This window comes from Coffea arabica, chromosome 3c (assembly GCF_036785885.1).
Source record: "Coffea arabica cultivar ET-39 chromosome 3c, Coffea Arabica ET-39 HiFi, whole genome shotgun sequence".
Taxonomy (NCBI): domain Eukaryota; kingdom Viridiplantae; phylum Streptophyta; class Magnoliopsida; order Gentianales; family Rubiaceae; genus Coffea; species Coffea arabica.
Genome location: NC_092314.1, coordinates 12,579,902 through 12,651,016, shown reverse-complemented (window position 1 = coordinate 12,651,016; position 71,115 = coordinate 12,579,902). Strand labels below are relative to the sequence as shown.

The following is a 71,115-nucleotide window of genomic DNA, read 5'->3' as shown; positions in this document are numbered from 1 at the left end:
CCTTTTTCTCCAGAAGCAATTGAATCAAGCCTCTCAAAATAATACCAGCCTCATCCTTCTTGATCACTTGAACTTCATCAAGAGACACTTTATTCATCTTTACCAGGTCTTTGATTGCTTCAAGGCTGATTACGTTTGTCTCTCCCTCATTTCCACCTTCTTCCTCAAGCTCAAGGGGAACTGCAGCTTCAGGTGCTTGTTGATTACTTTTATGATTTTCAAATTCGACATTTTTCTTTTTTTCCTCAAGGAACTCAATCAGGCCTTCTAGTGCAGTTTCAGGCTCACCATTCTTCAATAACTGCTCCCCTACTTCTGCAGGAGTCACCTTTGTGACTTTCATCAGCTGCTCAACAACCAAGAAGAGTGGATGATCTGTGATTCCAAGGTAATTGGAAGCAAGCAATTTGAAACCGCACGGGGTGCAATACGACATGTAAATGTGCACATCCATACGACCAGGGCGCAATAAAGCTGGATCTAGCTTATCTTTATGATTAGTTGTAAACACTATGATGCGCTCATCCCCACAGCTCGACCATAGTCCATCAATGAAGTTCAGCAATCCAGACAAGGTAACCTGGAAAGGTGGTGAGTTAGAAAAGATTTTAATTAGTGCTGACAATCTAATTTCTCCATGGATGTGATAAATATATGCAACTCAGGGAGAGATGACTGCAATTACTGGATTCATAGTGAAAATGGAACCTATACTGTCAAATCAGGCTACAAGGAACTGTGCAAAGGGTTAACTGATCAAGAGTAGAGAAGAGGAGCTGAGGGAGGAACCAGCTTAGCTAAATCCAGCAGGAAAACCTGGAAGGTACTGTGGAAGCTGGACATCAAGTGCAAGCTAAAACACTTTATTTGGAGGTGTATCAATGGAGCATTTACCAGTCAATGGACTAATACATTGAAGAACTCAGACTGGTGATCGAATCTGTAAAGGATGCGGAGAGCAAGAGGAATCTATTGAGCATGTACTCTTCCATTGTAGAAAAGCTCAAGAGGTATGGAAAATGTCACCAATACAATGGGATGGAGTAGCAGAGCATACATGGAACTTTTTAGCTTGGTGAAATGCTGTTATGGGACCAACAAGCAGGATAAATGGCATGCACCATATAGAGCTGACAGCCAATATACTCTGGCAAATCTGGAAAAATAGAAATGATTGGAAGTTTAATGCCAAACAAAGACATCCAATGAAAGCTGTTCAAAAGGCACAACAGGAATGGCAGGAGCAAGTAACAGTCAGAAGAAAGAATGAGAGAATGAGCTCTGCTGATATTAGTGGAGCCAGGGAAGAACCAGTAGCAGTAGAAGAGGGGAGTGCAGATATTCAAATCCGAGTAACAACTCAAGTGCAGAAAGATTCAAGCAGAGTTGGGATGGGGGTCATTGCAACTAACAGCAATAACCAGGTGGTGATAGCTTGGGCACTTAATGATAGAAGCTCAGGAAGTCAACTACAGGTTACTGCTAAAGCTGTTAAACTGGTCATCATCAAGGCCAAAAAACAGCAGTGGCAGGAAATTAAAGTACATATCCCCATCATCCAATTGCTGAAGGAGATAACATCAAGGAAAACCAGGGACACAAGAATGGCAACATTAATCGATGATATCAACAATCTGAGGTCTTTATTCCTGAAATGCTCCTTTTGTTTGGATAGGAGTATAGATCATAGATGTAAATTGATTAGTGATTATGCTTTAGGGATCTTTCAAGATGAGGAATGGATTAATTCTCAGTGTACTTAGCACTTTTGTATAGCATCACTTGAGCATTTGCTCATATAAGTGTACATCTTTTGTCCATCAATACAAATTATATCGTCGCTGAAAAAAAAAAGTAATAAATATATGCAAGTATCTAGGTCAGAGCCCAGGAGACTGACAAGGAATTCTGTGAATCTCCAGCCCTTGGTACTTCACTAACGAGAAATGGCAACTGGCATTTGGGTACCTGGCTAGGAGTCTGACAGGTGCCGAACCTGTGCAATAATAAATACCTACTCGAGAAAAATACAGATTTTGTATATAGCGGTGAGTAGGGTCGAATCCACAGGGACTGGGGATAATTCGTTTCTTCTAGAGTTCAAAGTATGGGGGGGGGTTTTGGATTAAATGCTAACTAAATAAATTAACTGCAGGAAATAATTAATTCCAAGAAATAATTAAGGGGAAACTCTAGCCAAGGGTACACTTCAGAAATGGTTCATGTACTGATCATTGATACAGAAATAATTCCAACATTTAGTAATAGATTAGTTATAGTTGTCATGCACGCGATAAACAACCAACCCTTCCTTAATTTCTCGATAGCTAAGGTACGACCGTTAGCTATTTCTCTAACCCAAAAACAACCCTAGGTACGACCGTAGGATTTAATTTCTAGATTGCATTAATAATTAGAAAGGCCCAATCCTAACCAACAAACACGCTACGAGGGTTTGTTTAGACTAGATCATATGCTCCCCTGACATAAACCCAATTACGCCAGTTGCTACTAAGATAGAGATAACGAACAATTACGGATTCAATTACCTCTATTTAGCAAAATAGCCTATATGAATAATTAATTATTGCGCACTAATCAATCATACATAAGGACTATAACAATTAAAAACAAGAAACACATAAATACCAATAAATGAGGAAGCGATTAAAATAATTTCGATCTCACAGTAATTGTTGAACCAAATCTTCAGTTGTTCCCTTCACTAGAATTGAGAAGCTAGTTCTCCATTAATGGAGAACCAGTTGTGCAAGAAAATAAAACAATCGGAGCTTTCTAATGTTCTTCGATGGGAAAAAGAAACTAAAAAAACTAAGCTCTAACTATCGGTCCCGAAAACTTCTGCACGTTCGTCCTTTTAAAGCCAAAGGGAAATGACTTCCTGCTATCCAGTGGTCCCCGCCGACTAAGGAGTCCAAAAGCCAAAGAATTGAGGCTCTGCCGAAATTCCTCCTTGTTTAGTTTCCTATTGCTAGTCAAAGACTCCCATCAGCACAAAGAAAAGGAATTCGTTTTCTTCTTCTCCTTGTGGGCCATCAACCGAAAAAGGCTTCCTTGTAGCACCATATGGGGCCCAACTGTTTGAAGTCTCAATTGTATAGTGAAAAGTCCCTCATTTGTTGTAGTTTTCTGTTCCACTTCCTGAAATTGAGTCCAATACCAAATATAAGTAAATATTAATAATTAAAACGATATTTGGCAAGGATAAAGGGGAAAATTACCAATAAAATAACCAACAATTAACACCCTATCAGAGTCTAAGACATACCGTTGTAGATGGAACTTGTTTAGACATTCAATTTAATCGCCTTAAACCGTGATTATCACTTTCTGCCAACTTGTATGATAACATATATGCTTGATAAAGTCTTCTGGTATATGGTATTTGCAAAGCACTCTAGTTTGTCTTTGTGTCAAGAGTTCATCAAGCAATTTCAGCTCACGCAAAGGAGAGAGTCATGCAATGGGCAAAACTGAAACAATATGTATACCCTCGTAATAAAGCACACTGCAAGATTTAATGCTATGTTACTCCAAAGCAACACAAATCACGTTGGAAACTTACCCTGTTTTCTTGACCATATTGGTGAGGGTGCATAGGTGCCCTTGATGCTTTTGGCCGGTTGTTCGTGAGCTCAATCGAGCAATCAATGTCCTCCACGACGAGTATCGACTGATTAGCTGTTGAAATCAGATCCCTTCTCAGATCAGAGTTGGTCCTGATATCAGTGAGCTCCAAGTCATAGATATCAAATTTTAAATAATTGGCAATGGCTGCAATCAAACTTGATTTCCCTGTTCCTGGTGGCCCAAACAGCAAATACCCTCTTTTCCATGCCTTCCCAACTTTCCTATAAAGCTCTTTCCTTCGGACAAAGTTCTCAAGATCATTGATAATCATCTTTTTATCATCTGTATCCATCGCCAACGTGTCAAATGTGGCTGGATGATCAAGATTAACTGATTGCCACGGATTACCCCTATGTCCCATCATCCGATCATTTCCCAACATAAACAATTTCAGTGTCTTCTTTTCAACTTCAACAGCCTTGGATCTTTCCAAAACATAAGGCAAGTACTCACCAATAATGCAATTTCCTAACCAATAGTTACAATTTCAGAGGAAGTGACTGGGGAAGGATCTTACTAAACAAAGAGGAATATGAAATTATAATCAGAACATTGTAGAGTTGGAGAAAAAATCGCATGGCTAAAATGTAGTCATGATTGGAGTTACTTCACCATTCCACGACTTCAAAATTACAGCTTATACTTTCTGTACCTAGACCTCTTTGTCCCAATATCAACTTTGTCTCTCTTTGTTCTTCTTTCTTCCCTATTGCATTCTCTCTAGCAAAGTTATTAAACCCAACCCGACTAGACGATTGAATTGGTCAACTCAGTGACCCGACCATGGGACTGGGATGGCAGACTAGACCCACCAGATAAGGGCAGCAGCCATTTGGACCCAGTGAAACCTACTGGTAAATTGGGAGACTGGGAACTCGGCTGGTTTGAGCAAACATCCCGCAATGACTTCTTTAAGCCAAACTTTTATCATTCAATAGAGAATCATATCACTTTCCATCTTTTTGCTCTTTATTTCAAACTTTTCGATTGATTTCTTATAGTTCACAAACATACTTCTGGTATTCTACAGCTTCTAGCTATCCAATATAAAACCAAAAGGACAACAACAACAAACTTACATTTGGAACAAGTACATTTTGATTTAGAAATTTGACTATGTAACTTCTTACAAGTTGGAATTATCAAAATAGTTGGCTTTTATCTTTCAAAATCTTAATGATTTGAATGTTAACAACTGAATTATATTGTTGTACTATTTTATGGAAACCAACAATTTAACCAGTGATCCATCAGGTTGAAAAATTAACCCGCTGACCAAGGTTTGTAAAATCGGGATCCTACATAGGATCGATTTTAGTTTCACAGAATCGGATCGTAGGATCGTAAGATCCTACCAAAAGGTCCTAATTGCAATTAAAGGTTGCAATTCTTTGATAAATTACAAATATACCACAAATATTTTCATTTACTTGCAAAATGGAGCTTCGTATTTCACAAAATTACAAAAAAATTGTAGGATCGTACGATCCTACCGATCCTGCTATGATTCTATGCGATCCTACAGAGATTAATATGATTTGCGACTCTGAATACGATCCGGATCGTACGATCGTACGATCCGGATCGCGATTTTGACAACTATGCCGCTGACCAGCCCCATGCCTGGTTGATCGTTGGATTAATTTTTTTACCATTTCTAAATTGACTAGTCTCACTGTGTTTCCTTTCCTCAAGTCAAAGTTGACTAAGTTTAAGTGATTTGCTTTTGCCTTTCTTTGGGTCACCCAAATGGGATGGACCCAAGCCCAACAATCTCCCCCTTCAGCTTGTACGAGGGCACCACCAATCTTGCTCCCCATCTGTAAAACAAGAACTTCCCCCTTACTCAACATTTCAGCACCATCAACTATATGTGCGTTTTCAAGTGACAAAAGCTTGGATCCATCTCACTTGAGTGGCCCAAAGAAAAATAAAAGTTCATCAACTTTGACTTCAGCAAAGGAAGGCCAGGTGAGACTAATCACTTCAGAGAAAGCATAAGTAGTGTGAGCACAAAAAGAATGAAGAGAGAAAATTGAAATTGGCATAAGAGCTCCAGAGATAAAGTAAAGCAGCAACTTTGAATCCATGATCCAATGTTGAAACAAAGACCATTGAAATGAGATTTTAGTCACATAATCCTCTCATCAAACTCTACACATGTAACCATTCCAAGCTTCAGATTCCTCTTTATTGGTTAACATCCTTCCAAACCCTCTTCTTTTGAAGTTGTACTTTTTGGAAGAGAAATTGTAGTAGGTCCATGATGTTAATGTTTTTGTCATCTAATTGTCCCAGATAGACCTTTGTATCATGTTATTTTCAATGTGGAGAACTTTTAGCTAGCCTAGGTCCAATGATTTTTCCCAGAATGGGTTTTCCATAGGTTCTCTCAAACTCTTGATATGATGATACCTCAAATTTGACAATGGAGTTCTGTTTAAGAAATGCTTTCTGTGATTCATCAAATGCCATATGAATCTTTAGGAGTTCATGCTATCTCATTATCTCTTTTCTCGATAGTTATCTATCTATTGCATTAGACAGCTAAAAGGCAAATACGCATATCCTATTTAAAGTATCGGCTCTTTACAGATATTTTATTTTCAAATATTTAATTTATGATAAATATATTAACATTTGTAATTAAAAATTAAAAAGTGTTAAAGTAATATTCTTGCAAAAAAAATCAGTAGGTTATCTATTTAATATAAATTAAATATTTTTTAAAAAATAAATGGCCTCATAAACTATTAATCTTTTATGACTTTCATTCATTACATGAGTAAAGTATTGGCTCTTTATGGATATTTTATCCTGAATCATTTAATTTATGCTAAATACATAAATATTTATAACTAAAATTGAAAAAGTGTTATATTAATATTTCTACGAAAGAAAAACTGGTAGGTTTTGTGTTTAACAAAAATTAAATATTTGAGAGTAAATACAAATCTGTATTTGAGAATAAATATTTGTGATAAAGTAAATGTTTGAAAGTAAAATACATGTAAAGAGCTGGTACTTTAAATAGGTAATACGTATTTGCCTATAAACTACGCTCGTTAAAGTTTATTAATTGTTAATTAATTTGTAATACTTTGTCATTCATTGGACATGTGGCACAAATGACAAATCAGGTACAAAATTCTAATTTCACTCTCTAAAATAATATTTTAATCATTTGGACTAAATTTATAAAGGATTAGTAACCTCAGGGGAGGTCAGTGTAATTGTTCAAATCACAGGGAAGGTAAGTGTAAATGTCAGAAATCTCAGGGGAGGTTTCTGAAATTATCCCTATTTTCAATGTGGAGAACTTTTAGCCTCTGTTTTGAAACTCGGACCGGGCCGGCCGGTCGAACCGGGAACCGGCCAGGTAGCCGGTCCGAGTCTTATTAAAAAACCGGAAATTTAAAACCCGGTCAAAGTCGGTCAAAAACCGGGTTTGACCGGGTTTGACCGGGAAAAAACCGGTTTTTCCGGTTCAACAGTAATTTTTTAAAAAAAAATTCAAACTTTATAATATTATGTTTTGACCCCCTAAATTGTTAAAACTTATCTATATACCTCAAATATTTGATACTTTATAAATATTGTCCTAAAATTTGATGTTATTTTTCAATTAAACTCATAATTTTAATTCTAAACTTGTTAATATTTATTAAATAATATAAATTGCTACTTAATTGTTCTAATTTCTTTATATTTTCTTGTTAAATATATTTGAAACATCAAATATATATGAATATACCTTTATTAATATCAATATATTATTAGATATTATAAATATAATATTTTAATTTTTAAATAATTTTTATTTATGACGTCATCCGGTTCAACCCCTATCGACCCCCGGTCGAACCCATTGACCCCTGACCCCTGACCTTGGCCGAGTCGCTATCCGGTCCGGTTCTGAAAACATAGCTTTTAGCTAGCCTAGGTCCAATGATTTTTCCTAGAATGGGTTTTCCATAGGTTCTCTCAAACTCTTGATATGATGATACCTCAAATTTGACAATGGAGTTCTGTTTAAGAGATGCTTTCTGTGATTCATCAAATGCCATATGAATCTTTAGGAGTTCATGCTATCTCATTATCTCTTTTCTCGATAGTTATCTGCTTACAAACCATCCTCCATTTTAGCTGGATGCCGTTAAATTGTTGGGTGAGCTCTTCATTGCTTTCCATGTAAACGTTGATTTTCTTTTCTTTTTGAGGTAACGTGGCTCGAAGCCTTTTGGTGGGAGTGAGCGGGACTTGGTTAATCTCTAGTTGATTCTCTCTATTTTATGCAGTATTCATTTAGATGTATGACACATATCTTCATTTATTAACAAGAGTTAGAATTAGTCAAATTTAAATTGACCATGTCCTTTCCTAGTAATTGAAGACATGTATCATACATCTAAACGTGCATTATACGAAATAAAGGGAGAATTCATTAGAGAGGACCCAAATCCATCTAAAGTGATGTCAGCAAATTCTATCATATTTTGTATTGTAGATTCACAATTAGTTGAGAAGGGCCAATCTGACATCGTCTTACAAATTTGTTCATTTTTTGTTAGGTAAGACTTGCACCTTCCGCGTGTCCTAGTTTTTGCCAATCATTTCATTGTTGTTACTTGTTACCCTTACTTTCTCATTTGGTTAAAGTTAACTAAGTCTTAGCCAGCATGCATGATGAAAGTGGGGCATGACTTGAAAAGATTATTAACTGACAGTTAATATCCCTAACCTATAAAAGACTAATTGAGACCTGATTTGCATCGACCCATTGTGCAATTGTGAAATTTATACTCGTTTTATCTCCAATTTGAATATTTTATCCCTAGCTCTATAAATCATCCAAAACATATGGTGTGGAATTCAAAAATGGAAAATTAAATATTCATACAAACATATCACATTCAAAGCTCTTTGAAGAATCAATTATTTTGCTAATGCCCTTTCGAGCAATTAGCTCAAGCAGCAGAAAAACCAAGTTGCAGACATCCTTCTTAAAGGAACTCAAGTCCCATACTTCATTCTTTGCAAAAATTCTCCAACTTGAAGAAGTAAAATGTGATTCTGAAAATTAAGCAAATCTCGAAGTTTGAGCATACATCTTCAACCAATTCTATCCTGAAAAATTAGCCACGTAATGCCTTTTGCAATCCCCATTGCAATTTTTACCGTAAACCTGTTTTGAGCAGAAAGGAAATGATCATATTGGGCTATCATATTCTTCCAAGAATCATGAGCTCAAACATAAATTGTCAATCCAAAATGATGGAGTTTGAACCTCAAATACAAAAAAAAAAAAAAAAAAAAAAAAAAAAAAAAAAAGATAACAAAGTTCCTTGACGGCAAAATGAAATTACACAAAATAGGCCAACAGCAAAATATCTGAATAATCTCATTGATTGTTTCCACCATATCTTCACAAGAAAAGTATCAAAGAAAGTCAGACCGCACAGACGACCAATTACAATCCTCCTAGCACTCCCTGATGATATCATTAAGAAAAAAAAAATAGAGCAATAATTAGTTGTTTGCTCGTCAATTTCAATGTGCTCGTGCATGCATTACAGGCAACTACTGAAGTACAAAAAAACTACCAAATGGTAAATATAAATTAAACTTGTTTAAAAATGAAAAGCATGATTATTTCTACAAGCCAATTGATGGTGATGACAAACAAAAAAATACCAGATATTGCACCAGCTGACAAAAAATATTACTCTTCAGTCTTCAATGATGATGATCTTCAGATTCCCATTTCCATAATTATATTCCTGTGCTTCTTCAATTTCCCGTACTAAAGATTTGACGCCATCTGTGCAATAACTCACCTTAATCCTTTCAAGAGTAGATATACGCCCTAAACAAGCAGGCATCATTTCCAATTCAGAAATTTTGTCGAGTTTTAATTGCTGAAGGCACGGGAAGTAATCATCACTGTCAGGGTCTGCCTCTATCCACTCTTCAACTTTTGTAGAGTCCAAAGTCAAGACCCTGAGTTTAGGGAATCCTCCTTCCATCAGCTCCCATCTTTGGCCGACCATTGCCCGGTCTCTTAATTTGAGGACTTCAAGGTTGGGTAGTAGTTCAATCAATGACATTTTACTACAGGGAAGGCCCAAAGCTTCAAGACTCAACTTCTTCAAATTCACGGGAAAGGAAAGCTCAACATGTTCCCGTGAACCTGAGGAGTAATTGCCCAGCCAGGTGAGTGATTCTAGGCATTCTAGTCGACTCATGTTCAACACTCCATTTCCAGTCTGACAATCGGAAATTTTAAGTCGGCGAACGTTGGGAATCCTTCTCAATAAGTTCTCTCCCTCTTCATAAAGACGCAAACAAGAGAGTGTGTCTAAATTGGGTAAAGTGGAGAGGTTTTCAATACCGTTGTCGTTGGAAGAAAGACCAATAACGACGCCAGCGCACAAACATACATGCCTCAACTTCTTCATGTTCCAGATGCTATCTGGCAATGAAACAATCTCATCAGAATTAAGAAAGAAGGTTTCCAAATGTGAGAGCTTGGCTATAGATGGTGGAATGAATTTCATGCACTCTGCTTCAAGGGCTAAGTACCTCAAACAAAGAAGTGATTCGACTTCAGCTGGAAGCTCCTTCAACATTAGGTCAATGCCCTCTAAATGCAGAACGTTAAGATGTTTGTAGATGCAAAAAAGGAAGGAGATATTAAACAAATTAAACGTATTATCTCCTGGAGTAGCATCAAAGAATAGCAGACTGGATAAATGCGGACAAAATAGCCTTGACTTTATAAAATCTTCTCCACTGGAGTAAATGGACAACCGAGGTAAGTTGGGAGGCTCATTAAAGGTAGAAAGCTCATTATATCCTCGCAGGACCTGAAGGAAATTCTTTTCTTTCGCCTCGCCCTTACAGAACTCAAATATCAAATCGTGAATGTAACAAGTTTTGACTCCACCAATGGATCTGCTTTTACTTACCATAACCAGGTTTCGGCCAATTAGGTCCATCAAATATTCTTCTGCAGTATCCTCTGATCTCTTTCCTTCAATTATTTCCACAAACCCTTCTGCAATCCATAGACGCATCAAACTCTTGGCATGAATTTTTTCATCTTCTCGAAATGCAGCAAAAGACAGCAAGCATGCCTTCAAGTGATATGGTAGATGCTCATAACTGAGCTCCAAGAACTTCTTCCACTGGTCTGTACCAGACACCGTGGTTGAAGTAAAACTTTCAGCAAACTTTTTCCAAACCAAAATATCATGCTCTATAGTTGCTAGAATTCCAGCTACAACAACAACTGCAAAGGGTAATCCCCAGCACTTTTTGACAATCTCCATTCCCAATTCATGCAATGCTTGAGGACATTCTTCTTCTTCTCCAAACACCTTCTTCTGCAGCAATTCGAAACTTTCTTCCTCACTGAGTGGGTGAAGATAGTGAGGTTCTCCACCATATTGAACCTGTGAAGCTACATTAGAAGATCGACTCGTAAAGATGATTCTACTTCCATTCTTGTCATTGGGGAATGCAGTTCTCAGCTCATTCCATACCTCAATGTCCCAGACATCATCAAAAACAACAAGATACCGATTCTTCAATAGCCTTTGATGGAGCTTTTCAAGCAAGTCATCCATCCTAGAGTGTTTTCCATCAGAGCACAAAATTTGTGTTAACAAGCTTTTCATGTTAAATTCTTGAGAAACAGTGCACCAAAGACGAATGTGGAAGTGACAGGTTACTGAAATATTATTGTAAACTTTTTTGGCTAAAGTTGTCTTACCAAGCCCAGCCATTCCCACAATGGGAACAATTTCCACCTGTTCTGATCCCCATATATCCCCATATAAGTCGTTCAATTACTTTTGCTGCCTCATCATCAAGACCAACCATGATTTCACGAGCTATTGGCATTTTACCTTTTGATAGCATGCGGCTGGAAGTCTGGCTAACTTCTGGTGCTCTTAAGCTATGAGAGGAATTAGGAAGACTCTGTATAGTACTTGAGACACTGAGCTGATCCTCAAAATGCTTGATAAGTGGTTCAATTCCTTGTTCTCCCTTATCATCAAGACCAACCATGACTTCATGGTCCATTGGCATTTTACCTTTTGATAGCATGCGGCTGGAAGTCTGGCTAACTTCTGGTGCTCTTAAGCTATGAGAGGAATTAGGAAGACTCTCTATAGTACTTGAGCCACTGATCTGATCCTTAAAATGCTTGATATTGGCCAGCAGATCACAAAAATCAAGAACCTGGGTGGATCCTGAGAAGCTAACTTCTCCTTCTATCACTCTGCTCAGAGTGGGCGAGAATATTATAATGCCTGCCTCACCAAGGAGAGCTCCAATTTTTTCATTTTGTTCATCCATCATCGCATGATGCTCCCTTAAAATGCTTCTCAAAAACCTCAGTTCTGCATAGAGTGTTTGCATTTCATCTTTCATAGAATCCACAAAGCTAGAGCTGCAGCATAACAACTCCCAGAGACGTCCTATCAGAGAATCGTTGAAGTTGTTCAATATCCGCTCATCCATCACTGCTGTATGTAATGATGCTGAGGAGTTTGAAGCTGCAAGTACTTCCTTATAAATCTCGTAGACATGAAAATCAACCGCTCTCATGCTGAGGAGTTTGAAGCTGCAAGTTCTTCTGGAGTAGAACCCAGGATTTTTATTTTCGTCATCATCATCCCAAAAAGAACACATGTAAGAGAGGCGTGCTGCGGTCAAAGCCACCACTTCAAAGTGAGCCAATAGCAAGGCAGGAATATCTGCGGTTCCTCGCATTTTGGCAAAGGGAATGGAGCTTTTCAAGAATGTCAGCTTTGCTTCAAGATCTTGGACTTGAGCACTCAAAGCAGCATAAATGGACGATTTAGTAATTTTCCAATTCAAATCGTCATTTGTCAAATCTGCTAGATTTTGCAGGATGAGGTCTATGAATTCCAACAGTTCATCATCTGTCATACAAGAATTTGATTGAAATGACCTGTTGCTTGCCAAAGTTGCCAAAGCAAAGTAAATTTGGATGATTTCTTGCTTGAATAATATGATCTGTTTCCTAATTTCGCGGAACACTACATATATCTTATCACGGGAAAGAGAGTGAATATCCTCCTCATATTTGTGAAAGGTATCTTCGATACAAGATAGGAAAGATGGAAGACTTACCCTCTTCACAACATTGTCAGATTGCAAGTACAAATCATTGCTTTGGCTCCACTTTCTAGCACACATAAGAAATGTTTGGAGAAATTTCATGTGTTTGATTGCTTCACGAACATCGTAAAGAAGATAAAGGGATATTCCGGAGCTGTTCCGGAGCGACTCTAGATCAAGTAAGACACGATCGATGCTGCAAGTGGAGGCCATCTCCATCTCTTTTGGAGGGATTTTCGTCAGTTTCACTCTCAAATTCTAAGAGAGAAACAAATCTCACTAACTGCAGAGCTAGCAAAGTATTTCTTTCCTGAAAATTGCTTATTTGTTTCTGGTGAGAAGGTGAAGAAGAGTATTGAGACAACCAACCATTCAACTAGGTGGAATTGGCATCAAGGTGGACCCCAGGCAATGATAATCAATTATTCAACTAGGTGGAATTGGAGCTAGGCACCCAAAATCCAAATTTATCTTGAACTAATTACAAATGGAGGAAATTGATAAACAAGATTAGTTTACTCTGTCATCAACATTTTATTAGGGAAATTTGATATTAGGGATCACATAAAAGCCTATGTTTTAAGACAATAACAGCAGTGATTTAAGACTCTTTGATGATTTTATTGTCCAAAGCAAGAGTGGTCCAGACGGAGCAGCCCCCTCTCTATTATACATCTAATTATTGCCTCAATAAAGTAGTGGGTCCGATTTCAAAGAATTATTGGGAATGATTGTATTCCATTCCCACACAATGGCGCCCCTTCTCTTATAGCGCGTCCCTGTTTTAATATGTTTTTTTTTTTTGCTTCAAGCATCCACAGTTTAATATGTTAAACTTTATAATTAGGAAGAACAGAAAACAAAGAGACATCAAAATATAAATGATCCAAGACACGTCACAATATAAATGATCAAAATATAATGAACCTTCAAGCTAGCTCTCTAATTTTCTTCCATTGTTTTCTTTCTTCAGCAAACCACTAAATTTGATCACTTTCTCTTCTAATTATCTCGTTTTAATAATCATGACCATTGATCTTGGAGATTAATAACCATGGCCAACAAAGTAAAAAGTATGAGAAAAAAAAAATTGAGGGCTTCTTCAACCCTTGGTATTGTGGAAGCAAAGAATTGGGGATGTCTGCAATTACTAGTGTCAATTATATCATAAAATACTAGTGGAAAAAGCCGGCGCCATGCACGGGAGTTTAGTACCTATAAGTAAAGATAGTTAATAATTATTATTTAGTATTTTGTAGTATAAGAATTGAAGTATGACAATTTTATTATGTGATATTAAACAGAAAAATCATAAATTACATATTGAGTCAAAATATATAATATGCAATAAAATATAATTATAAAATATGATTAATTACTTTGTGTCTAATCTAATAGAATAAAAGATCTACTTATATCTGCTCATGCATTTTGGGAATGTTAAATTTTGTCGTTTAGTTTGAATTTGATCTTGATATGAGGGCAATCTATCTCATTATCTTATCATATAAGTGAGATTTGAAAAATTAGCATACTTGAAGAAATCATTGCTAGTGAAATTTCGGTTCTTACAAGCCAAATTCTTTGATTTATATTGATTCCAAGAACATATCATCATGAAAGTTTCACATTGACAAATCAATCAATTATGATTTATTATATAATTTAGGACATATAGCAAAGCACCTCCTTCTCGATAGGGGTTACAATCACAAAACATCAGTTTTTTATCTAGTTGCAAAGATATACAATAACTAACACGCTAATCTAGATGAATAATTACCTCAAAAAAAGTACTAAAACATCTTAATCCACTCAATTTAAGAAAACAATTAAAAGTAATGAAGTACATACTTTAGATTTGCAGCCAAATAGTTTTAAGTAGATAGTTAAACATATTGGCAAATCAAATGAAGTGAAAAATTGCCTAAATGGAATCATCAAAAAAGTAGCAAATGATTTGAAAATTACCGTAACTAATAGTTAAAACAACAAAAGAAGTAGATGCAATCTATTAATGAAAAAATTTATGATGACAAACTTATTCTAAACCACAAATAACAATTAACAAATGTGATCTCCTCCCTATCAAGTCTATCTAACATGGGCAATTGAATTAAAACACTAAAAAAAGTATTGCACATACAACTTGCAAGATTACAAATTTCTTACAACCAAAAAAGTAGATTAGCTAAAGAAAACAAACCTATTGAGAAAGATGTTGCAAAATGGGAAAGAGTAGTAGCTAATATAGCAACATCTGAATTTAATATACTACATGATTGTAGTGGAACAAAGTTATAGGTAAATGAAATTAATTTGAATAGATAGGGGTTACTATGGTAACGGCCAAGAAACCAAACTTCTCTACTAATCAGCATTAATTGTGCCTTAACATCTATATATCATAAGTTTGCAAATAACTGTTGAGAAAGGCTTTAAGAAATTAAGAGACTTAGATGTTAATACAATTAAATGATTAAAAGGATTTTTATATAATTCCACTAAAACACAAGCTGAATTCAATTGTACAGAATATTTAATTGGATATCGAATATTGTCACATGTTAAACTTATCCATAGCTTTAAATGTCTGAAAGAACATTTAAGTAATTATAAAAAAAACCAAATCAGTTATAATGATTCATATTCAATACTCAAATTACACTTCAAATACTCTCATATTCCCAAAATAGCCCTATCCTTGCGGTTGAAATCTTTGCCCTACAGTCATTCTTATATAGTATAAGGATATGCATTAAAATAATAAATGTAAAACTCTAAAATAATAAATATAAACAGTAAAATGATAACTTGCAAAATTAATAATGTTACCGGAGTGCATTAATGTTACGTACAACGGTCAAAGAAGATGATTGGATTAAAGAAGTGAAAATTTCTACTAATCAGTAGTAGTACTTCTTTTCACAGAAAAAATGCATTCTTGAAACATTTTCTATTGGGGTCATTTCGATAACCAATGTTGTATTACAAACACATTAATTTTGTACTCTGAAAAAAATTCGAAGGATCTCAGCCTCAAATACTTGTCTACTCTTATGCAGGGATTTTCCTCAATGTCACTCTCAAATATTAGTACAGGTAAAGGAGAAACAAATCTCACCCCAGGGCCAACAAGTCTTTCTTCCATCAAATTTACTCTTCTTTCATTTTATTTTATATTATTATTTTTTTGTAGGGTAGTGAAGAAAAGAAATTAGATACTCAATTGTTTAACAAACAAACAGAGTAAGAAACAAAAGATCAGCAAGGCAAAAGAGAAAATGTTGGAATTATCATAAAGTCATCTTGTGTTTAGTAGATTAAAGATGTTTTCATTGACAAGTTTATTATTTTTGGACTATTTCATACTCATATTGGAGTTGAGAAGGACCACTCTGGTATTTTCCATTAGCAAAGGTCCCTGCACCCACACTGAAAAAGCGTAAAAATTTAACCAATTGCTCAATTCAGACTTGTTTTACCCTAATCTTTATAAATTGATTGTTTCTTTGAAAAATTTAAGCATTTTTACTCCATATAGCCACATCCTATTATTACATACATAAATTCTATGAAATAACAATTTTCATTTTTGTTGCTTTGGAAAAAGTAAAATGACATTAGAGGTTTTAGTTTAATGGATTCTTTCAGTTGAATATAAATAAGTACAACTGAGCCAGGCCTTGAAAGCTTGAACTGCCAAAACAAAGTAGTTAATTCTACCGTTTTGCACTCTAATTCTTTCAAAATAGTAGTATGGTTTCACACACTATTCGTGCAAGTTTAGGAATAACATGGAGCTGTATGCTAGCTTCTCTTTTTCCACAATCGGAAATTAATACACACACACTTATAAATTAAACTAAACACACAGGAGCTGTATGCTAGCTTCTCATTAACAGAAGATAAATTATTCGTTCGTACGAGGAAAAGCCTTTGTTTTAGTCGACTTTCATTCACAATAACTGTAGCTTAGGGGATTTGAGACACTTCGATGATTTTACGGTCCAAAGCATGTAGAATAACTAAATTAAAGGTAGGATTAATCCCTACCAAGAATGGTCCAGACGGATCAGTCCCTCTCTATTATAAACGTATAATAGAGAGGAATATAAAGTGGAATATATAAGTTGTATTAGCAGACATATGCGAGTGGTGGGCTCAGTGCATCTGAACCTTTGATGAGTGGTGGGCCGGTTTCATAGAATTATTGGGAATTATTGTATTCCATTTCCACGCAATGGGGTCCCGGCTCCACAGACCAGAATTATAGCCTTGACTTTATAAAATCTTCTCCACTGGAGTAAATGGACAACCGAGGTAAGTTGGGAGGCTCATTAAAGGTAGAAAGCTCATTATATCCTCGCAGGACCTGAAGGAAATTCTTTTCTTTCGCCTCGCTCTTACAGAACTCAAATATCAAATCGTGAATGTAACAAGTTTTGACTCCACCAATGGATCTGCTTTTACTTACCATAACCAGGTTTCGGCCAATTAGGTCCATCAAATATTCTTCTGCAGTATCCTCTGATCTCTTTCCTTCAATTATTTCCACAAACCCTTCTGCAATCCATAGACGCATCAAACTCTTGGCATGAATTTTTTCATCTTCTCGAAATGCAGCAAAAGACAGCAAGCATGCCTTCAAGTGATATGGTAGATGCTCATAACTGAGCTCCAAGAACTTCTTCCACTGGTCTGTACCAGACACCGTGGTTGAAGTAAAACTTTCAGCAAACTTTTTCCAAACCAAAATATCATGCTCTATAGTTGCTAGAATTCCAGCTACAACAACAACTGCAAAGGGTAATCCCCAGCACTTTTTGACAATCTCCATTCCCAATTCATGCAATGCTTGAGGACATTCTTCTTCTTCTCCAAACACCTTCTTCTGCAGCAATTCGAAACTTTCTTCCTCACTGAGTGGGTGAAGATAGTGAGGTTCTCCACCATATTGAACCTGTGAAGCTACATTAGAAGATCGACTCGTAAAGATGATTCTACTTCCATTCTTGTCATTGGGGAATGCAGTTCTCAGCTCATTCCATACCTCAATGTCCCAGACATCATCAAAAACAACAAGATACCGATTCTTCAATAGCCTTTGATGGAGCTTTTCAAGCAAGTCATCCATCCTAGAGTGTTTTCCATCAGAGCACAAAATTTGTGTTAACAAGCTTTTCATGTTAAATTCTTGAGAAACAGTGCACCAAAGACGAATGTGGAAGTGACAGGTTACTGAACTATCATTGTAAACTTTTTTGGCTAAAGTTGTCTTACCAAGCCCAGCCATTCCCACAATGGGAACAATTACCACCTGTTTTGATCCGCTAACAAGTCGTTCAATTACTTTTGCTGCCTCATCATCAAGACCAACCATGATTTCACGAGCTATTGGCATTTTACCTTTTGATAGCATGCGGCTGGAAGTCTGGCTAACTTCTGGTGCTCTTAAGTTATGAGAGGAATTAGGAAGACTCTGTATAGTACTTAAGACACTGAGCTGATCCTCAAAATGCTTGATAAGTGGTTCAATTGCTTTTTCTGCCTCATCATCAAGACCAACCATGACTTCATGGTCTATTGGCATTTTACCTTTTGATAGCATGCGGCTGGAAGTCTGGCTAACTTCTGGTGCTCTTAAGCTATGAGAGGAATTAGGAAGACTCTCTATAGTACTTGAGACACTGATCTGATCCTTAAAATGCTTGATATGGATGTTGGTATTGGCCAGCATATCACAAAAATCAAGAACCTGGGTGGATCCTGAGAAGCTAACTTCTCCTTCTATCACACTGCTCAGAGTGGGCGAGAATATTATAATGCCTGCCTCACCAAGGAGAGCTCCAATTTTTTCATTTTGTTCATCCATCATCTCATGATGCTCCCTTAAAATGCTTCTCAAAAACCTCAGGCCTGCATAGAGTATTCGCATTTGATCTTTCATAGAATCCACAAAGCTAGAGCTGCAGCATAACAACTCCCAGAGACGACTTATCAGAGAATCATTGAAGTTGTTCAATATCCGCTCATCCATCACTGCTGTATGTAATGATGCTGAGGAGTTTGAAGCTGCAAGTACTTCCTTATATATCTCGTAGACATGAAAATCAACCGCTCTGATGCTGAGGAGTTTGAAGCTGCAAGTACTTCTGTACTCGACATTTTTCCAAAAGGACCACATGTAAGAGAGGCGTGCTGCGGTCAAAGCCACCGCTTCAAAGTGAGCCAATAGCAAGGCAGGAATATCTGCGGTTCCTCGCATTTTGGCAAAGGGAATGAAGCTTTTCAAGAATGTCAGCTTTGCTTCAAGATCTTGGACTTGAGCACTCAAAGCAGCAAAAATAGACAATTTAGTAATTTTCCAATTCAAATCGTCATTTGTCAAATCTGCTAGATTTTGGAGGATGAGGTCTATGAATTCCAACAGTTCATCATCTGTCATACAAGAATTTGATTGAAATGACCTGCTGCTTGCCAAAGCAAGGTAAATTTGGATGATTTCTTGCTTGAGTGATGTGATCTTTTTCTCAATTTCGCGGAACACTCCACGAGCAAAATTAGAAACGTGAATAACCCATTGATATTTTTCCGTTTCTAATCTAAGGCAAAGAGACTGAATGTCCGCCTCGGATTTGTGAAAGGTATCTTCGATACAAGATAAGAAAGATGGAAGACTCACCTTCTTCGCAACATTGTCAGATTGCAGGTACAAATGAACAAGGCTCCACTTTCTAGCACACATAAGAAATGTTTTGAGAAATTTCATGTGTTTGATTGCATCACGAACATCCGAAAGAACTCTATCACCGCCACACAAAAGAAAAAAATTGCCTTCGAATCTGTTCAGAATTAACTCTAGACCAAGTAAGACACGATCGACGCTGCAAGTGGAGGCCATCTCGATCTCTTTTGGAGGGATTTTCGTCAGTTTCACTCTCAAATTTTAAGAGAGAAACAAATCTCACTAACTGCAGATCTAGCAAAGTATTTCTTTCCTGAAAACGGCTTATTTGTTGCTGGTGAGAAGGTGAAGAAGAGTATTGAGACAACCAACCATTCAACTAGGTGGAATTGGCATCAAGGTGGACCCCAGGCAATGATAATCAATTATTCAACTAGGCACCCAAAATCCAAATTTATCTTGAACTAAGTACAACTAGTTGACTCTGTCATCGACATTTTATTAGGGAAATTTGATATTAGGGATCACATAAAAGCCTATGTTTTAAGACAATAACAGCAGTGGTTAGGACAATAATATTTGTAAACTCTAAGATAATAAATATAAACAGTAAAATATAACTTGCAAAATTAATGTTAACAATATACAATGGCCAAAGAAAATGATTGGATTAAAGAAGTGAAAATTGCTACAAATTAGTAATAGTACTTCTTTTCAAGAGTCAGGACTTAAATGCACGCTCATTATTGTACAAAATTATCTACTTATTTTATAAACACAATTTTCAATCATATTTTTATTTCATATATATCACATCAAAAGGTGATATAATACTTTTAAAAAAATTATTCCAGATAATCTCATGTTCAAACACAAGTCTATGCCCATTTCAGTGTTACTTGGGCCATTGGAAATTAATTCTAGTCTTCTCATTAGTCATTAGTCTTTCTTCCACATTCTGGGGGTCCCTTTGGAAAATGAGAGAGCTGGGAGACTGGCTGTTCTTCGGGTTCGGCACGATGGGCTCTAAACATTTGTTATATTCTTTCTTCAACATTCAGGGGGTCCATGTGGAGAATTTGACGCATTGACCGGATAGTGATCTGGTCAAGTATGGCTAGCAGACGATCCCTTTTCTTGTTCTTTAATTCAAGTTTCGGAGCAATTGCCTTTTAGGTTGGTTTGAGGATTAGGTTTAATTTCTTCCTCCTGATAATTGTTGGAAAATTCAAGTTTCGGCCTTCAATTAAGGGGCAATGTTTTAGATGGGAGAAGATACCATTCACAATGTGTAACCTATATCTAGTCTTGTGATTCTTACTTGCTCCATTTTTTATATGTGAGCAACTTTACTCAAGTTTTTGGAGACTCAAATGAGATAGTGGGAGAGGATTTGAATTCAAAAATTTGTATTTATACTTTTTTCTCTGAACCAGCCAATCCATCTATTTCCTCTTGGCCAATTGATATATGTCCCATGAATATTTTCATATTCTCTTTTGATTAAATTTAAGGAATAATTTCAAAAACCTTTCCTGAGTTTCTAACAATTTCAATGAGATCCCTTGGGATTTTAAAAATTACACTTACCTTCCTTGCCCATTTAAAATGACAATATTAGTCTTACCATTTTAATAAAACTCCCTTTGTTGGGTATGCATATAGAAAGAATGATATTTATAATTATTTTTTCTTTTTCTTTTCTCTTCTTATTCCTCTATTTTTTTTTCATATTTTACAAGTAAAACCACAGAACTATAAACTGTAAATATTGCTTCTAGTCGTTATCATTACCAAATGTTGAATTAGTGACCTTTTTTTGACAACTTTGAATCTAATCTAATTTTTGTTGATCTTTTTTTTCTTTGCACCAAAAACAACAGTGATTTAAAAAGAAACTGTCCAAAACTACTACTAAATTATTGATACCTCTAACATTTCAAAAATCTACAAACTCTAAAATAATTATGATAATACTTTCTTCTCCAACCTTGAGGGAATATGTATCCCTAGTAAAGCACTATGTACAGTAGCCTGTCATAGTGATAAAACTATTGTAATAATTGTTTATTAAATAATAAATATAGGTATTGAAAATTTGATGCTTTTTTTTTATATATTTGATGCTATATATTTTACAATTGTTTTGGAAAGCAAAATAAACTATATAAATCAAGGACATTTTAGGATGTTCATTTAAATTTTTGACTAGTTCTAAGGTTACCAAATGTATCAAATCAAGGGTGGTAAGTACAATTTTAATACCTCAAGGGAGCTCAGTGAAATTGTCTAAAACCTTAGAGGACGTTTATGAAATATCCCTACTTATAATCAACTTTGAAGTGCTACAATCAACATAGTGGGCAATGAGAATAAACTCCTAACTATGAAAGTACATGACTACAATCAACCTTTTGGGGTCAAATATTGTTTGGGGTATCCACAATTACCCTTTATTACACCCATGCATTGTAAACTCTCCCATAGTAAGAATATAATGCCTATTAGATGCATAACAGTCACTACATGCATAATTGAAGCAAAAAAAGCCGAAAGAGTGGGTATAATTTGTCCAATTATTCAAAGCTTTGCAACAGTTTCATTTTATCCAATTATTCAAAACTTTTGCAGTGGTTCCTTGAATCCAATTTTCAACATGTTTGCAATGGTAAAATAATGGTAGCATTGTTTCCATTTCACCAGTTTGCAACAGTATTTTTTTTCACTTTCAATTCGCAAAATTTTGTCTATAAATGTTGTTAACTTTTTCTCAATTTCTTTATTCTCCCACTCCATCATTTCTTCTACTGTATCATTTGTTTTCTTTAACCTCTTATCTAATTTTTTAAAGTGTTGGGTATTTGTTTAATAATTATCTAATTATTTTTAGAAAATAACAATGTACTCCCTTCGTTCCACTTTGATAGTCTCGTTTTCCTTTTTCGTCTGTCCCAAATTGTAGTCTACTTTCCAATTGAAGAATGTAGTTGTATTTTAATTTTTCTAAAATACCCTTATTCAATGTAAGTTGTTGTTACTATAAACCTACCCCATTTAATGAGAGTTGATTCTTTTTTTACCATCAATTCAAGTTTTCATAAATTTGTACCATATTTAATGTGAGGGTATTTTAGGAAAATAGCAATCTAAATTTACTTATCCAACAAAGTTAACTACTTTTTCTTAAACTGTGTGAAAAAAAATGGGACTATCAAAGTGAGACGGAGGGAGTATTATTTTTGAAATACATAAAAATATATACTATTAGTTTTCAAAAATTAATAATATTATTTTTTTAGAAAAAAATTTTTAGAATGCAAAAATTTCAACAAAAGTTAATAAATTTGTTTTCCAAAAATAAATGAAATTACTTTTCAAAAAATAGATTTATTTATTTATGAAATATGTGTTGAGAACTATTAAGATAAATACTTGATTTGATTATAGATCCATGCTATTATACTATGTAGAGTGTAATTTACAGTGAGTGATAATATAATGAAAGAGGGGATAATAAAGTCATGATATAACATGTGAATTGCACTCTTTAGAGTGCACTCTTTAACTCTAAAGAGTGCAATCCATTGTAAATGCCTTAGGACATGCACCTTCAAGACTCTTTCTTGTTTTCATATTTTTGTTTTAGAAAAATCGTTCAAAACGTCCCTCATATTTTATAAGATGACTTTTTTTGTCCCTTACTTTCAAAAGTGTAATTTTATGTCCCTTACAAAGTCACATTGATCAAATTTGGTCCCTACTTAGGGTTCAGACTAGTTTTTGGCCGAAATCCACCACGTGACTTACATGTGATCATTTTTTAAGGGCAAAATTATCAAATCAAATTTTTACATAATCTGATTCATAGTCCCTCACATATCACAAAATAAAATTTTCCGTCCCTAATATTTTACAAAATGAGTTGTTTCGTTCCTCACATTTGAAAAAATGATTTTTCCATCCCTCATATTTTTCAAAATGAATTTTTTTATCCCTCATTGATCATGTCTACGAATAGCTTTTTTTCTATAAACCCACGTATATACCTATTTGATTTTATCTGAACAGTATGAATAACATGTAACTTATCTCTATTGGATTTCATCTAAACATGCTAATCGTAGTTATACACATGCTATTCAATAGATATATATAGGGGTTTAAAACTAATCATTTTGTATGAAACCCATGTATATATTTATATGATTTCACTATTTGAACCTATTCAATATTTGTGATATTTCTTTTTTGGTAATAATTTATTTATTGAGTTGTATAATAAGGTCATCTAATTAATGGATCCTAACTTGAATTCTATAATTGTGCTAACAAATTTCAGTTTAAATCTGAAATTTCTACTCGACACTTTTAAGACCAACAGTTGAATTACTTGCCTTGTGATTGTGTTAAAATTTGAAAGTGCCAATCACTTATTTCTTTTTGTTATACTTTTCTTTTGTTTACTTTTTCTATCCAAATTTAATTCGACATAAACACTCGATAATATTTAGGATTAAATGCCATCTTTATTTTCAAATTTCGAGTAAAAGAAAATGAATATAAGTAAAAAACTAACAATTTTTTTAAACCCATGTATATATCTATTTAATTTCACCTGAGCAATACGAATAGTGTGTAATATATCTCTATTTGATTTCACATGCTATTCATACTGTTCAGGTGAAATCAAATAAATATGTACATGGATTTAAAAAAAATTATTCACACACATGATCAATAATAGATGAAAAAATTTATTTTGAAAAATGTGAAGGACGAAAAAATTTATTTTATGAAATGTAAGGGATTATGAATCAAATTATATAAAATTTGATTTGACAAATTTGCCCTTAAAATATGATCACGTGCAAGGCACGTGGTGAATTCCGACAAAAAAGTAGTCGGAAACCTAAGTATGGACCAAATTTGATCAATGTGAATTTGTAGGGGACGTAAATTACATTTTTAAAAGCGAAGGATGAAAAAAGTTATTTTACAAAATGTAAGGGACGTCTTGAATGATTTTTCCATTTTTTTTGGGGTTAAGCATCCAGATTTATCTTACGCTACTCCTATACTGTGGGAAGGAGAGTGCCCAAGTGAGTTGTGTGAAGGCACAAGAATATAGATACACATACCATCATTATTACAAGTACATGAATTTAGAAGTTATATGAAACAACTAGTAAATTCCAAGAGATACATGAATCTAAGAATGAATCTAAAAGGGAATGAATGTATTAATGAAGCTTAGGAAAAATGCATGAAAAACACTTAAATTTAAGGCACAATTTCCAACACAAATATGTTATAATCAATATGCTTGTTCACATTATACACTTTTATCTAATTTGAATGTCTAACTTCTCTTGCTATTTCTTCCATAAGAATATATTAATTCTATTTAAACGAAGACTTTAAACTAGAAATATTCGTTTGTACATTTTATACACCGAAAAATGATGGTCATATGTTGTAAAATCTTTTTTGAGTTCACAGGGCTAATGTAGCAAAGTAAGTTCCTCATTTTCTCTAAAAGCAAATATGTTTTCAACTTTCTCTTAACATCGACATTCAAATACTTACAATTGAGTTAATTAAGGTACTCAATAATTACTAATATGAAACAAAATGAAAGTTAAAGCTTTAATTTAATAAACGAGTTGAAATATATAAAAATCATGTATCAACTCTCAAGCTTTATTCTAAGCGCAAAGGGTAAAGAGCACATTGATGGATAGAGTACGAGTAAAAATTGCAGTTTTTAGTCCTATGTATGCTTGGCTAGTCTTACTATAGCCTAGTATGTTTCACTTTAGATAATATTTTCTTCCTTAAGAATTGCATACTTCTCATTTAGATCTTCAATTCTTAAATTTTTTTTGACATATTTGATCCCTTTTATTTCTAACATTATACTCTTGAAAGGCATCTTGGATGCTGGAGAGTGGACTTGAAGTGCAAATTTCATAAAGATCATAGACCGAATTTAAAAAATTAAAAGGTAAAGGACTAAAGTGAAATTATTTATACCTTAAGGAATCATGTTTGGTAAAGATGCAATATGGGGAACTAATAATGAAATTATTTTATCATGCGAGGAACCAAGACTGGTTCTTCCTTCATTTTCTTTAATCTGTGCTTTGCCCCATATGTGGTAGACAAATCACATCATAGTTTGCTGCCTCTAGAGAATTTGAAATGTATCATAATGTGGCTTGTTATATAATGAGAATTTTAGCGTACCAAGTACCCTAGAAGTTTAGTGTATCAAATGCTCTTGAAAGAGTTGTAATATACGAAATAGTTATGTTAGGATTTCTAATTTTTTTTTTTTGGAGTTTTTTCTTGAAAAATATATTATAGCAATTTGATGTATGTATCAAAAAAGTAATCGAAAATGTATCCGCAAAAAACGTGAAAATATTTTCTTAGAAAACTGCAATCCAAACAAAGGTAGTTTAGCACCAGGAGACACGATGAACTTGGTTTCGCACCAGGGGACATGATCTGCGAATTTTGTTATCCTCCTCTACTCAGGTGCTCCCGCATTTATGCCCACCTCTCCCTTCAAATTCAGGTCAGGGAGAGTTTCTCAGCAGAAGATCCTGAGTCTATTTTCAGTACTTGAGTCTCCTTTTTCTCCAGAAGCAATTGAATCAAGCCTCTCAAAATAATATCAGCCTCATCCTTCTTGATCACTTGAACTTCATCAGGAGACACTTTATTCATCTTTACCAGGTCTTTGATTGCTTCAAGGCTGATTACGTTTGTCTCTCCCTCATTTCCACCTTCTTCCTCAAGCTCAAGGGGAACTGCAGCTTCGGGTGCTTGTTGATTACTTTTATGATTTTCAAATTCGACATTTTTCTTTTTTTCCTCAAGGAACTCAATCAGGCCTTCTAGTGCAGTTTCAGGCTCACCATTCTTCAATAACTGCTCCCCTACCTCTGCAGGAGTCACCTTTGTAACTTTCATCAGCTGCTCAACAACCAAGAAGAGTGGATGATCTGTGATTCCAAGGTAATTGGAAGCAAGCAATTTGAAACCGCACGGGGTGCAATACGACATGTAAATGTGCACATCCATACGACCAGGGCGCAATAAAGCTGGATCTAGCTTATCTTTATGATTAGTTGTAAACACTATGATGCGCTCATCCCCACAGCTCGACCATAGTCCATCAATGAAGTTCAGCAATCCAGACAAGGTAACCTGGAAAGATGGTGAGTTAGAAAAGATTTTGCTGAGTGCTGACAATCTAATTCTCCATGGCTGTAATAAATATATGCATCTCAGGGAGAGATGACTGCAATTACCAGATTCATAGTGAAAATGGAACCTACACTGTCAAATCAGGCTACAAGGAACTGTGCAAAGGTTAACTGATCAAGAGGAGAGAAGAGGAGCTGAGGGAGAAACCAGCTCAGCTAAATCTGGCAGGAAAACCTTGAAGGTACTGTGGAAGCTGGACGTCAAGTGCAAGCTAAAACACTTTATTTGGAGGTGTATCAATGGAGCATTACCAGTCAATGGACTAATACATTGAAGAACTCAGACTGGTGATCCAATCTGCAAAGGATGCGGAGAGCAAGAGGAATCTATTGATTCCATTGCAGAAAAACTCAAGAGGTATGGAAAATGTCACCAATACAATGGGATGGAGTAGTAGAGCATACAGGGAACTTTTTAGCTTGGTGGAATGCTGTTATGGGAGCAACAAGCAGGATAAATGGCATGGACCATATAGAGTTGACAGCCAATATACTCTGGCAAATCTGGAAAAATGGAAATGATTGGAATTTTAATGCCAAACAAAGACATCCAATGAAAGCTGTTCAAAAGGCACAACTGGAATGGCAGGAGCAGGTAACAGTCAGAAGAAAGAATGAGAGAATGAGCTCTGCTGATATCAGTGGTGCCAGGGAAGAGCCAGTAGCAGTAGAAGAGGGGAGTGCAGATATTCAAATCCGAGTAACAACTCAAGTGCAGAAAGATTCAAGCAGAGTTGGGATGGGGATCATTGCAACTAACAGCAATAAACAGGTGGTAATAGCTTGGGCACTTAATGATAGAAGCTCAGGAAGTCAACTACAGGTTACTGCTGAAGCTGTTAAACTGGCCATCATCAAGGCCAAAAAACAGCAGTGGCAGGAAATTAAAGTACGTATCCCCATCATCCAAGTGCTGAAGGAGATAACATCAAGGAAAACCAGGGACATCAAAATGGCAACATTAATCAATGATATCAACAATCTGAGATCCTTATTCCAGAAATGCTCCTTTTGTTTGGATAAGAGTATAGATCATAGATGTAAACTGATTAGTGATTATGCTTTAGGCATCTTTCAAGATGAGGAATGAATTAATCCTCAGTGTACTTTGCACTTTTGTATAGCATCACTTGAGCCTTTGCTCATATAAGTGTACATCTTTTGCCCATCAATACAAATTATATTGTCGCTGAAAAAAAAAAGTAATAAATATATGCAAGTATCTAAGTCAGAGCCCAAGAGACTGACAAGGAATTCTGTGAATCTCCAGCCCTTGGTACTTAACTAACGAGAAATGGCAACTGGCATTTGGGTACCTGGCTAGGAGTCTAAGACATACCGTTGTAGATGGAACTTGTTTAGACATTCAATTTAATCGCCTTAAACCGTGATTATCACTTTCTGCCAACTAGTATGATAACATATATGCTTGATAAAGTCTTCTGGTATATGGTATTTGCCAAAGCACTCTAGTTTGTTTATGTGTCAAGAGTTCATCAAGCAATTTCAGCTCACGCAAAGGAGAGAGTCATGCAATGGGCAAAACTGAAACAATATGTATACCCTCGTAATAAAGCACACTGCAAGATTTAATGCTATGTTACTCCAAAGCAGCACAAATCACGTTGGAAACTTACCCTGTTTTCTTGACCATATTGGTGAGGGTGCATAGGTGCCCTTGATGCTTTTGGCCGGTTGTTCGTGAGCTCAATCGAGCAATCAATGTCCTCCACGACGAGTATCGACTGATTAGCTGTTGAAATCAGATACCTTCTCAGATCAGAGTTGGTCCTGATATCAGTGAGCTCCAAGTCATAGATATCAAATTTTAAATAATTGGCAATGGCTGCAATCAAACTTGATTTCCCTGTTCCTGGTGGCCCAAACAGCAAATACCCTCTTTTCCATGCCTTCCCAACTTTCCTATAAAGCTCTTTCCTTCGGACAAAGTTCTCAAGATCATTGATAATTATCTTTTTATCATCTGTATCCATCGCCAACGTGTCAAATGTGGCTGGATGATCAAGATTAACTGATTGCCACGGATTACCCCTATGTCCCATCATCCGATCATTTCCCAACATAAACAATTTCAGTGTCTTCTTTTCAACTTCAACAGCCTTGGATCTTTCCAAAACATAAGGCAAGTACTCACCAATAACCATTTCCTTATGCTTCTTGTGAAAGATTAATTCATAATACCGGTGTTCAGATATCATAGTTGAATTGTAGTCACCAGGCATCGTAACGTATCTCGGTTGAATCTGCTTACAAACCATCCTCCATTTTAGCTGGATGCCGTTAAATTGTTGGGTGAGTTCTTCATTGCTTTCCATGTAAACGTTGATTTTCTTTTCTTTTTGAGGCAACGTGGCTCGAAGCCTTTTGGTGGACGGACTTAGAATGGATCCCAAATAAACTTCTGCAGCCTTGAAGAGTTGATTTTGGCCAAGGCCATCGAATTCATCGATGGCTAAGATGACTTCATTGGAGAATGCTGTGAAAAGCTGGTGAACTTTGGTGAAGAAGAAGTGTCTGAACTCCTGGGGGATGATATCATTGGCGAAGGACCTAATAAGCATGGCTGTGGCAGTTACTGAGGCTGCAGCAGAGATGATTGCTTTGGTTGATGGTATTTGGATGTTTGAAGGCATGGCTGTTGAAAAATTTATGCCCTTTGGGGAATTGTTTTCAGGAACTCAGATGAATGGGGTTTGATGTAGCAGAAGAGGGTTCCAGGTACTTCAAAATATAAACAAAGAATCAAGAGGAATGACGCTGAGATTCAGTGGAATTCTTCTTCGAATTTTTTTGTTTCCAATCTGTGAAGCTGGAATGACGAGGAAATTAAGCAGAAATAGAAAAAGTCTCGAATAGTACCATTATTGGACAGTAACGATTGAAGACTTTTGGTAGACTTTAGGAAATGGGGTTTTCTCAAGGATTAAATTATGGTGTTAGTTGGGGAAAGACTAAAGAAAAGGCGACTGATCACTCAATCAGCAAAGACTTCTACCACGACTCCCAAAGTCTTCTTCCCTTTCTAGATGAGGTTTCTGACCAGCAACGCCTGTTTCTTCAGTCAATTAAGGACTCCAATCTTCAAGTGATGTACCCTCCAAGTTCTTTTCCTTTCTTCATATTCCAGACTTAAGATTATACTCTAACAGGCCTTTTTTCCTGTATACCTAATAGGTTGCTAGCCAGAAACAGAACATATCCCACAAATTCGTTTATTGCACAATTTCTAATGCAACTAAAATTGGATTTTCCTGAGGAATACAAAAAACTTGAACAATTGCTTGCCTTTTCAAAAAAATTGGTTATTGCAATCCTTCTAATGTAGTCAAATCTGCAATTTCCTGAGAACTTCTGAGACGACCTTTTCAAAGAAATTATACTGACTAGTGGTCTAAGAAGGAAGCTGCTTCATTTAAATACAAGTTTCCAAAAGGAAAGGTAGAAAAGGTATAGAAAGGCAATGATCAAAGCATGTCTGAGTGATCAAAGAAATGTTCTCCCAGTTGAACTACTACTGAATAAGTAACTAGTACTCCAAAAGAAGACTGTTGGGGAAGCTGCTTTTAGCTTTTAGCCCTGAGAACAATGCTAAGGATTGAGCACAACAGAACAAATATAACAGAAAATAAACACACTCATAAAATAAGTACTGGTATTCAAAAGAATTTAAATTTGACCTTTCACTAATTAACCGTTGTCCTTATGGTATCCAGGAGAAAAAAAAAAGGAACAGCAACCCCCTGATAAATATAATATCCGCCAATAAATGAAAAAATAGGGAAATGAACAGACTGTTCAAGGCAAATAAATAGATAGAAACCATTTTACACGTCTTAAATTTCAATCATCTGGAGCAACAAGAATATAAGCCTTGTGTCTGCTTTGTACCATCACTCCCATTGTTGACAAGGCTAATCCGATTGACAGATAATTCCGCTTTGTAAGAATCAGAGTTCAGTACCTTCCTGCTAACGTTGTTGTAGATCTCTCGAATAACCATCTCAAAAGCTGTTATAACGTTTGTTGAATCTAATGCAGATGTCTCCATGAAGAACAATCCTTCTGATTCTGCGAGACTCTTGCCTTCCTCCACGCTCACACTCCTTATATTCTCCAAATCACATTTGTTCCCAACAAGCATCCTTGCAACAGTTGTATCAGAATGAGCTGCAAGATGATAACTTAAAGGTCATTGGAAACGCAGAGGGTAGTTATACGATGAGAATGATAGATCATGAAATTGATTCTGAAAGCAAGAGACCGTAGCTTGAGAACCATACCCATGCACAAAAGATATTCAGTGACCACAACTTCCACAATATACCAAGTGGAAAATGAAATCATCAATGTCATTGTTTAGGAGAAAATATATACTTCCCTTCTGACAGTACATCTGTTTGGACAATTAAACAAAGAAGAAAACTATCTTTTCTGCCTCCCTGATATAGGCATCCAACATGCATTACTCTTAAAACCCCCAATAGCACTTTCCTCAGGCTTGTAGAGGGGCATTTGATCATGGAATGATAAAGAAATTACTCAAAGAATCCCCTTTCAAAATATCTTCGCAGAAAAAAGATTGAGAAAGGGGTAGAGGTGCAGGCAGGCAAATATCAACATAAACCACAACCCAATGTAAACAATGACATGGGATGGGATGAATCAAAATAACTAAACAATGACATCAACAACAGCATTAAAGTAGAAAAAAGAAACAAGCACAGGACACCATCACTTGTAACTGTGGCAAACCCAAATTGGAAAAAAAAATCAATGGGACCTAATCTGCTAAAGAATCTCCACTGCAAAACAATTGGTATGCGAAGGTGTCTGCAAGAACACGTATATGATGACAACATCAACTGTAAAGTGTATCTAATGCAATTTCCTAACCAATAGTTACAATTTCAAAGGAAGTGACTGGGGAAGGATCTTACTAAACAAAGAGGAATATGAAATTATAATCAGAACATTGTAGAGTTGGTGATAAAATCGGATGGCTAAAATGTAGTCACGATCGGAGTTACTTCACCATTCCACGACTTCAAAATTACAGCTTATACTTTCTGTACCTAGACCTCTTTGTCCCAATATCAACTTTGTCTCTCTTTGTTCTTCTTTCTTCGCTATTGCATTCTCTCAAGCAAAGTTATTAAACCCAACCCGACCAGACGATTGAATTGGTCAACTCAGTGACCCGACCATGGGACTGGGATGGCAGACTAGACCAACCAGATAAGGACAGCAGCCATTTGGACCCAGTGAAACCTACCGGTAAATTGGGAGACTGGGAACTCGGCTGGTTTGAGCAAACATCCCACAATGACTTCTTTAAGCCAAACTTTTATCATTCAATAGAGAATCATATCACTTTCCATCTTTTTGCTCTTTATTTCAAACTTTTCAATTGATTTCTTATAGTTCACAAACATACTTCTGGTATTCTACAGCTTCTAGCTATCCAATATAAAACCAGAAGGACAACAACAACAAACTTACATTTGGAACAAGTACATTTTGATTTAGAAATTTGACTATGTAACTTATTACAAGTTGGAATTATCAAAATAGTTGGCTTTTATCTTTCAAAATCTTAATAATTTGAATGTTAACAACTGAATTATATTGTTGTACTATTTTATGGAAACCAACAATTTAACCAGTGATCCATCGGTTGAAAAATTAACCCGCTGACCAGCCCCATGCCTGGTTGATCGTTGGATTAATTTTTTTACCATTTCTAAATTGACTAGTCTCACTGTGTTTCCTTTCCTCAAGTCAAAGTTGACTAAGTTTAAGTGATTTGCTTTTGCTAGCCCAACAATCTCCCCCTTCAGCTTGTACGAGGGCACCACCAATCTTGCTCCCCATCTGCAAAACAACAGCTTCCCCCTTACTCAACATTTCAGCACCATCAACTATATGTGCTTTTTCAAGTGACAAAAGCTTGAATTGCTAAGCTTGGATCCATCTCACTTGAGTGGCCCAAAGAAAAATAAAAGTTCATCACCTTAAAATAATCAACTTTGACTTCAGCAAAGGAAGGCCAGGTGAGACTAATCACTTCAGAGAAAGCATAAGTAGCATGAGCACAAAAAGAATGAAGAGAGAAAATTGAAATTGGCATAAGAGCTCCAGAGATAAAGTAAAGCCGCAACTTTGAATCCATGATCCAATGGTGAAACAAAGACCATTGAAATGAGATTTTAGTCGCATAATCCTCTCATCAAACTCTACACATGTAACCATTCCAAGCTTCAGATTCCTCTTTGTTGGTTAACATCCTTCCAAACCCTCTTCTTTTGAAGTTGTACTTTTTGGAAGAGAAATTGTAGTAGGTCCATGATGTTAATGTTTTTGTCATCTAATTGTCCCTGATAGACCTTTGTATCGTGTTATTTTCAATGTGGAGAACTTTTAGCTAGCCTAGGTCCAATGATTTTTCCTAGAATGGGTTTTCCATAGGTTCTCTCAAACTCTTGATCTGATGATACCTCAAATTTGACAATGGAGTTCTGTTTAAGAGATGCTTTCTGTGATTCATCAAATGCCATATGAATCTTTAGGAGTTCATGCTATCTCATTATCTCTTTTCTCGATAGTTATCTATCTACTGCATTAGACAGCTAAAAGGCTCAAACAAGGATCAGAGAGTTTTGGTGACTAGACAAAAGCAATAAGGATACAAACCAGTTAGTGGAGAAGTGGTCAGACCTCAATTTGAAAGGGGACTGGCCTTGAGAGTTAGAGGAATAGCATAATGCTAACTTAAAGAACTATAGGGGGATTTCTAATTAGGATGGGGGATCTCTCTGTCTCAGACACACACACACACACACACACACACACACACAAATGATGGTTTCAAAACCCATCGTAAAGCTACTCCTTAGATCCTCCATGAGTCGATTGATTTATTGTCTATATGCGTGTGTGTGTGTATCTGCAAGACAGTCAAGCTTGGATCCTGGGATTCTTGATCATGGCTCAATTATAAGTCTGGTTTCTTCACTTTGAAAATTACCTAGTCTTACATCCTCAATTTCCATAAATATTGTTCTATGAAAATAGACAATCCCAGCCAAACAACTCTCGCAGGTTGGTAAGAAGTTACTCTTCTTAGGTAGGAGAAGATTCGACAAAGAAAAGAGAGTGCTTGACTAGAATAACAGCTTTAGAGACCATAACTACATAGATAACTGCTTCCCCCTCTTCTCCATATTTAAGCCAAACTGTATGGCTGCTAGAAAGAAAGACGACCACACCTTCTTGTAAATGGTGTCAACAAGAGGCATTTTAGTACCCCCCCCCCCCCCCCAAAATTGACCTTTTCTATAAGCAATCTTCAATGAGTGGAGACAAGCAATCTTATTTAGAAAGGTGCTCGTCAAGTAACGTCGGCTTTCAAGCCCAAACCCAACTTTTCTATGTTGGGTGGTTAAGTGCATCTTACTTATATCAAAGCTTTCCTTTGGCTTTTAACAAATAATAGGACATTTTACTTAGGATTGGTAACGTGCACCCTCACGTTTTCTTCGCTTGCTTTGTAGTAGTGGAAATTGCCAAAACTTAAACTACAAAAAAGAGTTTGATGCAGATAATACTCGATTGTTAATCATGCATTTAGGGGAATATAATTTAAACTCAAACAATGGCTTTATGGTTTTGAGAAATTTTATTGTCCAAGTCTTGAGGATGAAACCGCGGAGGGCAGAATGGAATACCTAGCCCCAAACTATAATTGTAGTTTGGTCCTTTAACTATTAATCGGGGTTTATTATGTAATAAGCTAACAATTTAGAGACTTATTGGTAAAACAATAGAATTTTCCATACCTCACTGAACCCATCAACACATACTCTCCCCTTCGTCATTTGTTTTTCCCCCATTTTATTTGCTTTTCTTCTCCTTCCATTTTTCTCTCAAACGCACTGAAAGTTGATGCTCAATTCATCATCAACAAAGCCTCAATACTGTGCACACAGCCCAAAGTCTTCACACCTGTGACTTGAAGTAATAAGTCCTCAATTATGATGATCTTTGGTCACCGGATGTACCCGCAATTGGCAGTCAAAGGTGATGGATTACTATTAATAGCAGTTTTTATATTATCAACATTTCTCTGAATAAATTCACTAGTTGGGGTTTATTGTATATCTAATCCAAAAAACTTAATTAGTTAGACATAATATTAAAAGCCTAGTAAAATCTCCATTAACCTCTCCAAATCAATTTTATTTGTAATCCAACTACCCCAATTAAAGCTAAGGAAATGTGCTAGTTTGACAGCTTGTTCAATGTTGCAAATGAAGTTTATAGTTGGACTTCCAATTTTCACAATTCATGTATGGACTAGCAATGATAATTCACTCCCTTTTTTAATTTCTGGGCATGAATGTTGACAAATGGCAGCTTTCAAGTTTCAAACATCTCACTAGCTAATTTGTTGATAGATTGAAAGCAGTTCCACTGTAACTTGACTATAGATTCCTCCTTAAATTAGTTTTATACCCCATCCTCATCTAGCAAATCTTTGCGACTCCTTAATTACAAATTATCTTCTATGGGCTTTACTAGTAGAGAAGATTGTAGTGACATATAAATTAAATATGGGTAAAAAATAAAAAAACCCCCTGTGGTAAATCTAATACACAGAAAAGTCCCCCATGGTTTCAAAATATACAACACGACCCCTCATGCTTTGAACTAAATTGTAAAGGTGACGGAATCCGTTAAACGTGACGGAATCCGTTAAACTTAACGGAAATGGACGAAATGACCAAAATGCCCTGATATAATTAAGCAAAAGACAGTTCAAAAAAATCATTTGTTTTATTCTCTAAATAGAGGGAATTGAGGGTTAAGGGGTAGAATAGGTATATTTGATAAAAATTAGGTATAAATTTTTTTTTAAGTTCCATTAAGTTTAACGGATTCCGTCACCTTTACAATTTAGTTCAAAACATGAGGTGTCGTATTGTATATTTTGAAACCATAGGGAGGCTTTTCTGTGTATTTGGCTTACCACAGGGGGCTTTTTTGTTTTTTACCCATTAAATATATACTCATGAACTTCATCTTGACTTCAAAAATAACATTATTTTCCTATAAGCATTCCTTAAAAATTAATTTTGTGTTTCAATGAAATGCTTTATACTAATGAAGTCTTTTAACCATACACTGCTACTTTGATGTGGAAGATGAAACATTATGTTTAAAGCATATCCTGTTACTTTTTTGGCAAGCCGAGTTAAGAACAGCTATATACAGACATAAGCTGATTTCAATAAATGAAAAGTTAGTGAAACATCCTACTTCTTTTGGAGGAAACAGCGCACCATCATAGGAGGTATCATAAACTAATTAGAAAATGAATACTAATTAGATTATATTGGCAAAAAATGATATGCGGATAAATTATGTGTACACACACATATTACACAGCATAAATACATCCATCTTAACACGATCTTCAGAATCCAAATTTCCTACCATTTGGAGTACTCTGTTATACAGGCAGGTAAACATGGTGTATTTGATCTTATATCACATATAATAAGGAACAAAATTAGCCATTCTAATGTAAAGAAGCAAATTAGATTTTTGTCTTATTTTACTAATTATCAAGCTGTTAGAGGATTCAATTAATATAAGACGTACAGGATGTAATTGAACAAAATATACCCCATAAATCATCCAAAATTATGTGTTTCCTTCTAATTTCAGGACCTTGCAAAAGAACATTCACTGCTTTCCGGAGAAATACTTTCACGTTACTCAATCATTTGAATATGTATCCTCAACCTCCACATCATTTGAAGATGAACATAGCAATTACAGCTTCCAGAAAATGTAAATGAGACAAAACTAGTGCAAAGTATCAATCTACGATGTCAAAACAAATAAATAAGAAAATATCTTTCTTAGTTTTTCCCCCTTTTCCCAGTTATAGAAGGTATATTCTTATCAATCTTTTCTATCTGTCTTGTGCTCGAAAACTATTTCTGAAATAGAATAATTTTTTTTTAAGTTTTTCCCAATTTTGTCTTTCTTGTATCATCCATCAATGTAAATTTACATTGGACTGAAACACAGAACTTTTTTACCCTGATTTTGGAAGCTACTTTCTATCTCCAGCCCCTGTATAATTTGTTTGCTTTCAGAAGTTCATATATAATTGATTATGAAGTCATGTTACCCATGATCACCTTCTTGTTGAAACCATCCAAATTATCCAATCATTGAATTAATGCATGCATTTCCTTCATTGCTAACTTGCAAAAATTTCAATCTCCATAGAGATAGCAGAGATCAATGGGTAACATTAATCACTATACCAACCATGTGTTTCATACTGGTAATCACACACAGTCATAAGATCCTGATTCCACCTTAAACCAGTGCAATAATTCAATCAAATCTAAACACTAAACACTTTTCACAATTATCTCTGATCTCATGTCAATATCGCCTAATCTACTTGGTCAAGGTTGGTACAAATCTCAACCACCACATGCAAGTCTGTTAATCTGCGCATTTCACATTTATGATTCTTCCCTTTTCATTAAAGGGACAAAAATTCATCTTAAACTATCCAACTACATCCTTGCCCCCATACCCCACTACTTACAATCTGAAATGCACCATGTACTATAAAACATGAATGCATACATTCTGCACCAATGATCTTATATTTTTTCTTTGAAACAGTAAAAATTAAAATCTCAAATGGATCTAGGATTCCACAATTGACATTTCCAAGACACTTCCAATTTTTTATGCACCTCTATCAAACATGTGTACAGCTGCTCATGCAGGACCTACCAACTTTTAAGGGATGTGTCAAACAATCAATCAACCATCAACCCCAGGTGCAGTTGCTAGATTTTGTATTAGCAATTGCATAGCCTATCACTCTAGTTTTACATGTCACCAATAAAAGTACCAATACCGATGCACGAAGTACAACACACAATAAGAAACATATATTCAAGAAAACAAAAAAGTTTTAAGAATTCGAAAAACGTACTCTTAAGTTCATCAAGCCAGCGAGGAATGCTTTCAAAGGTGGTCCTCCGACTAATATCATAAACCAAAAGCGCACCAAAGGCACCACGATAATAAGCAGACGTGACAGCCCGAAAGCGTTCTTGACCAGCAGTGTCCCAAATCTGAGCTTTAACTTCTTTCCCATCAATTTCAAGGCTCTGGGTCTGAAACTCCACCCCAATTGTGGCTTTAGAATGTGGGTTGAACTCGTTTCTTGCATATCTAGACAACAAGTTGGATTTTCCCACAGCTGAGTCCCCTATTATCACTATCTTGAACAGATACTCCTCCCCCTCTTCATCTGATGAATCCATGGGAAGAAGCTGTGAGCCTTGAGGGAGGGTGGGGGGATTTTTGAGAGGAGGAACTGAACAGAAAGATGTGGGATGTGGAGAAGAGGTGGCCGAGGAGACAAGGTGGAGGCAGGGACAATGACCAGTGAGGCAACAATAAATGATGATAAATAGTGATGTGTTGTGGTGTGTGCCAACGACTCTGAGTTGGTTTGTCATCAACTTGTCGGTGTTAAATGGCGTTTGACTGGTTTTTCCACGATTGAATCAACGAAGGATCAACGGTTCTTTTGGTAAAAGATAAAACAGGAAAAGATTTTCTTACCGAAAGAGAAAACAAGAGGAAAAAGGAAAGAAGGGATTACGTGCTTTTGGTTTGGAAATGTGCGCCTTTTCTTCTTATTTTTAGGATACTGAAGAGGCGCTAAAGGCGATTGACGTTGGAATTTTGGTGCGAGCGGCATCATTTGTATTTATTAGTAGATCGGATTGCAAGAGATTACACGGACGCAATAATAAAATAGGGATAATATCAGAAGCCTCCCCTAAAGTCTTTCTTAATATCACTTAGTACTTTTAAAGTTTTAAAAACATCACTTACCTCCCTTACTTTTGTTATTTGTGCAACAAAATTCATAAAAATTCCAAACTATCCTTTTGCTTATTTTGCTAAATAAAAATACTTCTAAGACACTTTATTTACTCTAAAAAAATCACCACCTAAAAAACAACGACCTGGTTTTTATAAATCTAGTGGTACAAATTTTGTCACATCTTTAATACTTGAGTTGGTGAGATGGTGTGATAAATTTTGAGCCACTAGATCTACATAAATCAGATCCATCCAAGTCTTTGCTCTTAAAAAATAATCTCTAGTTGTACCAATATACCTGGAGATCGCAAATAGGCAGGATGGACGGGATTTGAATGGGATTTAATTTTTTTTTTCTAAATGGCAAAAGCAAGTTCCATTAAATAAAACCCAAAGGTTTTATAGAAGTGAAGCCACTGCTCTTGCTATATCTGCTTGAACAGCCTCAAGTATCCAAACTGGGAAGCTAGACTTCCATTCAGTAACATTTTTTAAGTTTAAAGCAAATCTTGCTAGTTTGTGTCTAACAGTGTTGCTCTTTCTTCAATCATAGCAAATTCATTGAAGATTGCAACCAAATTTGCCACCCTGATTGTTGATTTATTCATTTGTGATGCGTATCTCCTCCGGAAGTGATCCAATTAGGCAAAGAACAATTTGAGAAATAATGCCAGTTTCCATTGATTCAATTGTTTTTTGCCCCCATTGCATTCCTTGAGGACAAATAATCTTTAAAGGGAGAAATATTGTCATAATCCAAATGTATAGATTTAATATACCAATTGCTTAGTCTTTAATATTTGAATATGTAACCATGAGGTATCTTTGTGTGTGGTTCAATTAGTAATATATTGAGGGGTCTACAAAAACTTGTAATTGGTTAGAGGGGTCTCTTAGGAATAACAGAAATCATTTTGCTATGTCTCTCAATTACTCTTTGGTTTCTCTTGTTTTTATCTTCGTCTTCCCATTCTTCCTTGTCCGTTATTGCTTCTTGATTCTGCTTCTATTTTTTCCTCTTATTTTTTCTACAAACTCTCCAATTCTTAATAATTCTCAAGAAAAATAACTAAAATCCAATTGGGATCCTAACATGCTTGTTGTCACAATTTACACCAAATGGTGCAGGAGCACTAGCCCAGCTAACTTAAAAAAAAAAAAAAAAGAAGGTAAATTACATGTAACTCTCCTGTGATTTTGCATAATGCCAGATGACCCATCTGAAGTTTCAAAATAGCCACATAACCATTTATGATTTTATGTAAAACAAAAAATGGGTAGAATGCATAATCAGGTATGGCGATTAGACTATAAGCACTCTAAAAATGTGTATGATGAAATCATAACATTCATTTAATCCTCCTATAATTTGTATAAATATCCACTTTACCTTCTGTAATTTTTGCATTTTTTTCACATAATCCCCCAATGATTTTGTACAAAACGACTAAGTCATTGTGTGATTTAACATTTAAGTAAAGATACTACTTGTATTTCAAGTAACGACATTACATAAGTTGTTTTTAGTTAAATTTTCAGTTTACATGAAACGATAGGAGGTTAAATGCGCATTTTAAAACGTTAGAAGTTATGCGTCAATACATGAAACTATGGAAGAGTTATTAACAATTTACCCTAAAAAGAATTCAAATACTTGTTTGGTTCTGGGTTTAGCTAACTTCAACATAATCAAACATCCTTAGAAAGTAGAATAGTAATGAATCCAAGTACAAAACAAATATGCTAAAATTATCATCTTTTCCCAGCTTCACATGTTCTAAATGGACAAGTAACTAGCTACTAACTAAAAGTTACAAGTTACCAAGGTGGTTCTGATTAACAATAACATAGCCTGGAAATTAAGCATCCGAAACGAAATTACAACAAAAGAGAGAACTGGTCATCACCATCTACTTGGACATTTTCGATACACTAAGAACAGAACCAAAGTATATGGTATGTACAACCGATATCGAGACACCAATGTATTGAAACATCTGAGCAGAACAAAATTGAGCTTCCAAAACCAGCTATTAGGTCATCTCTGCAAATCGGGGGGACAAAAGATCGAAAAGGATCTAAGTAGTTGTTAAGAAATCCCCTTAGAAGCATTATTTGGATTTTAGAAAGCAAAAATAACCAGACATCTTCAGCGGAACCTTGAGAGAGCCTCATTATATACAACTCTGGCAACTCTGGGTTTCATTCTGGCTCATTTGCATGGCTTGGAACTTGGGCTCCACATTGAGCCTGGCAAAGGATGCTATCCAGTCAGATATGTCTTGCATTACCAAAAAAAATCTTTCTATCAAGCTTGACTGTTCTTGCTTCAGCTCTTTCCTCCTCGACAAGAATCTTGTGGTTTTCTACAGCCACATGTGCAATTCTCAAGTTCCTTGTGGAGCCTCTGGAGAAGGTGGTGGAAGGAAAAAAAATTCAGATTCTGAATGGAGGGCAAACACATTTAGCTATTTAATGGTAATCCAAAATGGTCATCAGAACTTCATTTAAGTTAAATTAAGCTAGCACCAGCCACGGTTAACCTATTACCAGACTGGCAACTATGCACGGTAGACCACATTAGACGAGCAAATTGCCGATTACAATTGCATCAGTTGGAACTTTGCTATGAACCATGCATGCTGCAGTCTAAACGAATTTTTGTGCTATACAGGAGATATAAGCATTTTACACAAATCAAATCTGCTAAAACATGTCATGCCAGTTTCTTCCTTTCATGTTGAACACACAAAGCACTCTAGTTTAACATAGAATTTGATGTGGAATTCAAAAGACAGAAGGGCTTCAGTAAAGTAACATTTAAAAAGATCTTTCCAAGTGATGTGCTTAATTGTATCTCCTCCTTGAATTCAACTTGAATCTATATGCAGGAGTCATGCAAGATAAGGGCAGAAAGCTTTTCTGTACTCCGTATACATGCCTGCTTATTTTATTTAGTTTTCTTCTTTAGAATTCTTTTGTCAGAGTTTCTATTCATTAATTAAGATTCAATTCTTTGTTAATTGCCTCAAAAACTTTCTTCATGCCTTGAGCATACCCAAAGAGAAGGAAGAGTCCTATATACTGAATGACCAGTAATAATTTTAGTAATTCATCAATGCTGGTCATGTTTCAAGTGTCGAAACTCCTGTCATAATTTTGACATTGACTAAAGGAAAATGTTGTTTATTTATCACCATCTGAAACTCACAAGCAAGTACATACCGAAGATGCCAGCATACGTGTAAGTTATGCAGGTGCAACTACATAAATCATCAACTAGAAGCATGTAAGCGTTGGAACCAATCTCCAGTGTTCTTTCTTGAAAAGCTCACGGTCTATGAACTTTCTTTTTTGCCTTTCAGATTGAAGAAGAAACATAGCAAAAGGGAAAAGATAATGAAGAGTTGTACAAGTACTCACCTGAACCTGATTCTGAAGGCCTTTGATATGTTGCACCGCCAAATCCAGCATATCAGCATAGCTAGTTTGCTGAAGAAAAAAAAATATTATGTTAGAACAGGTAAAAAATGAATCTGACTGTGTATAGGTTTCAACTGGATAACCACTAAAATGACAATCTGATCTTCAGATGAGACCAGTCTAGTTTAAGCCATAGGATCTAAATCAGTCAAGTTCAGATGATAAACTTTACATAGTTAAAAGCAAAGAGATTAAGAAAGGAAAAGCAAAAATAGAGCGGGATCTGAGGTGTATAAACTAGTTTGCAGAGTTGTCTAACAATTAAGCTTCTAATCATCCCATTCTGCAGCATTAAGGCAGCAGCTAGCATGAAAAAAAAGTAAGCAATTTTTTACTCTTAAAGATGCTGCCTCATTAACAAAGAAAAGGACAGATATTAGAAGACTTTTACTTTCAAAGAATGTACACAAGCTTAAGGTTAGGTAGTGGCAGGCTTCTCCTTGTCTAAACTTTTTCTTCCTAAGAGTGGAATGAAATGGCTAATGATATAGCTGATTTTCTTTTCAATTATAGTCTCTTTTATTTGCTTCCTCAAATTGTTTCTCAGTTTTCCTTCCTTATCTTCAATTACGATAATCCTTGCATTGATTTGTCCAAATGAATTTCAAAGAGATGAATATCAGGAGGCTTAGAACATGGCTGCCAAGTCTATAGATGAACTAGAGAGAATAAGATTCCATAGATAAAGTATGGTGATGCAACAAAGCCAATAAAATCAACTGCAAAACAACAGACTATCTATAGGTTTAGGATGAAAAGATAGTTTAGTATGGCCCAGGACCATACAACCTAGGATACCAAATACCAACCAATTGAACTTTCAGTCAAAACTGAATGCCACATGTTAACTTGAGTTCAGAAACTGAATGCTTTGAAGCATGTTGACGAGACTTTCCTTCTTCTTTCAAGTAAATAGACTTATTAGAGCAAGATGCCTTTTATGCTCTTAAAGGCATCACTGCAAGCAACCACATGCTCTGGAAAAGATTCCTTCACTATGTCACAAGACCACAGCAATATTACAACACATGCTTTATTACCCAAAGGAGGATTCGTATGTGCTCATCCAAAAACTACATCCAGGTAACATTTTTAGAAAAGGTATTATGAATTTAACAAGCACACTGACGTAAAACTTTATTACTAGCTTTCTCAGAGGAATATGTAGCAAAAATAATTTTATTGTAAATGAGCACCCCTTTTAATAACAGGGAAGTTAAATATACCACTACTCAAAGCAACTACTCTCTTCTTCGCAATGGATATGGCTGATTACTTTATCCACAGAGCTAAGAATGATGAAAAGGAAAAGTGACACTGTTGACCGAACTAGTTCACTTTCATTTTAAACGGTGAGATAAGCAAGGGCAGCTATTAACATTCTGGTCCACAAATATGGGAAGGTACTGTACTACCAGATTGATCATATGATGTACATCTCTTTAAATGGACTTCAAAAGTTTCACTTTGCATAGTTTTGAAAATGTTCTCTTCATATGGCTTGGTGTCATTGCCAAAGCTCAAATTTTAAGGCCTCGGAAAAGTTTGTTAAAACACCAAAATTATCTCTGCAACCTAACTCAAACAAAATCATCAATTGAGGTGAGAGGTTGACATAAGATTTTGGTTGTCGCATTATCAGTTGGCCCTTCATATAGGACACATGCTACACACTAGGACATCATACTGAGGCTGCTCTGGACTATCTTGCTTAATCTTTACGTAGACCAGGTCTACCATAGACCATGCATTAAAGGCTTGTATCATCATGTATTAAGTATTTGTACCTTTCTGAAGTGTTGCACTTCATTATGGAGTTCAAAATATGACTTTCACAATAAATCAGATCTACCTAAGGAGTTCAATATATAACTTTCAGTCTTCTACACATCTTATTTTGCCTTATTTGCCACCTGATACTTGTCACATGCCTTCAGCTCTTGCTGAGTCTTGCATACCAGATACAACATTTAAGAGAGTATACAAGTAATTTTGGTTACATATAAGCGGAACATTTTGAAATGCTATTCATACTGTTCTGCGGGTTGCAGTTGAAATTTTTGCAGTATCAAAATTGTTGGAAAGATTAACCAAGCCTATAAGATATTAGTAAAGTTATCATTGTTAGTTTATTACGTTCTCTGAAAAGGAAAAAAAGAAAAGAGGTGATTATTGTTTTGTTCTTTAGTTCTATATTGAGTTGTATTAGAACTCTAAAAATTGAAGCTTTAAACTCAAATATATAAACCTAAATCAATAGGAAAAAAAGGCGTGGTATATTACCTTGTCCATATTAGGAACAAGATCTTGTAACTTCTTCAACTTCCCACTTATTCTCGTTCTCCTCTCCTGCACATAGGTAGAAAAATACTACTTAGGGTAATAGCATTACATCATAGCAACCATGGCCAATTTGTCATTACATTTTTATCTATCAAGCTCCATGATGAAAAATTTTACCCATAGATATATGATTACCAGAGTAACAAGGAAATTACTGAGAGACATGGCAGAAAAAACTACAAACTCTATGAAAACGTCCATGTAACTAGCTACAATTAGATGAGTTGGAAGAGATTAGCTGAACTGCAAGAATAAAAGATAGACTAAGGACAATGGACTTTAACTGGAGGTGCTGTGCAGTTAAACCTCATTGAAATCAAATTGAAAAGGGAAAGGACCCTCATGTTACAAATGCATATAGTTAACATTAAGACCTCATAATAAAATACAAGAAAACTATTTTTTTTTTTAATGTTTCGAATAAAAGAAGACTCTAAATATCTTATTTTATCAAAACCTTATTTATGAAACCGTAGGTCAAATTCTAAAGCTCACCCTTTCTGCAATGCTGCGGGGATGAGTAGCACAACCACGCTTTGCACGAATTTTACAAGGCACAGAATCTTGAGGGATGTTGAGCAACTTATCCATGGAGCTCATATCCAGCATTGTCTGAGGCATGCTAAACTGAAACTAAAAGCCCAATTAGGTTAAAGAAGGAGAGAGTTAACTTGTCAACAACTTATGGAATTAAGAACATATAATTGGAGAAAGTCAGAAAGTTGACAAAGGACTCTCTATAGCAGTAGCTGAATACAGCTCATTGAAAAAATGAATCAGAATACAGGAGCATACTCCTTCAACTTACGGAATAAAATGTCAATTAATGGTTCATCAATTTTCTTTAATACTACGTTCTTAACATACTAACAAAATGTTTGGTAGAACCAGTTTTCTTTTTACTTTTTCAGATTTTGAGTAAGATCTAGGATTTATTGTCCTTCTTGTTCCTTTTCTTTAGGCGCAGCGGTAGGAATGGGTGGGGAGAAGGGTGAATGCCGTAAAACAAGTCTAGATACCTTTATTCACCAGGCATTCATGTGACGCAGAGAGATATTTGATTTCACATAGAAGGATGTTAGCAGAGAAGTGATGATCTCTAATTAACAGAATGCTTAGATTGTCCTTCTCATGAAAATTGCTTCACAAGCTGCTCAACAGATATGTTTAGTACCTGAGTTTCCATGCTGTTCAGATTGACAATGTCACCGCTCATGTTCTTAGCTCTTTTGCTTGTTGGCCCCATCGAAAACATTATCGTATTGGCATCTTCCCAAGGACCTACTCCATAACTTACATTGCTGTAAGTATGAGCCGATTTTCTTTTCTCATTCTCTGCATTGAGGCCATTATCAACATTCTCAGTCTCTTCAGAGATCTGGGAAAGAGTTTCTTGATGCGTAAAGCTCAGCTGAGAGTTCAATCTTGAGATATCATGGGTCCTAGCAATCGGAAAACCTAGTTTCATACCAAAGTTCAATATTTTAGAGTCGAGGATTCCGAAAGAACTGGAATATTAACTTTTGATGCTAAACCAGCGATTAGTACTTCACATTGTGTTTTATGTGCTAATCTGATAAACAGAATGATAGCACTACACTTTTCATACATCATAACATCGACATTTTTTAATTAAACTCCTAAAGAATGAGACCATTAGGTGCATGGGCGGGTATTTGCCGTGAATGAACAAAATCACATCTTCAAGTTGCTTGAACATATTAATCTAGAACATGTACAACTACAAATGACTATCAAACATTCCATTTGGTATTCAAAGCAAAAGTATTAGCTTGATTTTTACATGAGGTTGGATAGATATCCAAAGCTTCATGGATCGCAAAGTTTACATAAGCTTAAAACAATCTTCTACTTTGTGCATTATGAAAAAGATTCATGTCTGTTTCCTTAACATGCCTATTCTAGCTTTTTAGTTTTCTAATAATAATAATGCCATTTTTATTCCTGCATTACATATTATTAAACCTATGATAATATCTTCTTGGTTTTTTGTTGGAAAGTACAAATAAATGTCAGTAGGAAGACTATGGGACAAAAGAAGCCTGCTATGGTAGAGTTATTAGGTGCCCTATTAGCAGATATGTTGGGGCAAATATTTATCAACCAAAGTGATTATCACAGCTCTCATTAGTTGCTTGGAATCTTGGGACCTCTGAGAGGTTGAAGCTGCCTCTGGAGGTAATGAAAGTACCTTAAATTTGGATCAGAAACAACATTTTCTTGTGACTGAATATTGTGATAGCTAAAATGATTGTTGGATCTTCTGAGGATTGAAATTTTTTTCCAAAAAGTTTTTCGTTGCATCATAAATACATTTCTTAATCACCTTTCTGTTTTTCTTCCAGTCATCTTTCAATCTCACATAAATTATATTCCAAAAGGTGCTACAATATTATTCTCAAAAAAAAAATTCCAAATTATCTTCAATCCGAACAAACCCGCAGACGTTACATCGGAGAGATCACTAACATTTTTTTTCTTTTATAAAAAAAACCACATAAGAAATAATAAGGCACATCCACACAGGTCTTTTGTCATTTCAAAACCAGTCTAATTTGGTATAAACAAGAAAAACAGTAGTCCTGGGGAATTGGGCATGGGAAAAAAACAGTAATTTCATTTTTCAAAACAAAAAAAAATTCACATATTCGAAGGTTGCAAAAACATGATTAGCATAATTCTATATCAAGTCTCAAAATTTCATGGTCCATATCTAGTCATTATCAATTCAACGGCCCGCTTGTCTATTTTAAAATTAAAAAGGAAAAGGTCTTCTAATTGTATGCAGCTCGATCGAGAAGGTTTCTGATAAGGCACATATCGAAGCACGAATTTTGGTTTTCTTTTTTCTTTCTGATAATTGAGGATTATTTAGGGATGGATCCAAATTCTCTGCAATCAAAGTCTTGATGCCACAAAACAGTTCACGGTGAAAGATTGATATATTTGAATTTGGATGGAAGGACTGAATTTTAAATATAAATTTTAATAAGTGAAAAAAAAAGTTATTATATATGTTTTAACATATTTTTGTTTTAATATTTACATTTGTTATATTAGCGTATGTATTTGTTCAGTCAGTATTTACACTACACGATATAATTCATTATAGAAGCCCTTGATCCGATATAGCCTTGAAATCCATTCAGGACCTAATTCCAGAGTGTTTTTGCACGATACATCCTCTTAAGTTGTACTTTTGTTGACTGATGAACTCCACAGTTAGTTCCAAGTTCCAACCAAACTTGTGTGTTTTTTTTTCAATTAACGATGGATCTGGAGCCTCACAATTTGTGTTTCGTACAATTTCGCACAAGTTGACCTCTGACATAAATTAGCATGATTTCGGTGTGAATCAAGTCTAGTTTGATGTAAATCAGGTAATTTGTTATTATTTGATGTAAATCAGGTACACTTTGATATATAAATTGAGGACAATTTGGTGAAAATCAAGAGCAAACTGTTAATTTACACCAACGTGTGTGAGATGTAACTTGTGAGGGCCCATTTCCATTAATGATCTCTATAGCTTCAAAACCATTGGCTGCTGCTTTTGCTTTTGGCACAAGTAGTAGATTTTTTTTTATTATTATTAACAATTATTAGAGTAATCAGGATAAACCAATGGTTGAACTTGAAGGAACATTTGAAGCTTAGGCATGTGACATCCACCAGCTTACTAGATAGGTTTTGTCTGCTGATTCAAGGAATCTGGCCACCACTGGTCTTCTTCTAAAGTAAACTAATGGGATATATCCTTCCAAGGAGAGCTAAAATTGTAGTTAAGAGTATTAAATTGTCAACTTGCTTCTTCTACAAGTGGGAATAATGAAATATTCCACTCAGCCAAGTTGAAGACTTCAATACATTAATGATGTGTATAAAGTCATAGTCTAGCCAGAAGAATATGAATATGACGGCACCCAAATATGGGAAATGTAAATGTAATTTTTTTATATATTTTTTTATTTTCATACTAATAAAAGAAATAATTTCCACAAATGCTTTTGTCACAAATTGAATTGACCTAGCAGTATACCCGCAAGTTTTGTAAGGGATAAAAAAAAATATGTGGTATACTTTTGTTGACTATTATTTTTCTTTTTGATTAAATAATTAAGAGATTTTCTCTTTTTATTCAATATACACCAAAATTAGAGTGTAAAGAGTCTTAAGAGCGTTGTACAATGATTAATTTGAATTTCAATTATTAGTGTATACATTTTTTTATTTTAATACAGAGTGAGATAAAAAAAAAGTACAAAATTGTACTAATATTAGGTAATTAAATCATCCCAAAAAGTGAAATCCTTGCCCAATAAAAATCTAAAGATTGATTGGGAGAATAATTAATTATGGCGGCTCGAGAACAAAAAGAAAACTTTAGGAACCTAATTCCATGACTAGATGTGACATACAACTAGATTGGCCTCTAAAATTCATAGCCATATAAATGATAAATTAGAAAAACTTTTGCTCTCAGATCATTTGACGGCCCAAAAAAAAATAGAATAATTCACATATATAGGAAGAACTAAAAAATTGAAAAAAAAATTAACATCTCTATCTTTGGAAGTCAATGCCCCTAGCCCTAGGGCTTAGGGCTATCTATAGAAGGAAAAAAAAAAGAGTGAGATTCTTTTTCTTTTTTTTTTTTCAAGCACAGGATATTTTATTCTTCAAGATAGATATTCTTAATTTATCAGCGTGGTTTTTTGGCTAAACAATGGGCGCTTCAAACCTAGGGTGCCTATTAATTGGCCCCCATGCCGGCTCCATTCCCGGTTGGAGAGAGTGAGACAGGAGAGGGCCTACCCAATCTTCTTAAACTTCCGATTTTGCCCATTGATGATTCAGATTATCATTATAAATTCCAATGACTTGACCGTTCATATTTTAGGGGTTAATACACTTAGAGTTAATTTTATATATACTAAAATTGTATATATTGTTACACTTAGATGTATGATATATGTATAAAATTTAGATTTTAAATATAAATTTAAATTAATTTTTATACGTCTAACGTGTCAAAGTATAGAAAATTAGAAACTGAATGCTCAACAAGACGTGCATTTTGCATGTTATGACAGTGTTCCTCATGCTTTGAGAAGTCTAGTGGATGCAGATCTTAAGGGAATTTGCTTCCCTCGTTTTGTACCTATAACTTAAGTTTTTTCAATATATGGTCCCTTTTATTACCCAAAAAAAATAAATAGAAAATTAATCCATACTTTTAATACTGTCAATAAATATTGCAATTTCCACTCATAAGAAATCAAAATGAATTTGACTTAGATTGGCACTTTCGTCAACTTTATTGTACATACAAAATTTATCTTTATGAGATAACTAGATACCTTAGGTTTAACACGTTTGCCCTTTTCTTCAATGTTTAGTTAATTATTTAGGTGTCTAATGGCTAATTATGAAGCTATCTACACATGTGTAACCTACAAAAGTGATAAATTTCAAGTTGTAATTTTGTTTTCTAAAAATCATGAGTTGTAGTAGAAATGTAGGATCCACTGCCAGCTTATGTCAAGTAAATATTTTACTTAAAAAGTGAAACGTTGATAGCTCATCCCTATGTAAGACATGACGTGAGTCCAGTACTTTATTGAAAAGTCAAGGTCTTGTTTGAATTGTCATTTTTTATAAAATATTTTTCTATTTTCATAATTATTCCTTTCATATAGTTCTCGATCACATTTTTATGTCATACATATCATATTCTAAAAAAATACTGTAATAATTTTTCCTTAAAAACTCTTTAAAATACAAAACAAACAGCCTCTAAATGTTCACAGAACACTACTTCCAATTTGACATTAAACTTCGGATTTGCAGAAAATGCCTATTATACTTCAATTAAAGTTCAAACCCAATTAAACAACATCAAACATCAATGACCTTTCAATATGAAATCCAATAATCATAAAGCCAGAATTCTAGAAATCCATCCTATTTCACCACTTTATGAAGCCAATTGAACTTCTTCCTAAGCTATAAAATACCAAACAGCTTGTAACAATACAACTAAAAAAGAAAAAGAAAAAGAAAACTTAAGGAGTCAAGTTACGGATTTTACCAAAATGCCTAGCAAACCGGAATACACACACAAAAAAAAAAAAAAAAAGGAATAGAGTAAAATGTAGGTTGAAACCTTCATTGACTTTTAATGTTTTAACCCAGAGCTAGGTTTCAGACTAGTAGAACCGTAGAAGAAACATTTATTAAGGTCAACAATTTTGGAGAAACAGAAACATACAAAAAAACAAGAAACAAAGAACAGGAAAAGAGCACTTAACCCCCGATAAGAAAAAGAAAGATGAAAAGGCAAACCAAAAAAGAGAAAGGAAACACCTAAAATAAGAGGGTGTCATCCTGGAACCAAATTAAAAATGCATCATTTAGCCGTACATAAACCAATGACAAGGGAGAAATTACTACTAAATTACGTGTAAGTAGAATAAGTGCCTCCTAATTACTAGTACTCTATCAATTAAACGACAAAAGTCTCTAGCCTTTATTTATGCAATTATACTAACTTCCTTTTAGATCTTATATTATCAATTGTATTAAGAACTTAACAATCACCTCGATAGAATTATTATTAGATAAAGAATTTATCTAATGGGCACTCGATGAACACTAGCTATTAGAGAATTCATGTTGAAAACGTACACTAAATCTTAGGGAGGAAAAAAAGAGAAACTTACATTTGATAATAACAATAAATTTGAGAGTGTGGTAAATGACAAATTGAATATTGATTAGACGTACTAACTCGTAACTTTGAGCACCTGTTAAAAAAATCTTGAAAGAAAAGTTGAAAAGGTCACCATAATTTACTAGTACTATATCTAAAATCCATACTAGCAAACAATAATGCAAGGGTAGAACAGAAATTTCATTCAAACAAGAAAAAGAAAATATTATTCTCTCCAAAATCCACCAAACAAAAAATGCCAAAAATCAGACAAGAATCAAGAAAATGAACGTACCATTATCTTCATTGGAAGCACAAGCATGAGTAAGATGATTAAGGAAACCAGGAGGTGAGCTGCTATGACGAACCAAAGGCGAAGCAGTTGTAGCAGTAGAAGAAGAAGATGAAGATACCATACCCGCACCTCCAGCACCACCACCAATGGACCCTTGATGATTATCTTGTTTGAAACCAAAAGCTCTATGCAGACCACTGCTGATATTTGGACCCTTTTCTCTGGGATTGCTGTTGGATGTTTTGCAGGTGGATTCAGAAGTGAGGGATGATGTTTCTGAAGAAGGGAAGAATCTTGATGAAGATGATGATGTAGGGCCTATGTGGAGGTTGTGGGAGGATCCAAGGGCTGAGAGTTCACGTGAGCTGGGATTTGTAACTGAATCAACGGTTGTAGCCAGGAGGGAACTTGGAGCTGAGCCGTACCGGATAAGCCCACCTGTGTTGCTCCCTCCATTTGGACCCAGCGAACCTTGTGATGATGAAGAAGTTGATGATGGATACATGGCTTTTTTTTTTCTTTTTTTAGATGAAAAATGATGGACAAAGTAAAGCTTTTTGCTGTGAAACAGAGGGGGAGGAGGAGGGAAAAAGAGAGAAGAAACAAGTGTTTTATTTTTTTTTTCTAATTTTTTCTTTTTGATATATAGTTCATTTTTTAATAGAGGTGTGTGGGGTGCTAGTTGCAGGTTGCAACTTGGTGAGGAAAGATCTAAGCAAGCTTTTGTACTGCCAATGGTTTGTAGTGGTGTTTAAGGTTTGCAGTTTGGACCCCATTTGGCAAATAGTGGTCTTGTCTTTTCTTTGTAAATCTCAAATTTCTCCTTGCAGAAAATGATATTCAACCCTTTGCCCTAAAGCTTTACTTGCATCAATTTGTCCCCTCTTTAAGATTTTAACTGGGAAACCTTTATGAAGATGATTATATGAACTGGCTGACAAACAAACAGTTGTCATTTTGGAAATCAACAATGATTTTCAATTTCATGTTCTAGTAGGATGTAATGTAATACAAAGTCAATTTAATGATCATTATTTAAACTTTCACAAGAAAGTAAATGAATGTATCAGTTTTGAAACCATATATATTTATAATAATCACAAAAACATTTTTGAAACCGTATTCACAGATAAGAGCTGCCTTTGATTGATGCAGAGATTGTATCATGTCACTAATATATACATATGCACAATCATCCTAAACCATCCAATTCAAGATTTCAATAAAAATTATGCAAGATTTAAAAAAGCATTAATCTTGTATGCACTGAGATATGTACATAAATAAGTACGATTGTATGTCATCTAGTTCTGAATCGTATTTGAATTTCAATTATTGCATATGTAGTGTGCATCTATACTCAATCATGTATATACCGTAAGTGTATATAAGATTAACTCTTTAAAAAATTGAAAACTGTAAGAGACATAGATGCTATTGAACAAATCAAAGGCAGAGTGATACTCTATGATTTACAGGGCTAACTGGTATTTTCATTAATCTTTTCATGTCATTTGGTTTCGTCTATATACCATTAGTTTTTGCTTGGTTTTGGAAATTGAAGGAAAGAAACCGTGGTGGGAAATGGGAATTATTATTGTCAGTCAAAGGCGACTTGATAAACAAAGTCAATAACAATCCACATTATTAGTCTTAATCAATTTTAACCAATACCTGGGTGAGGGTACTTGGATCTTATGATTGTCATGAAATATGGTCATTTTACTGGTAGAAAGTATTATTTTCCGACATTTTGACGGCCTTATTATGGCTTGATTTGTGGTTGTTGACGTCCAGTATCATTACCTTTTTGCATCTAAATTACTTAATCAGCTAGTGTCTAAATTTTCACGGGACGGCCATTTGAGTTTTTGAAATATGTTTGTACCAAATGGATGATGATGATGATGATGATTATTATTATTATTATTATTATAAAAACGTGTAAGATGGTGGTGACTATCACATCAACCCACAATTTAGCTTCTAAATAAGCATTTATTAAGTTGGTTGGGATTGAAGCCTTAATTGAAAGGGCTATAGTTTGCATCTTACTCCCTTTGTCTCACTTTCATAGTTATGTTTTCCTTTTTCACCCATTCCAAAATATAATCCATCTTATAATTGAAAAATATAATTAATTTTTAATTTTTCTAAAATACCTTATATAATATACTTTATTATCAATAAATATAACCTATCGTATTTAATATAGTTAACATTTTTACCAATAATTACTTTAATATATGTCTTGAATGGTATAATATACCATCATTATTGTTGTTTTAATTAAATGTAAAGATATAAACCCATGAGCTTGAGGTAGCTTATAAGCAGGTTGCTAATGCCAACAAGGAGTTTGTAAGTTCAACTCTTGCATGTGATGCCTTGAAAAGTTCTAGGTCATGCCTTTATTCCCGAATAAAAGTTGAACTTTGCTGGCGCTTCCTAGGTCGCAAGTTCGTCTCTTGCATGTGATACCTTAAAAAGTTTTGGGTCAGACCTTCACTTCTAAATAAGAGTCGAACTCTGCAAGCGCTCTTCAAACTGAATCCAAATTAGCCTCACTAAGGGTGGGGATACCGGGTGCTCAAAGCAAAAAAAAAAATGTAAAGATATAGTGATTAGTGATACTACTAATATTAATGAAAAGATATTTTAGAAAAATATTAGGCTAGATTTATTTTTGCAACAAGGTTAACTAATTTTACTTAAATTATGTAAAACTAAAAACTAAAACTATCAAAATGGGATGAAAAGAGTAATATCAAGCAAAAGGACCTAGAAAATCAATGAACATCTATAGTTTGTAGTTCACGCAATTTTTGAGCATGGAACGTGAAAATCAAGAGCATACATAGTCTTGTGTAATTTAGGATTAGTTGACACTTAGCTTATCAAGTAGTAGAAACATAATGATGGATCAGCCCAAAGACAGAATCTAAATCATTCTAATGGATTGTTAGCTAAATTTAAAAGAAATGCACTTACCTACAAGGCTACAAGTTCATTAAAATATGGCCATTAAGTCATGGTTATTTTGATAGAATCAACCAAACTTATCTTGTGTTCTTTATCAAATTAAGGTTGAAAATTTTGGGTTTCTATTTTGTAGTCCTAAAAAGTATGTAATGAAGATCTTCAATCTCTCCTCAATACTTAGAACTAATAAACTTATCATTGGGCTTGATGTTATCATGCATAGATCCGTTAAATTTATTCTCTATTTACATTTGCAATTAGTTTTCAGAAAAATTCTTAAAAGACGTACTCTTACAATCATTTTATTGGATACATCTATAAAGTCCAATACTTTGACATTGTCCTTAACAGATGATGATGATAGTAGTGGTGGTGGTGATAAATAAATAATGCTCTAAAGGTGTCTTTTTGTGTTCAAAGAGATCAGTCTTCTGATGCTGAAAGCATACTATAAAACTTTCATGAACAATTAACCATGCTTGGACTTATCTATTTCTTCTTCTAACTTCTCTATGATCATATCTTTCTCCACAATAATGTCCATAAGTCTTGCATTTTCATGCTTGAGTGCCTCAAATTGGCAAACAATCAGCTCAATCTGTGCTTCAATGGCCTCATCACTAAGCTCAAATGCACTCTCCACAACCCTCAAAACCCTCCACAAACTCACCACCACAACCAATCCTCCGCCTTTTCTCTCCAAAAATGCTTCCAAAATCAGAGCCACCATCACAACAATACAATCAAGAACATAACCAGGCCTTAGAATAAATGACCTTCCTAGCCCCACAAAAAGAGCCAGACTTTTCACACATAGCAAACTCAAAATTGCAATACCTACCCAATGAAACCAAACTTCTTCTGCTTCAAAATTCTTCTTTTTTGGGCATGAAAGAAAAGACGAAGAAAGTTCAAGACTAGTCAATATGAGATCTATCACAAGTAAAAAAATTGTAAAAATTCGAAGGTAAGTTGATTCTAGGAAATTAGACAAATGGGCTCTCCATGAAGATCTTGATACTTCTTGCTTTTCTCCATTCTTGACGAAAATTCGCCTTTTTTGTCGTCTATTCCAGCTTTTGATGAGGTTTTGTAGCGAAATTTCGATGTTTCGAACTTGTGAGTCTGAACTCATAGATGATTTTTGGTGCAATACTTGACAGAATGATAAGCATTTTTAAATGAAAAAAGCAAAGTAGTTGTTAGGAAAAGGCATGTCAAACGTAACAGTTATAGTTTTGTTGTGCTTTAAGGTCACGTTGAGAAGCAGAGTTCAGTTATTTGATGTCGCAATTCGGACATGCTTCAAGATTCCTCATGCAGCGCAGTAAAACTCCCAGGTTTTCATTAGATGCTTTAGCTTCAAATAAAATCTTTGTAATTCTAATTCACGCTTGCGATGCCAAAAGACTTGCGGTATTAGTATTAAGGACTTAAATATGTATGAATTTTGTGTGAATTTAGGATGAAATGGACTTTTTTCTTTTTTTTCAGCAGGAAAAGAGTGAGATTTAAGAATAGGGGGGAAAGGAGAACTAGAAGAAATGGATTTAATTTAGCTTTAGAATTCCTAGTTCTTTGATTTTGTATTGGTAGGAAACTGCATGAGTTAGTCACACCTTGTTGTGGGCGGAATTATTGAAGGCAAAAAAGACCTAAAAAGTGCATAATGAGCAAAAATCCACACAAAGCCTAATTTTCTTTAGTAACATATTTCAAAATAAATCAAATTCTAAACTTTTGTCGTTAGTACTTAAAACTTCGCCCACCTATCAGCCAATGTTTCCCTAATTTACTCACTTAGTTAACATCACAAGAATGAAGGAATTATTTTGCTATTACTCTTTTGTATTTTTATTATTTTGCTATTACTCTTTTGTACTTTTTCTTACATTTTAGTATTTATTCTTGGCACTTAGAAGAGCATTTTAGCAAAGGATATCTGAAGAATGAAACCATTTTTAGTAGTTTCTACCAAACGGCAGCTCAAAAAGAACATTCAAAGAAGATGTGATTCATCGATTCCTCCATACCACTGCACAACACACATTCAACATTACCACTTAATCTTCACCACTTTTTCATTCTATCCTTGGTATGTAGTCTGTTCTTGCATAACAACCAGAGGATAAATGAGAATCTTGGAATGAACCCCTTATTCCATACAAGTCTGTGCCAAGAGACTTCTTGTGAAGTGAGCCTAAGAACCTTCAAAGCAGACTGTGCACTGTATGTGCCAGAATTACTTCGAAACGGGTTAATTCCACTTTGTCCTCCCAAACTTTGGATGATTATCCACTTCAGTCTCTAAACTTCAAAATGGGACACTTAAGTGTCTAAACTTATAAATAACTCCCACTTAAATCCCTAAACTTATAAAATGGGACACTTAAATTCCTAAACCTTATAAAATGGGACACTTCGACCACCAATAACATTTAGTATTTGTTAACAATTTTCCTTAAGTGGGAGGTATTTATAAGTTTAGGAACTTAAATGTCCCATTTTGAAATTTAAGGACTGAAATGGGTAATCGTCCAAAGTTTGGGGGGACAAAGTGGTATTAACCCCTTGGGAACCAAATCGTAGTATCTCCTACATGGCCATCTCCATTCAACACCTTGCATACACTTAGCAACAAGGTCATATCTAGTTAATCCAAGACTTGACAGTAGAGGCACAGCAAAATTCTGGTATAGTGGCCCAACAGGATGCCATTGTTCATAGCCATTACCTATCACCTGCTTGATATGATGTTGGGCTTTGGGCCTTAGTTTAAGGATTTTCCTCTAGATCCAAGAACAGTCGAATGGTATTTTGGCACCCCAGAATGAAGGCTTCTTAAGGTGGATGGTGTGCACCCATTTTACCCATGTATTGTCCTTCTAGGAGCAAATGTTCTAGATCTGCTTCAGTATTAGACATTGGTTCCATATCATTAGATCATGTAGTACCAACCGGCCTTCCTTTGTAGGTTTACATTTATCTCCCCAACAAATATTTTTTGTTCCATAATGCCTCTTTACCTCCCCAGCCCAAAGGAAAGAAGACATGGGACTTTCTATTTTTTTTTATCACTCCCTTTGGTAAAATAAAAGCACTAGCCCAATATAAAAGTGACATAATTTTCTCATTGAAATTGAAATAGAAAGGAGGAAAAATTCTCAATTTTCTCATTGAGTTGTTTGTTTTACATTTTAACTAAATGGTTCAAATCGGATCAAATTGTCCGTTCCTATTTAGTTCAACCGGTTTGACTGGCTGGTCGTGGTCATGAGGGATGATGTGATGTGATTTTGTGAGAATGAAAATGAAATCAAAGTAAAAAGTAAAGGTATAGTGCTAAAATAATAGTGCCACACCATTGGCTTGTAGGCATTTGGGATCGTACTGTGTAATCAATAGCGGTTTTCTTTTTCAATTCTTTGCTCATTTACTTATAATCAAATAACTAACTAATTTTATGAGAGAGCGAACGAGAGTTTTGGAAAGCGGCCGGGTTTTGGCAAATGAGCCCCTTCCCAGTGAAAGTTCATTTGTATTACATTAGGCTCTGAGTTTAAGCTTATTACATAAATTCCATGCAAATGCAAAGACGACAAGCAACCTCAAAGACTTGTTGGGCTAAATGACGATGCAGTAAGGGTATGGGGCTTGGTATCACAACTAGACATGCTTTGACCTTTTTAGTTGAAAGTGGCAAGGAAAAGGGCAAAACCCAACCGAGGGAGGCATGATGTTTATGAATGAGAAATAATAATATAATAAAAAGTGAGACAGAGAGTGGCACAGGGTGTGAGACAGAAGATCCGTTACGGGCAATAAGTTCCTACGAAATAGTAGACTATTATGGCCAATGGAACTCTTCTTAACTTGCTCAACAAGACTTGATGCAATAAATGATAACATAACCAGCGCAGTTCTTCTCTCAACTTGAAAAGGAATTTGTAAATCTTGCACATCTCCATTATCTTCTTCCGTATACAACCTAATACGAATGGCTATGACATAAAATTTGGAATATTTCGTGCACACTAAGTAATTTACTTGATATTGCAATAAGTCTAGGCTACAAGACCAATTATTTAAGTAAACTTTGTGTGCATAGATTAGGGTTACAAATGAATTAAGCCGACTTGCGAGCGCTTGTAAATTAGCTCAGTCAAAGATTGGCTCAAGTTTGGTGAACACTTGAATCGAGTTGGTTTGGCGAGGTAGTCGAGTCGAGTACACAGATACTTGACTCGTTAGCTCATCGAGCCAGTTTGAATTTATATATTATAAATATTTTATTTTTTTAATAGTGAGATTAAATTTATGTTCCTTATATTTTTTATTTATTAGGATGAAATTGATTTTTCATCCATTTTAGAAGAAACAAAAATTATTTTTTTATTTTATTTGAGTTCGATTATTCTCAAACTTGAACTCGATTAGGTTTGACTTAGAGTTCGAATTTAAACTCGAACTTGAACTCGAATTCAAGTTTTAAAATGAAAGTTGGTCAAACTTGAGTTCAATTTTGAACCTAGTCAAAATTGAGTCGAGCTCGGCTAAACTCGATTCGATTGGGCTGCAACTTGCAGCCCTAGCATGGATATAGAGATACACATTAGTGCCTTCACACAAAGAAGCACATTAGTTATGCATGAATTTATTCATGTCAGGCATTGTCAGCACTCCATTCCACGCTTGCTGCTGAAAGTTTCTTGTCAGCATCATAATATGCCTTAAAACAACATTTGAAGCAAATTTGTTCCAAAGCCAAGCGCTTCACCAGACTTTTGTTTCTCTCTCTGTTGATGATCTTCACAATGGAGTCTCTAAAATTTTTTGTTAATTTTTTAAATTTCTATGTCACCCTTGTTAAGCCCAAGAATAAATCAAGCACACTAGGCAAATTAACATCAAAGCAACTAAAAACATAGTTTTCAAAAAATTACAAACTTCAGTACATATCCAAGATCAAACCTAGCTTACAAATAGATAAGCATGTGTGCACAAGTCATACACGAGCATTCAAAATATTAAGCTAGTCCAAAGTACATTTGAACGATTTTTTTTTTTTTTTTTGGTTAGCAGTGGTTTTGAATTCAAAAATTTTTAGTTACAATCATTCGTATCTTACCACCCAATTTAATACTCTCCCAGCTAATCAAAAGGACTAAAATTGATCGATACAAAATTATCAGTTTACTCGTGGTTCATGACAAAAGCTTCATAGTAGACTTTATAGATGTGACATGAATTATTGAATTCGTACAATTTTACACATATTTCAATAATAAGTTAAACAAATAGACTTTATAGATGTGGCATGGGTCTATACGTCTGCCATTGAAAATGAAATTTACTCACTAATTCACGACATTAGCTTCATCATAGACTGTCAGATGTGACACATACAGACTTTATATATGTGACATATTTCATCATTGAAATTGAATGAAGTCACCTGCTTCATGACATTGGCTTCTTCATAGACTTTATAGATGTAAAATGAGTATGTACATATTTTATACATGTTTACAATCTTCAAAAGGATGAATGATTTAGCTATAGACTAAGTGAAATTTCATCCAGTATCAACTTCAAAAATGGAGGTTTAGCTAGCTTGTGTTACACAGTAGAAACTTGTAATTGTGAAAAACACACTGCCTTAATTCCTTAATTGCTTGAAACATTTAACTTTCCTTAGAGAAGTATGAAAAATATAAATATAGTCCTAGTATCACATAAAGTCCAACCAAAATCATGATAAATGCTGGATTTGAAGATTGGGAGGTTTTGCCAGCTACACTTCACATAGGAATGATAGTTGAAGCATGTATAAGAGAACACAGAAATCAACGAGTTGAGCATTGTAGTTAGATTGATAAATGGAACATAATAATATCAACTATCTCATGCTAATTGATAAAGTGATTGTTCGATTACATGAAATTTAATTATCATTATTAATTTGAATTTATCTTCTATACACTAACACCGTGTATACTTTTTTCATTGAATGCATGATACATAATCTGAATTTAAATTTGAAATTCAAATTTTACATTTATATGATGCATTCAACCGTGATAACGCCTATACTGTCAATGTATATAGGAATAACTCTATTAATTTACATATTAAGTGAAACTTTTTTTCGTCTAAAAATTTCTGCTCAACTCATAAGAGATTAGCTACGTAACAGTGATGTCTCTGGATTTATTAGCTACGTAACATTGTCAATGTATATAGGATTAACTCTATTAATTTACATATTAAGTGAAACTTTTTTTCATCTAAAAATTTCTGCTCAACTCGTAAGATATTAGCTACGTAACAGTGATATCTCTGGATTGATTCTCAAGCTTTTTTCATCTTTTTTTTTTTGCCCCTAGTAAGCCTCTTTTGCCTTGCTGAACTTAATGAATTATAGGATACTTAAGCTCCAGCCGAAAAGGGCTTGCAAGCTTTGATCGATTACATAAAATTTAACATTATTAATTTATTTGTTAAGTGAAATTTTTTGTCATAGCCAGAATCAGAAAATTTTCTTTGAGGGGGCGATTTTCTTGTCGCCTACAGATTTGTGCTCAACTGGTAAGAGATATTAGTGGGGTAATTGTCATATCTTTGAATTGATTCTCAAGCTCTTCCCATCTCTTTTTTTCCCTTGTAAGCCTCTGTTTCCCTTGTTGAACTTATTGAGGTATAGGACACTTATCTCCAACAGAAAAGGACTTGCATGCTTTACTGAGTCGACAAGTAATGCAAAGCCTTTTCTTAACTTCTTTGCTGTTTTGGTTTCACAAAGAGAGGTTGGTTTTTTTTTTCTTTGGTATTTTTGGGCCTTGGTAGATTGACAACATATACTGCAAGAAGACATTAGAACTATATAAATTTCATAAATGAAGATAGATGAAGATTCCAATTTCCAAATAAATCATGATGAAAGTAAAAGGAGGGCGAATATTGTCAAAAGTATCTCAATTGAACTGATTAAGGAGTTCGATGTTGAATCTGGGAACAAACTCCGAAAGTGACACCAAATATAAAGTAAAAAGATTAAAAATAAATGTGGATGAAGATTCCAAATTATCATGATGAAAGTAGAAGGAGAGCGAATATGGAGACGGGGCAGGGACGATCAAAATTTGGCCCAAAAAAATTATATGGTTCAGATCACTTCTTGTACCTCGTTTTTAATAATGTGTATGAGGTCCACAAAAATTTGTTATAAAGTTACATGTTATGCAAATAAAGTTACACCGTATGTAAACAAAGTTACGCGGCGTGCAAAATGTACAAAATCACATGTAATCGTTCCTGCACGTGGTTCGAGCAAATATTGTGAAAAGTGCATCAATTGAAAGGATCAAGGAGTCGGACATTAAAGTCTTTATCAAGTGTCCTTGGAACAACTCCAAAAGTTGATTAGTAAATGGAATATTGTTGATTATCCCCCTGTATTGTTGATTGTTGGAAAAAAACTACAACCTTATTGCGAGGCTAGTTTGAGCGTGTTCAATGAAAAAAGGATTAGTCTTCTCTGTGAGTGTTCCGTTCCACATCAAAACTTAGTATGAGTGAATAGTAAGATTTAAGGTTCTCAGGGCTTGCCTTCCAGTCAACAATTGCCTGGATGGGTAAGTCTTGTGAGTGCTCCCTTAGGTTGAGTGAGACTCTCTTTGGTGTGCGTTGAGTGTTAGTTAGATTATCCCCCTGTATCAACAAAAAAAAAGTGGAATATAGGTTCCTTTCTCTGAATGTTAAAGGATGATTGACCGGTGCCGAACCTGTGCAATAATAAATACCTGCTCAAACAAAATATACTTTCTGTAGATAGTGATAAGCATGGTCGAATCCACAGGGACTGGGGATAATTTATTTCTTTTAGAGTCCGAAGTAACTAAATTACTTGGAATAAATTAAAATAAAATAAAATAACTACAACTCAAATAACTAATTATTACAATAAAAATAATAATTGACGAACTCTAGCCAAGAGACAACTTCGGAGATGGTTCACTTAATTCGATCACAGATACAAGGATTATTCCAGTTACTTTCTGATAAATTAGTTATAGTTGTCATACACGCGATAAACAACCAACTTTTCCTCAATTTGTCGATAGCCAAGGTACGACCGTTGACTATTTCTCTAATCAGGAAACAACCCTAGGTACGACCATAAAAGTTTAATTCCCTAATTGCATGAATAATTAGAAGAGCCTAATTCTAACCAATCAACACGCTACGAGGGTCTCTTTAAGTTAGCATGTCTATCTCCCTGACACAAATCCAATCATGCCAGTTGCCACCAGTTTAGAATAATTAAACAATTACGGATTTAACTACCCTAATTGGCTTCAGGTTATTGAATTAATCTAGAATCCGGGCCCTGAATAATCGAATAATAAAACAACCATATGAACATAAAGCAGAAGATAGACAAATACCAGTGAATAATGGAAATAAATAAAAACTAATTCGATCTCACAAATTTAGTAGAACCAAATCCTCCGTTGTTCTTGACTAGACAAACTTAGCCACGTCTCATGAGAAAATCTTCAAGTAATTCCACTGAGGTCCAGGCCATCAAAAGAGCCAAGAAAGAAACGAAAAACTAAAACTATCCTAAAGGTCCGATAAGAACTAAAGATAAAAAGTATTCATCCCCTGATCTCCATACGTGTACTTCTTTTTAAAGCCAAAGAGGACCAATGCCTCACCTAGTGCGTGGATCCCGCCGAATTGAGAGTCAAAGTCCAAGAAGGAAACTCTGCCGAATTGAGAGAAAACCAAATCCACAAGGTGGGTCCTGTCGAATTGCTTCTTGTTTTCCATCTCTGTACGTTTCTTCTCTTAAAGGCCAAATGAAGAAAAAGCCTTTTCACCTCTCGTGGTCCCCACCGAAATTGGGAAGCTAAAAGAAATACCAGAAGAAAGCTCCGTTCTTGGTCCGCGGCTACTAGTCAGCCAGGAGCAAAGACCAAGGCAATCCGTCTCCTCTTGTGGGCCAAGTCCATGGGACTTTCTTCTTAAGTCTCCCACTTATGGAGTAAGTTCCTCCTTTTTGGTAATTTTCTGTTTCACTTCCTGAAATTGAGTCCAATACCAAATATAAGTAAATATTAATAATTAAAACAATATTTGACAAGGATAAAAGGGAAAATTAATAATAAAATAACCAATAATTAACACCCTATCAATGATCAATTGTCCACCGACTCCTTGATAATTCGAACCCTGACCGATTACGGGTGAAGCGTTTTAGTAACTACTCTACGCGTTATTGTCAAAAATTTATTCGACTCTATTTGTCTCGTTGCTTGTGTGTTTTGCTTTGCGATGTTAGGTGAATAAATTTGAGTGTGCACTAGCTGGGAAATTGAATAAAGAAAAGTGGAGGAAATGTGACTAATAGAGCATTTAAATTACATTGTTAGGAGCTTTTGGGAATTTTTATTGAAAAATAACTATAACATTTTTTAAGGTATGATGTACGTGTAGTGATTGGAAAATGTACAACAAAAATATTTCCGAAACTGTTGTACTTATTTTTTACTCAATTAATAGTTATTATATTTCAAAAGAAAAAAAAGAACTAAAATATGATGTTCATGGAGAAGAAATAGTAATAAAATAAAAAGTGGCACAGAAAGTTGTACAGGTAGTGATTGTTAGCATATATATATATATATATATATATATATATAAATGATAAGTTTGTTAAATTTTGGATTCGTCAACAAGTGATTGATGAATATATATAAATGATAAGTTCGTTAAATTTTGGATTTGTCAACAAGTGATTGATGAGTCCTCAATTAGGGCTGCAAACGAACCGAGTCGAGTCGAGTCTTGACTTAATTTTATTAAACTCGAACTTGAGTTCGAGTTCGACGAGTTGACAATTTAAAACTCGAATTCGAGTTCGAAAAAAATAAAAATAATTATTTAATTTTTTAAAAAATAAATAAAATAATATTTTTTCTTAATAAATAATAAAATATTAACAATATATATGTAATTTTTCTATTAAAATAAAAAATTAAAATATATATACACTTAAAATAAAAAAATAAAAATATATACTTAAAATAAAAAAAAAATATATATATATATATACTCAAACTCACGAGTTAACGAATTTAATATTTTGAACTCGAATTCGAACTCGATTTCGACTCGAGATCAATATAGTCGATTTGAACGGTTTGATTCATTTTGCAATCCTACCCTCAATAGAAAAATTATTTAAAAAATTATTAGAAAAATAATTTTTTCCTTTGAAAAGTGCGCATGCATGCGCATAGCTGGATTCGAGGAGGTCTCGAGGATTTTCGCGAGGTTAGCGTGGATTCTCAAATCTGCTCCTTTGTCCATTTCCCCATTTCCTTCAGTACAGTTTCTCGTAAACCAAAAAAAAAGAAGAAAACAAAGTCAAACATGGTCCGGATTATATAATTCTGAGCATAGTTATAAAATTCAACCCGGCCCGACAATCGAATCGTTCAATCTGATGAACCCTCCGTTGGAAACTATGACCTTATGTCAAGGTTTTTGATATGCTCACCACTAAGCCATTTTGTCATATGTTAGTTAACTATCATTATTAACTATATAAACGTTTTGTCAATTTTATCTTTATTTTTTTTGATTTTCTTCAAAATAAATTTATTTGAAATCTTTTAATACAACCTTATGACCCTCAAATTCTATAAAATATAAATAGATTTAAAAAATAACATATTATATAATTTATTTTAAAAACAAATATTATTTTTAATAATTTTTTACACTTAAAATTCGTAAGTAATCTAGATAATTACACTAAATATAGATAAAATTTTACGTTTAACATTTGGTGGATTATTAATTAAATTTATGTTTTGCTGATTTTTATATGAATTAATTATTCTATAGCAAATTAAATTAAATAAACATTTGTTATGATATTATTTATTACAATTTATATCATATATCTTATATAAAAAATTATAAAATATAATATTTAAATAAATTTAGTGACTCACCAGTACAACTACTTATCTAATGATTGAACTAGTGACACGTTGATCCACCTTTTCGACCGGTCTTTTTCGGACCGAGTTTAATATGATTCTGAGGTCCAAACCTTACTTCAGCAATGACGCAAGAATTTCGTTCCTCTTTGCTACCTGTACCAGTGATGAAACTCCACCACTTCTCTGGCCTCCTTTCTTCTTCCCACTCCTATTTATTTAAACATCTTCACTTCAAATCTTGTTTTCAATCGTCGGCCCGAAGAAGTGGAAGAATCGAAGCTGTGAAGCTGTGAGAAACTACTGCTCGAAAATGGCGTCTCTACCACCGGTGCCGAGGACCAAGTTGGGCTCCCAGGGCTTGGAAGTGTCGAAACAAGGTCTGGGATGTATGGGGATGTCGTACATGTACGGCCCGCCTAAGCCCGAGCCAGATATGATCGAACTCATCCGCTACGCTGTCGATTCTGGAGTCACCTTCCTTGATACCTCCGACGTCTATGGACCTCACACGAACGAAATCCTCATCGGCAAGGTATAAGACAAGGAAGCTTACGATTTGAATTTACTGCAGAATTAATTGTTTCCAAATTTGAATTTGGATTTGTATTCTTGGCTTAGATCAATTTAACTCTGTTTAATGATATTTACTTGTTTGATTTCAGTTTGTATATGGGAAAGTACCGAGTGTTGTACGTTGTGTTTGGGAGCTTGTATTTTTTTGGTCGTCGGTAGCTTTTTACTCCAGCACTTAAATCTTTGGGCAAATTTTTTTAAAATTTTTTAAAATGATGTTCTAGGTTATGTAATATGTAATAATCGGTTCAGAAAAATGTTGTATTTTACTCTTGAAATGGTTGTTGCTTCCGGAAAATGGTTTTTCCCTGGATGGTGTTTTTTTTTTTTGGAAGGAAATGCATCGATTGCATTTTCAAAGTCCTCAGTTTTAAACTGTTCGCTTTTGGGTTTTTGGTTTTCCGTAGAAAAAAAATATATCAGCTCTGGTTTGTGTTGCTGGATAGCCGTAGAAGTTGACCTGGCATAGATCTGACAATGTTTAGTTGTTTAAGAATAGTACCTGTAGAGCAAGCAAACGGTCCTGGGAGTTTTATTGAACTTTTATTATTTGTGTTTTGAATGATGGTGTAGGTTTAAAGAAATGCTCAGTTGAAATTGGATGTAGCTTTGAGTGTTAAGCTTATTGCATTATCCTTGAATGAGGGTTGAATTCTGATTGCCCTTTCAGATATGGTAACTTATAAGTATTATAATTCGGTTAAATTGGGTGTAGGCTTTGAAAGGAGGATACAGAGAGAAAGTGCAGATAGCAACCAAGTTTGGCATTGGAAAAAAGGATGGGAAAACGGACATTCGTGGTGATCCAGAGTATGTGCGAGCTTGTTGTGAGGGCAGCCTGAAGCGGCTTGATGTAGAATGCATTGATCTTTTTTATGCTCATCGTATTGATACTCGTGTTCCCATTGAAGTCACGGTTAGTTGTTCTTTCTATGCCACTCTAATGCCATTTTTACCTGGTATTATGGGTTTAACCATTTGAAATTACAATTGCTAGATTGAATAATCCTGATTACAAAATACGGGTTTTTCAACTGATTTTGTAAAGCTTCTTCTCAAGAAAGCAGTAACTGACATAAAAAAGCTGCCATATTTTAAAAAATTGTCATATTTTAAACTGCCATATGTTTCAACATTACTGCAATTATGATTTGTATAAAGTAATATTGGTATGAATTCTTTGAAATGTTCACTTTTAGCTATATTGGTCATCGTAAAAGAACTGCTATATTTTAAAGGCTCATCTGTTGGCTTTTAGCCTGTTTGTGCTTTCCAACGAAACCTTGTCCATGATTATTTGACCTAAATTTGGGAGGGAAAATTAAGAGCAAGAGCTGTTAAGATTTTTGGAGTACATATCTGCCTGCTTTAATGGTGTTAATTTCAGTTGTGCTTGGTTGATGTTCATCTCTGATGCCTGCCATGTCTTATGATTACCTAAAAAATGAACATGCTTGTCTTTGATTCCTTTGGGAATTTTTTGAGCCAGGTTGGAGAGATGAAGAAACTTGTTGAAGAGGGTAAAGTTAAATACATAGGTCTATCTGAGGCCTCTGCTTCGACAATCAGAAGGGCTCATGCTGTTCATCCTATAACAGCTGTTCAGTTAGAATGGTCATTGTGGTCAAGAGATTTGGAGGAAGAAATTCTTCCAACATGCAGGTAGAAATATTTTGTGCGGTTACAATTGGTTTGGAGGATATTAATGACTCTGTTTACTTTCCTGTTTCATTATCAGAGAGCTTGGTATTGGCATTGTCCCTTACAGCCCTCTTGGACGCGGATTTTTCTCTGCAGGACCACAACTGCTTGACAACTTGGCAGAGGGTGACATGCGTAAGGTTGGTGTACTGAACAATTTATTCTGATCTTATGAGTATATTTTCACCATATCATGATTCATTGCCCTTTTCACTTTTCACCAGATCTGATTTTATTCACTTTTGTATTCAATGGAGTTGGGAAAGTTAGCTAGTAGATGGTTGGTAAAAGAGGATGCATAGAGCAAAAGATTTTCTAATTTAGATTATTTATCTGCAGCATAGTAACATCTCATCTTATTTTTGGATGTACCATGCGTTTTCTTGTCCATAAGAGATGTTTCTGCCGCGCACGTGTGTGTTTTGACATCTTATTTCCCCTTTTGTCATTGGATTGGGAAGAGGGAGGAGGCAGTCCTTACTTTAAGGTTTTCTCTAGATTTTCAGCTTTTCGCTGCAGATGCTAATGGTCTCCTAATCTTTGTCCTTGTGTTGTATGATAATCTGAATGGCCACTCATTTCTTTTTTACAGGATTAATGATTTAACTTTTGCGACTCTTTAGAATTAGTTCCATTCCTGATGAAGTGCAGTTTTTGGCTGCAGAATTTCCCAAGGTGGAAACCAGAAAACCTGGAGGAAAACAAGAAAATATTTGCACGGGTTAGTGAAATGGCAGCAAAGAAAGGATGCACCCCAGCACAGCTGGCCTTGGCTTGGGTTTATCATCAAGGAGATGACGTGGTTCCAATTCCTGGTACCACCAAGAAGGAGAACTTCAACCAGAATGTTAGAGCTCTATCAGTAAAATTAACACGAGAGGAGATGGCTGAACTTGAGTCCTATGCTTCCGCTGATGTGGTTAAGGGTGATAGGCATGTCTCCATGGGAACTACATGGATAAACTCTGAGACCCCTCCTTTGTCTTCCTGGAAAGCTAAGTAAAGATATGAATCCATCTGAGTTTGGTGTTGATATTATCTTGAGAGTGTGGTCAAATGAATCCAAATGCTAGAATATTTGGATGAATAATGTTTGTGAGGAGGCATACCTATTTGACTAATTCTACTTATCAGCAGGCTGTGGAGAAGATACTTTTGTCTTTTTGAATAAGGCAAATCTATGTTGCTAATGATATAGACAGTATGCGATGCTTCTGTAATTCAACTTGTGTTGGTTTTGTGTGCTTGTTATTTATGGTATTTTGCAGTGATGTCCTCCAGCAGTTTTACAATTATCCGAGAGAGGATTGCTAAGAAATTGTTGCCCAACAAACATATTCAAATATATTCTAAATGTTATACGTCTTTTAAAGACAGGGCAGTGACTAATTCTAGAGAATGATTGCCTTAATATGTTATACGGACGAAAATTGACAGGACTGTTTGTTCATTCTGTCTGATTTCCATTAACCTCGTGTCTTTCATCTTCTTTGGACTAATTAACCAGCCGAGACAACATGCAGTACCTACAATCGGACTACACACATGCGTACACATATACATACGCATACATATGTACATACATACATATGTATCTGTTGGAGGGAGGTGCCATTTTCTTGTACATTTTCAGGGTTCTTTATGATTTACAACACTTTTATAAATCCTTGCAGCAAGTCTGTCTATTTTCAAGTTTGACAACTACTAGTCAATTCCCAACTTAATGTTCTCCAGTCGTCATATTCCAGCATCTGAATCATCTAGGTTGCATTTGAGGATGATTTTGTTAGCTAAAGATCAGCTTATCATTCTCCTTAAGGGACTATTATTTGGCACGAAACTGTGATAAGCAAATAAACTGAAATCAACATCCATACATGTGAAGCTTATTTCACTTAATTTAGCTGCGTTTTGACGAAGTATATGAAAATGAATGGGGTTATCTACGCTAACACAATTTTTTTTTTATTAATTTATAAATTAATCTTTTATGCACTGATAGTGATTTTTTTAATTTGAGTTTGAAATTAAAATTTTACATATGTGTTATTTATTCAATTGTAATAATATATACAATGTCATTGTATATAAAATTAAATCTTGACCCATTGGTTTAAGTCAATTCTGAAAATATCGAATTCCATTTTTGAAAGCAAGCGTTGTAAGCAAAGGTTACCCACAGAGTCAAACTGTGCTGTGGCATCTTCTAAAATATATTGTAATGAATCACATCCAAAATACATCTCAAAAATCTTATTGTAAGTGCCTGTTTCAAGGTTAGGTATCGATCTTATAAAATATTCATGAATAGACTTTCCTCTTGAGAACTCTATTCATGCCACATGTTTTCATCAAGGCTAAATGGTAATACAAATGGCTTGTGTACCTTACTCCTCTAACAACTCCAAAACTTCCACTATGTCTGGTATAAATTCAAATTATACACTTTAACTACCTATATCTGTATGTATTGCAAGGGGATTTTTAGTAGAGAGCTTCTTAATGACTTCTAAACTTTCCATTCTTTTTTTTTAGAATTTTTATTTATTTTAATACATAAAAAGTAGTGGTTTATAATCAATCTTATCACCAGTCAAATTTAAAATTTAAAACTTTCCCACTGTCTACTTCATAAACAGTTTATAGTTTGTTATTTATACTTTAAGTCCTTTTTACTCCTTAATTACAGACAAATGCTTATTCGTATACTATTTTAATACAATCTTACATTTTTATAATTAAGAAATCTTTATCACTAAACTAATCCTATAACCACCCCTACAAATGAGCTTTGCAAATTACAATCACGTTTGAAAAAAATCACCATATCACCACCACGTTTTCCACTCCAATTTAAGAATTTCACTCTAATTAAAACTCCTCCAAGACATAGCATCCTACGGTTCATTCTTTCAACCAAATTACCCCATTTGCTCATTTGTCATCTTTTGGTTAATAAAAACAAGAACAACAATTCTATTGGTACGTAATTTTCATTTGATTACAATACAATTGTATATCTAACTGTTGATGCTATTTCTTCTTTAACTATTGTATTTCTTTGGTTAACAATTCTCATAAAATATATTACATTATTACACTTAAAACAAATACAAAAACTATTGATTCTTAGTTCAATATATATTTTAATGCATTTCTAGATCAAAGAAATGGAAACTCTACCTCTCCTCAAATTTGATAGCCATCTCCATTATTTTTAACACATAATTAACCATTACCTTTGTATTTTCAACTCTATTAATATA

At 34.8% G+C, this 71,115-nt stretch overlaps 8 protein-coding genes across 12 annotated transcripts in view; 1 reads left to right on the top strand and 7 right to left on the bottom strand.

Annotated features, from left to right (window-relative positions):
- The window catches only part of LOC113735589 (protein HYPER-SENSITIVITY-RELATED 4-like), a 4,857-nt gene extending 275 nt beyond the window's left edge, over window positions 1–4,582 (bottom strand). Inside the window, exons 1-3 of the mRNA XM_027262582.2 lie at window positions 4,504–4,582; window positions 3,587–4,119; window positions 1–580 (exon numbers count right to left, since the gene is read on the bottom strand). The exon at window positions 1–580 is cut by the window's left edge and continues 275 nt beyond it. Coding sequence (XP_027118383.2) covers window positions 1–580; window positions 3,587–4,119; window positions 4,504–4,582 — 1,192 coding nt within the window. The remainder of the gene's footprint in view (window positions 581–3,586; window positions 4,120–4,503) is intronic.
- Window positions 4,583–9,025: 4,443 nt separating this feature from the next.
- On the bottom strand, window positions 9,026–13,352 carry LOC140037636 (putative late blight resistance protein homolog R1A-3). Of its 4 annotated transcripts, none has more exons than XM_072082265.1 (3): window positions 11,426–13,351; window positions 9,346–11,280; window positions 9,026–9,142 (listed from the first exon to the last, which is right to left on the bottom strand). In XM_072082265.1, the coding sequence occupies exons 1-2, from the start codon at window positions 13,021–13,023 to the stop codon at window positions 9,381–9,383; spliced, it is 3,498 nt and encodes a 1,165-aa protein (XP_071938366.1). In that variant the 5' UTR covers window positions 13,024–13,351; the 3' UTR covers window positions 9,026–9,142; window positions 9,346–9,380. The 4 variants fall into 4 exon arrangements, with proteins under 4 accessions (XP_071938366.1, XP_071938367.1, XP_071938365.1 ...); XM_072082266.1 differs by having other exon boundaries at window positions 9,026–11,280; window positions 11,426–12,605; window positions 12,817–12,956; XM_072082267.1 differs by lacking the exon at window positions 9,026–9,142 and having other exon boundaries at window positions 9,910–10,123; window positions 10,234–11,280; window positions 11,426–13,352.
- A 3,376-nt stretch (window positions 13,353–16,728) lies between these two features.
- On the bottom strand, window positions 16,729–19,964 carry LOC140004376 (uncharacterized). Its single transcript, XM_072082263.1, has one exon. The coding sequence runs from the start codon at window positions 19,706–19,708 to the stop codon at window positions 17,075–17,077; it is 2,634 nt and encodes an 877-aa protein (XP_071938364.1). The 5' UTR covers window positions 19,709–19,964; the 3' UTR covers window positions 16,729–17,074.
- Window positions 19,965–25,895: 5,931 nt separating this feature from the next.
- On the bottom strand, window positions 25,896–30,289 carry LOC113734625 (AAA-ATPase At3g50940-like). The gene is made up of 2 exons (XM_027261234.2): window positions 28,404–30,289; window positions 25,896–26,707 (listed from the first exon to the last, which is right to left on the bottom strand). The coding sequence occupies exons 1-2, from the start codon at window positions 29,418–29,420 to the stop codon at window positions 26,069–26,071; spliced, it is 1,656 nt and encodes a 551-aa protein (XP_027117035.1). The 5' UTR covers window positions 29,421–30,289; the 3' UTR covers window positions 25,896–26,068.
- A 153-nt stretch (window positions 30,290–30,442) lies between these two features.
- Window positions 30,443–38,507, bottom strand: LOC113734627 (ras-related protein RABA5c). Its single transcript, XM_027261237.2, has 2 exons — window positions 37,817–38,507; window positions 30,443–30,954 (listed from the first exon to the last, which is right to left on the bottom strand). Exons 1-2 carry the CDS (start codon window positions 38,346–38,348, stop codon window positions 30,632–30,634), a joined length of 855 nt encoding a protein of 284 aa, XP_027117038.1. The 5' UTR covers window positions 38,349–38,507; the 3' UTR covers window positions 30,443–30,631.
- A 1,883-nt stretch (window positions 38,508–40,390) lies between these two features.
- Window positions 40,391–52,339, bottom strand: LOC113734626 (transcription factor bHLH128). Of its 2 annotated transcripts, none has more exons than XM_027261236.2 (6): window positions 51,576–52,339; window positions 45,722–46,005; window positions 45,043–45,174; window positions 44,488–44,553; window positions 42,145–42,213; window positions 40,391–41,128 (listed from the first exon to the last, which is right to left on the bottom strand). In XM_027261236.2, exons 1-6 carry the CDS (start codon window positions 52,078–52,080, stop codon window positions 41,051–41,053), a joined length of 1,134 nt encoding a protein of 377 aa, XP_027117037.1. In that variant the 5' UTR covers window positions 52,081–52,339; the 3' UTR covers window positions 40,391–41,050. The 2 variants fall into 2 exon arrangements, with proteins under 2 accessions (XP_027117037.1, XP_027117036.1); XM_027261235.2 differs by having other exon boundaries at window positions 45,043–45,180; window positions 51,576–52,331.
- A 2,554-nt stretch (window positions 52,340–54,893) lies between these two features.
- On the bottom strand, window positions 54,894–55,692 carry LOC113733792 (uncharacterized). The gene has a single exon (XM_027259968.2). It carries the CDS (start codon window positions 55,690–55,692, stop codon window positions 55,027–55,029), a length of 666 nt encoding a protein of 221 aa, XP_027115769.1. The 3' UTR covers window positions 54,894–55,026.
- A 10,004-nt stretch (window positions 55,693–65,696) lies between these two features.
- Window positions 65,697–69,120, top strand: LOC113734622 (probable aldo-keto reductase 2). Its single transcript, XM_027261225.2, has 5 exons — window positions 65,697–66,107; window positions 66,864–67,064; window positions 67,638–67,810; window positions 67,887–67,989; window positions 68,514–69,120. The coding sequence occupies exons 1-5, from the start codon at window positions 65,886–65,888 to the stop codon at window positions 68,850–68,852; spliced, it is 1,038 nt and encodes a 345-aa protein (XP_027117026.1). The 5' UTR covers window positions 65,697–65,885; the 3' UTR covers window positions 68,853–69,120.
- The last annotated feature ends 1,995 nt before the right edge of the window (window positions 69,121–71,115 follow it).

Bases quoted from the DNA above. Each gene is read 5' to 3' on its own strand.
- LOC140037636 (XM_072082264.1), bottom strand. From the start codon at position 13,023: ATGGAGATGGCCTCCACTTGCAGCATCGATCGTGTCTTACTTGATCTA. The intron at 11,281-11,425 runs GTAAGACAACTT...AAAACACTCTAG, and splicing joins TGTGGGAATGGCTGGGCTTG to GATGGATGACTTGCTTGAAA.
- LOC140004376 (XM_072082263.1), bottom strand. From the start codon at position 19,708: ATGGCCTCCACTTGCAGCGTCGATCGTGTCTTACTTGGTCTAGAGTTA.
- LOC113734625 (XM_027261234.2), bottom strand. From the start codon at position 29,420: ATGCCTTCAAACATCCAAATACCATCAACCAAAGCAATCATCTCTGCT. The intron at 26,708-28,403 runs GTAAGTTTCCAA...CCATCTTTCCAG, and splicing joins AATATGGTCAAGAAAACAGG to GTTACCTTGTCTGGATTGCT.
- LOC113734627 (XM_027261237.2), bottom strand. From the start codon at position 38,348: ATGACAAACCAACTCAGAGTCGTTGGCACACACCACAACACATCACTA. The intron at 30,955-37,816 runs GTACGTTTTTCG...ATCATCTTGCAG, and splicing joins CTGGCTTGATGAACTTAAGA to CTCATTCTGATACAACTGTT.
- LOC113734626 (XM_027261235.2), bottom strand. From the start codon at position 52,080: ATGTATCCATCATCAACTTCTTCATCATCACAAGGTTCGCTGGGTCCA. The intron at 46,006-51,575 runs GTACGTTCATTT...GTATGAAACTAG, and splicing joins TGCTTCCAATGAAGATAATG to GTTTTCCGATTGCTAGGACC. The intron at 45,181-45,721 runs GTACTAAACATA...TTGGGCTTTTAG, and splicing joins TGAACAGCATGGAAACTCAG to TTTCAGTTTAGCATGCCTCA.
- LOC113733792 (XM_027259968.2), bottom strand. From the start codon at position 55,692: ATGAGTTCAGACTCACAAGTTCGAAACATCGAAATTTCGCTACAAAAC.
- LOC113734622 (XM_027261225.2), top strand. From the start codon at position 65,886: ATGGCGTCTCTACCACCGGTGCCGAGGACCAAGTTGGGCTCCCAGGGC. The intron at 67,065-67,637 runs GTTAGTTGTTCT...TTTTTGAGCCAG, and splicing joins GTGTTCCCATTGAAGTCACG to GTTGGAGAGATGAAGAAACT. The intron at 67,811-67,886 runs GTAGAAATATTT...TTTCATTATCAG, and splicing joins GAAATTCTTCCAACATGCAG to AGAGCTTGGTATTGGCATTG.